Source organism: Perna viridis, chromosome 15 (genome assembly GCF_037379345.1).
Source record: "Perna viridis isolate PV_CMFRI_1.1 ecotype Kerala chromosome 15, ASM3737934v1, whole genome shotgun sequence".
In the NCBI taxonomy this organism is placed as follows: Eukaryota; Metazoa; Mollusca; class Bivalvia; order Mytilida; family Mytilidae; genus Perna; species Perna viridis.
Genome location: NC_142459.1, coordinates 16,216,690 through 16,288,227, shown reverse-complemented (window position 1 = coordinate 16,288,227; position 71,538 = coordinate 16,216,690). Strand labels below are relative to the sequence as shown.

Below are 71,538 nucleotides of genomic sequence, written 5' to 3'. Positions count from 1 at the left end.
AGTTTGAGTGTCCAGAGTCTGTATTCACAAAAGTTCATGTGGATTTCCTCATTTAACAGTCTACTCTGCTCGAAACTCTCAGATCCCCGGAAGTTTAAGTCGATCGAATGTTTTGACCCTGAAAAAATTATAAAACAGCAGCAGCAACAGGTGGTAAATGTTGAAGGGGAGGATGGAGGGGTTTTGATGTGGTGTTTCAAAAAATATGGCAGCGTTAGACGTAAATATAACATCGGGATACATCCGGAACGGATTCGGGTTTAACGTTGTGAAAGAACAGATTAATTTCTCTTTTATTAAATTGGTTTACCTTTTACTTAGATAAACCCGATTAATCAAAGAATCAATTGTTTGGCTCATAAAAATTCAAGAAACAATATAAATGGCTAATAACGGCCACAGCTCACTGCAAGAGAGGAATTGACAAGATAGGGAAACAGAATGCCAAACGCAGGGGTATACGGACAACTCTGTGCACCATTGGTAAACAATGGATGCTCACATTCCTCAAGGTACCTTGAGAGAATGAGGGACACGATTTTCCAGTACTCCAGCCCATACCATTTGTCACCCCATGGTAGCAACCACTTTTTTCATTTAATATTTATAAAAACATGGGAGTGAGTTTATTATTTATTTTGATTATTTATTTGTATTTAGAATACCCTGGCCAAATTCAATCTGGTGATCAGAAAAGAACCGACCACTCATGGAGGCATGAGATGGTCTAGACCAACTTCCAACGGTAAAGCGTAGGAAAGTTTTATTGATATGACCCGACGTACAATTAAGGAAAGGATAGTGTCCCCTTATCTTGCCAGATTCCGCCAAATGGGCGTGTCTATACACGTTCAAATATCTACCCCCCCCCCCCCCGCGGCCCTACCGCTTCAAATAATAAATCATTTATATTCCTTTCAACATTTGATAACATATATTAACGAATGTGACAATCCTAAGGGAATGAACGAACATCGGGTGAGGATAAAAAGGTTTCCAAAGCACCTTCAAAGTTGTTTAGAAGTACGTCATTTCCGAGATCGGTCAAGTGAACCCCATCAAACCGGTAGAGGTCGATCTCAGATGCTCTAATATTCGGGTGTCTTATCTCGGCAAGGCCCTCAGTTAAATAGAAATTTTTTATTGCAGTGTTTATGCGTTTTCGGACCTTCTCTAAGCGAGTGCCACTTTTTGTTGCGCTATGCCAGTACCGTCTCATCAGAAGTTCACTCCAAATGACTCTGGTATTAGGAAATAATAATTTAAATCTAAGGGTGTCTGTTTTGATATCATCTATTATATCAGAACAAGGCCGTAAACCAATATCATTAGACCCAAGGTGTATTACGATCATAGCGGGAAGTGGATATTTCTCTCTAGCACGCGAGACTGTGGCCGACAACTCACTCCATTTCATTCCTCTTTCCCCGAACCATCTAACAACATATCCTAGCCTTTGCAGTCCAAGGTGGATCCCCCCAGTGCGAGAGTCAGCTCGTCTACGGGCCCAATAAACAATCGATGAGCCAAAAATCCAAACAGATTTTGAACCTAAAAATTAGGAAATTGTATTAAAAATGAATCAGTCAGAAGTACATGTAAACTCGCAAAACAGATCGAATTTAAAGACGAATATATCTCTCAAAACAACTAGATTTCCAGCGACCCAATTTTTTAATTGCCTCGTCGTCTATGCCCTCTTTAGCTAGATCGGACGCACGGCCTATTCTGAAAGAATGTGAGCGAATTTGTAATGGTATCTCGCAAAACTTTAGAGATTTCTCCAGCATAGCACAAAACTGATATTTTGTCAAAGGCTTGCCGTTAAAATGAACAAAAAGTTTTTCAGAACCATTTTGACCCGAGAAACGGATAGACAAATAACGATGTAACAGAAAAATTGGACAAACTGATACATTTTCCTGCTTTGTTAATATAAGCTTAATTGAGGATCGCTTTTGATCTGTTTTAGAACTGCGAATATTGGCATGCAAAACTGTATTTTTATCTAAAAAAGAGATATCTCGAAGATCGAGAGCGTGTCCACTTTCATTGTCAGTTGTTGTTACGGCAAATTCTCCTATCCTTAATAAGGCAAAGTAGGCTAGAGAAAAGGTGGAGGCAAACATGTATGATTCGTAATCGGAGTGACAGATCCATTGTAACGAGGAAATAAGCTTTTTTAGTAGATCAAAAGTAATCGGAATTCTTATGTCGGGTTTTGTTGGATTTTTCCTGCGAAAACCTTGTAACAACTTTGTAACGAGAAAAGATTTAGTGTTGTCAATAACATTATTTAATTTGTGAGCGTAACTCAGAGCTGAAAGGAAAGTAGAGACAGTTGAAAAAGATTTACCCTCACAAGACAGAAATGCAATGTAATGGGACAATAACTCTACGGGGATTGGCCAAATAACATCAAAATTATAAAGCGAGCAGAAATTTTGAAAAGAAGCGACTGCTGTTCTATAAGTCTTCCAGGAACTCGAAGCCATGGAACTATCGAATAAAGAATTCGTTTCGACTTTTAAATTTTCCAAAGATGGGATGGAATGGCGCATGGACGTGGTTCGGCAGTCGGACAAAGAGTCTGGAACTTCTGAAAATCACAACGAGAAAGAGCATCACATACTTTATTCATAACTCCGGGGATGTGTTCACATTTTATTAGTATGTTATATTTTAAACAGTCCAAAACAAGTTTCCTGACTAATGACATAACTCGTGGAGAACGGGATGATTTTTTGTTGACAATTGCAACAACTGCTTGATTGTCGACGTGAAATAAAATTCGTTTATTCCTTAACAATTCTCCCCAGATGTTCAGAGCTACTACAACCGGGAATAATTCCAGAAAGGTAATGTCGGTTAAAATGTCAGAGTTAACCCAAGAACTAGGTCAACAGGCCTGAGCCCATCTGTTATCAAAGAAAATACCAAATCCCTTTTCTTTACCTCCTGCACTGTCCGAAAAAAGATTCAAATCAGAATTGGAAGACCAAAATTTATCTAGAATTACTGTAGTCCCATTGTATTCCGACAAGAATTGTAACCAAACCTCTAAATCGTCTTTCATAGCCTTGGTGACTCTTATTCTATAGTAACTTTTTTGTACGTTACAAGTTGCATCAATGAGCCTACGACAAAATGCTCTACCAGGAACCACAACTTGGCAAGCGAAGTTTAGGGACCCTAATAAGGATTGTAATTCTTTTAACGTAATTTTTGAACAACCAAGACAGTACAGAATTTTTTCCCGAAGTTCAGTTATTTTCTCCAAAGGGAGTCTCATAATCATATTGATAGTGTCAAACTCTACTCCTAAGAAAATTAATATTTCTGTAGGTTCAACTGTCTTATCATCCGCTAAAGGAACGCCCCACAACTTTCAGCAGTCCTGGAAGCAAATTAAAACCTCTTTACATTCTGGAACTGACACTCCCCCAAATAGAAAATCATCTAAATAGTGAAGAATATTCTCAGAGTTTGATTCTTTTTTTTACATACCAATGAAGGGCAGTGGAGAAAGATTCGAATAGGGCACAACTTATAGAGGCCCCCATAGGTAAACACTTATCAAAGTAATACAAATTTTCGAACTTAAAACCAAACAAATCAAAATCCTGTGGCGAGATTCTGAGCAGTCGGAAAGCCGATTTTATATCACATTTGGCAAGAAAGGAATTTGGGCCAAGCTTCTGAATCATGTCCACCGCATCGTCGATCGAAGAGTAGGATACGGAACAGAATTCTCTCTCAATAAAATCGTTTACTGAGTTCTGGGAAGGGAATGACAAATTATGTATTAAACGAAATTCCGAACTTGATTTTTTTGGAATTACAGAGATTGGTGAAGTTCGAAATGTAGGGAAAGGGGGGTTAATAAATGGACCGGCTATTCTACCCATTGAAATTTCTTTCTGAATTTTTTGTCTGGCTGCGAGTAAACGTTCGCCAAACATTTCTTTGCCATTAGCTTCAAAGGGTCTCCGGGGACCTGAGTATTTCATATCAAAGCCATATTGTAATCCATTAATTAAAGCATATGCTTTTTCTTGACATGGGTACTTTTTCAGAGCTTTTTTAACTTCGCTCACTCTGATAGGAGAATTACCTAGTGTATATAAACGGGTCAATCCTGAAATGAAAAAGTTCGATTTATAAATTTGTAATCACAACATATTTACAATATTACATAATATGACATTGTCATTAATGTCAGACTTGAAATCAAATCGATTTATTGATTCTGTGGACATTTTGTTATTGGGTGATATTTTCTACATTTTTTACATTGATGGGTAAAAATACATTTTGACCCGAACTTGCAATAACCCTTATTAAACATTCTACATGGGCCTGTTGTTTGACCAGCGCTAGTCTTGTTTTGCCCCCAACTGACCACAGAAACAGACGAAGTTGGTGAGGAATGTCCAGGTCTATGATTTGAAGGGTCTTGAACCGACCCATGACCTACTGACTGAGAAGGGGGTGTATAAGGGGTTGAAACACACATTATCCAAAGTTCCATATCAACTATTCCCCAAGAAGAAGTTGGGGACGCCGCTTTACGCAACCTGTATTGTTCATCATAGTGAACCCAACCTCGAAAATAGCCCCTGGAGGCTGCAAGTCGAATTGTTTGCATATATTTGAAAAGTTCTAACCCTTTTTGGGGCCATTTCTCTAAAATAATGCTTGCATATATCATGAATGCATTAGTCCAAGTTTCAATGTTTTTAAACTGTGTTTTTTGTTGTTTTACAACGGCAAGGGTACCCCCTTTTATAGTGAGCTCTCCATCTAACTCACAGTTATCTGCTAAATCTCGAGCTGATTTGAGAAGCAAGTTTAGATCTACAAATTCACCTGCCCATACTTTCTCTTTTATTTTACTTGGGACGTGAGATGATATAGGAGTAAAGACACTAGACACAGAATCGGGCGATTGATTGATGTACGACATATCGCCACACCTTTGTGTATCAGGATCGGAAAGGGGGGAACAGGAGACCCAGAATAAAATGGACGTGCTAAGGTTTGTGAAGTATTGATAAACCTACCAATTCCACTCGAGCTTTGCTGGGGTGGGACCTTTTGTGCGGTAACAGGAACAGGCATACGAGACTCATCAGGAATGGGAGGCAATGCTTCATCGGCTATGATATTGACGACCGAACCATGGCTCACAGATAAAGTTGACTTTCTGGTCGAGGGACCTTGAGTAGGGGCATCAGTGGCATCAATTTCGCTGGACGACGTGGAAGCTGTCGAGGGTATTTTTCTGGATTGGCGTGGCGACGATGACGTCTGAGCAGTCTGCAAAGTCTTCTTCTTTTTCTGGTTTTTTGTAGCATCTCCGTCTTGTTGATTCCTTCTAGGGGCTGCTCGTTTTCTTTTGGCAGGTTTCATGCTGCGTTTTAAGGAGGATGGCTTGGATTGATTATCTGTTTTGATGTGGTGTTTCAAAAAATATGGCAGCGTTAGACGTAAATCTTTCTCTTTTATTAAATTGGTTTACCTTTTACTTAGATAAACCCGATTAAATTCAATTTCTTTGCCTAGATCTATCCCATCATTTTCTTTGACATCTCACCAAAGGACTTGGCCATCAGAAAGTCTATTTTGATATTTACAAAATACGTAAATGGTATTGCAACAGTTACTAACCATGTTGGACCTTTTTAAGTCAAAAATGGTACGGGATCTAAAAATTGTTTTTGAATTAATACATAAATCAAATATTTTTGCCAAACAATATATAACAACCCTTTGGCACAGTAACATACAATATGATATACAATCTTATTTGCCTGTAAATATTGCATTCCTAAGTACCTGTTGTACCACAATGTGAATGTACAAATAATGTACTTGCAGGAGCAATATATCATTAAGACGTCCTAGTATTCAATGAGAGAAGTCACAGGAGATTGTTGTCATGAGGATGTCCTCATAATCGCCTTTAAGAGACTAGCTTAATAGGGACGTCCTCACAGTCATAAAGAGAAAAAATTTCTGAGACTGCCTTCATAAGGACAACATTATATTCATTGAGGGAGAAACACCCTGAGACTGACTTCATAAGGACATCCTCATATTCATTGAGAGAAAAATATCCTAAAACTGCCGTCATAAGGACATCTTCACATACATAAAGAGAAAAATCCTGAGGGATGAGACTGCCTTTATAAGATGTGCTCATATTCATAAGGAGAAAAATATCCCGAGACTGCCTTCATAAGGACGATCTTACATTCGTTGAGAGAAAAATATCCTATATCCGCCCACATAAGGTTTGGATTCCATTTACTGATAAAATATTTACCCAAACCATTGTTTTTTTTTCAATATGCACGCCTTACTAGAAACAAGTACTAGTCTTGTCTGTGATTAAAACTTGTGGTTTTTCAGTCGCAAAGCCTTGTGATATACTAAACCGTGTAAGGTTGAAAGACACGCTTTTGTTTACTTGATAATTTGACTATAGTCCACCTGGGACCCAATATAACATATTGTGTCCCATCTGTCTCCTGGGCATCTTCCTCAAATCCTTTTAACTTTGGCCTAGTTGGCCAAGCGGTCTAGCCAGTTGATTATTATTGTTGTACATAATCACATCTACAAGCACAGGTTAAACACCAGCTTTGCCAATTGCAACTTAAATTACTGTGAGTGCAGCACACTATAACAGATTCGGATACAAAATTGGTCCCACCTTCACATATAAATATGGCCGAGTCCACCTGCATCCCTGGCTAAGGAAAACAAAGCTAGAAGAAATGTGTCCATAGGACACATATGCCCTCCAGTTAAACAGAAGTTTGACGCACCATCATGCCCAAATTTACAAACATGATACAACTAATCATGCTGAAGCTGTATACCAAATTTCAAATCAATCCGATGAACTGTTTAAAAGTAATGCTTGACAAAAATTTATGGGATGTCCAGTAAAACATATATTCCGACCCTATATGCTGTGGTATATAAAATTTCAACCACATCAAAATCTGAAAAAGAAGGCACACACTGGCATGTCATGAAGTTCTGGGAATGTTTCCTAGGCTTTCCCAGACAAACGGAGTGAAAAAAATGAACACTATAAACCTCCTGCTTGGAGTGTACTCGACTCATATGTATTAAGGTTTGTCAGTTACCTGCCCAAGGTCAATTGTTTTCTCCACCATAAAACTGACTAATCATTGGGACAATGTGTACACAAAAGTCAATGTTGAACTCAAATTCACTTACTAACTTATTAAATATTCACCATGTTCAATGTAATACTTAACTAATATATAATATAAAAAATGGCTACTTTTGGTTTGATACTGACTACATTGCATGAAATATCAAGACTAAACTGAAGGGTGGGATAGTCTCCTAATATTTTTCTCTCAATGAATGTGAGGACATCCATATGAAGGTAGTCCCTTATTAATTTCTCTCAATGAATGTGAAGACGTCCTTAAGAAACCACTTTCTTTGATTTTTTCCCTCTATGAAAATGAGGATGTCCTTATGAAGGTAATCTGTTAACATTTTTTCTCAATGAATTTGAGGGCCTCCTCACATTTATTCAGAGATAAATATATAGAGACTACCTTTACAAGGATGTTCTCATATTCACTGAGAGAAAAATTTTCAGAATAAAAATAAGGAGATATGGAGTAAATGTCAACCAGACACCAAACCCTCAACAATCACAACGTCATATACTGAGATTCCCACACAGTCTTCAAAATAGACTGACTTTCCAATGACATTTTCTTATTCACCGAGAGAAACATCAGGGGAATACCATCGTAAGGATAAACTTTTACTTTTCAAGTCTTTTTAGAATTCTACTCCTAGGAGGTTGGAATCCCACCACTCATTAAGTGGCCTTCTGTTATTTTTTCTTCTTTTAGGTCGAGTTGTCTCCTTGATATATTCCCCATTTCAATTCTTTATCATACTTCTAATCTTTTACATTTTTATGGAATAGCTACAGATTCATATAATTAAATAGGTCAGAGTTTCAATCACATTGAATTAGAGCCTTGTAACACATAAAATAAAGATTCATCATTTATTTTTTTTTTTACAAATGATATCTAAATAATAAGTTTTAAGAGAGAGGTCTGTTTCTCAAGCCCTATCACTATCAAAATTTCAATAAGAAGTGCTTGTTTTAAATATCTTATTTTGCATTCAAGACCACTGTTGCCAAATTTACAGTTACTCTCAAAGAGACAAATCAAAGTATATTGAAGATAATCAACTGGAAACTTGAATATTCATTCCCCACTCCACCTTCCAAACTGTCCCGTAATAGCTTGCAAACTAAAAACTGTGTCAAATCTGTTGAATTGCTTCAGATGCTGAATTTCATAAGAAACTTTTTGAATAAAATACCATCCAAATTGGATTAATTATAAATGCTTTAATTCAAAATTGATGAAAACATCTTATTTTGCTCCTTTTTGTCCATAATTCAGAGACCAGAGGGCTTGTGACTCCAAAAACAATCCCAAACTTTCTTTATTAATGGTTACTAATTGTATGCTAAAATTTCAATGCAATTGACTGAAGATTATTGGAATTATCATCCAAAAACGATGTGTCATAATACCATAATTTGATGGCAAATTTTTGAAGCATAAACAACCAAAATAAGCAATAGTTCTGGAGACACTGGAGCTTGAAAAACAGACCATTCATTCACAATGGCATACAACATATATACATTCAAGACATCCCAATGAAAAATGAAAGTTAGAATTGGTTCTCCCATTGTAGGATGTGTGCTCCCTGCCAGCCCTACATTAGAGTAACATATTGATACAGAATCTGAATATTCAAAATCAGTAAACATTAATATTCAAAAACATTAATAAATTCTGTAAATTACAATACAAATAATATCAAAAACTTTTGTTTCTCAAGCCCTAATTCCTATGAAAACATTAAAAGAAGGTGCTTTTGTTAATATCCTGCTTTATTTTTACGACCACAACTACCAAATAAATATAACAATTTATTTGCAAAATTATTCACACAGGGACATTTCAAATTATGTTAAAGATAATTATCAAGAAACTAGAATTTTCACCGATCATTCCACCTTCTAAGTTGATAAAAATTTGTAACAAAAGCTCAAGAATTTCAGTGATGTCAATTGAATTAAACACAAAGAAGAAATATTTAAGCTGCATTTTTTTTCAATATAACTTTCGTTTTATCTTCTTTTCTTTACAGATTTTTAAGAATAAAAATCTTAAAAAGTTATGAAGTGTAAAAATCAAACTGGAAATAGTTTTTGTAAAATTGTTGGAGCTTGAAAATCAGAACATTTATTTCCAATGACATAATGCATATATATCTACATCCAAGTGAATGATAAAAATGAGGAGATTTGGAGTAAATGTCACCCAGACACCAAACCCCAACAATTACAACGTCACATAGTGAGATTCCCATACAGAAATGAATAAGCTGTTGATACAGAGATGTCTCAAATATGCCTGCTATGTAGTTTTGATAGTATAATAAAAAATTGTGATTTACCAGATAACTATTTAACATGGCAGAATCAGTATGACCATTAACACCAATGGAAATATTTTTCAAAGTCAGCAGACCATGACTTAGAAAGGGTAACTAAATAATCTCCCTGGAAAACTTTATGTGCATCTGCAACTAACACTTAAAACCAAATATTACTTAGCTATCGTAAGTAAATCCAATTCAAATTAAAATAATTCCCAAAATCATCAGACCATGACAAAAGGGACAGTACCAAAAAAATCTCCATGGAAATGTAATGTGCTTATACATATACAACTACATACTTTGTCTCATAACTTTATCATAAACTGTTTTATAAAAATTGAATTAATCTTGAAAGTCATCAGACCATGGCTAAAGGCAGCAGAGCCAAATAATGACCATGGAAATCAGGTGTGCATCTGCTTACACAACTTTGTACCAAGTATCAGTGACTTATCAAGAGAGGTTCCCCTTAAACAGACCTAACCACAAACTTTTAACATGTAAATTTTGAAAAAAATTTCAGTCATCAGATCATGACTAAGGAGGTGTTGCCAAATAATTTCCATGGAAATGATGTGTGCAATTGCATATCAATAACTTATCACAATACGTTTCAATCAAAACTGACCTAATGACAAACTTAATTATTAAACTAGAAAATGTGTCTGTAAGCAACAGAATCCCCGCCATCAACAACCATTTTTTTAATTTTTGACTCATAGGGGAGATTCATTGTTAAATTATATAGTATATACAGGAAAATGACCACAGAAGTGAAATATGATTGACATATTACAAATAAATCATGTAAAACAGCTCTATATGCAAAATTCTTTAAAAATCACTCAAGCATAAACTGTAGGCCAAATTGATCTAGATATTTTTAGCAGTGCAACAATATATATGAACAATAAGGTGATGATATATCATGGTTATACTACTTTATATTAATTAGAAGTTGACCTTAATGCAATATTCAACTAAAGTCGTTCAAGAATAAAATGTAGGTTATATTCACCTATATATTGCTGAGTTGTGTAGCACAGTATGACTACTATGCTAGTATAAAATCATTGACATACTACCATAGGTGTCTAAGAAATGGACCTAAACGCAAAATTTAACCAAAGTCACAGATGCATAAAATTTAAGTCTTAGTGACCCAAAAGATGCTGAACTGTACTAATCTGCACAAAAACATTATAGTGGTGAAATATCATTGATATATAATCACAGATTTCTGTAAAATGGTACTACTCATAAAAAGTTTAAGAAGTCACTGAACCATGAAATGTAGGTCAAAGTGACTCAACTGTGATTGATTGCTGTAGTACTCTATGAGACGAATATATTCGTGAAATATCCTTGATACATTATTCATACTTTCTGAGAAATGGACCTAAATGCAAACTTTAACTGAAATTCGAGACGTACGGATGGACAAGGGTAAATCCATATGCCCCTTCAACTTCGTGGCAGGGTATAAAAATGTTGATATTTACCACTTCCTTAAAACAACCTGCTCATTGCAAACTTTGGAAAATGGTTGACAATTACGAATGATCCCCAAGGGGTGGTAACATGACACATGTGAAGTCATGCAGTCACTGTTAAACAACAATGACCTCTGCTATAACAAGTTAAATTACCAACAGCCACCTTAATGAAATTCTAAGTACACCACCACAGAAACGACAGTTAATATCGATACAACACAAAGAAGTAATATGATTACAATAAAGAGTGTCAACATCTTCATTTTACTGTCAACTCTATCATATATCTCTAATATCATAAAGAAGCAACTGTCCAAGTTCAAATGATTCCATAAAGATTTGAAGAAGTTATTGAAGTTTAAACAAATTTTACAAGGTCAACCTAAATCTGATATGCATAAAACTAGGTCCATTTTCCAGTAAAATTAAGAGAAGTAAGAATTATTTTTTTTCAAAATCTTGTTATAGATGCTATTTCTATCATAAAGAAGCTGCTGTCCAAGTTTCAAAATTAAGTTATTGATCTTTAAAAAATTTTAACTACCGGGTGAACCTAAAAGTTGACGATGCTGATGGTGGAAAGTAGGAGCATCAAAAATGTATATGTTTTGGAGTCAATAGACCATGACTGAAGGGTTGGGCCATATTGTTGTAATGGAAATGAGATGTGCCCATCCTAATAATCTTCTGAATAGACATCCTAGGATACTTTTAATAAATTTCAAAGTTATGTAACAATTGGCCAAGTAGTAGTAGAGGATAAATTTTTCATAGAAATGATCCCCGTGCAGGTCCGGGTGTTTAAAAGAATAGGCCTGCAGCAGCGCTAAGCTTGTCGTAAAAGGCGACTAAATAGTGCTCAGAAACCTAGCCGGGGGTTAGGCGCTCTGCCCACAGAGCAACTGGGATGTGTGCCCCAGGTGGTGGAATGGGGTACCCCTGGCATGTTACATGCTGGGGTTGTCAGGCTATAATACGGAAAACCTGACCGCAAACCATAGTGGTGCACCGTGTTGGGAAAGATGCCACGTTCCTCGCACGTTAAAGAAACCTGCTGTGGTATTCGATAGGAGTAGGAACCTTTGCGCTCCGCCACAGGAGGCTAAATTGCCCGACCTTACCCATCCCCCCTTTTTCTAGTGGCAATCAAAATTTGTCGACCCTGTTGTCCTTGTGACCCATCCTTTTTTTTATCATTTCATGTTCATTTTATCATCCATTTCATGTTCATTGTCTGAATATAGCTGAAATATTGCTGCTCGGACGTTAAACCCCAACAAACAAACAAACAAACAATCATAGAAATGAACAGACCACAGAAGACATTATTGGATGCACAGTACTTGCAATAGCTTTCGGTAAAAAAAAAGAGTGAAACCAAAACTTAACATGGACTCATATAACTCAATTGTCTAAAAGATTTTCCACTATTTTCTTTTTCTTTGAAATATGTTTTTGGGCCCTTGCCCATACTTGGTGCTTAATTTTTATCCATGCTAGGTCAGTGAGAAATCTGTGCTTGTCTTTCAATTTCAAAATGTCTTTTTCAATAGGAGGTTTTCCTTCTTCTTTAGCTTTCTGTATGAGTGACTTTAAAACTTCCATTTCTGAGCAAGTCCTGGTCTTTTTTTCAGCAGCTGAAAGATAACAATATTTAATATACTTTACTGTTTAAGGATTGACAAGGCAATTAACAAAAAAATGTTTTCTAAGTCCTGTCAGCATCATTGAAAATGTTGTCCCAATTGAAAGTTTTTATTTTAACATTTTTTGTCCAATTTTTTAAAAATTTTGTTTTGGCTGAAATCATTTTTTCAAATAAATCATCTAGCCCTACATTTTTATTTGAACATCAAAATGTTTATCTAATTTAAAAAATAAATCAACATTACATTTAGTAAAATTGTAGGAAAATCCTGTAAATCCCCCTAATACATTCTAAATTTAGCTAAAATAGCTGGTTTAACCCTCTTTTAATATAGATAAATCGCCCCGTGCAGGTACGGGTGTTAAAAGAATAGGCCTGCAGCAGCGCTAAGCTTGTGGTATAAGGCGACTAAATAGTGCTCAGAAACCTAGCCGGGGGCTAGGCGCTCTGCCCACAGAGCAACTGGGATGTGTGCCCCAGGTGGTGGAATGGGGTACCCCTGGCGTGTTACATGCTGGGGTTGTCAGGCTATAATACGGAAAACCTGACCGCAAACCATAGTGGTGCACCGTGTTGGGAAAGATGCCACGTTCCTCGCACGTTAAAGAACCCTGCTGTGGTATTCGATAGGAGTAGGAACCTTTGCGCTCCGCCACAGGAGGCTAAATTGCCCGACCTTACCCATCCCCCCCTTTTTCCAGTGGCAATCAAAATTTGTCGACCCTATTTGTCCTTGTGTCCCATCCTTTTTTTTTTCATTTCATATTCATCGTCTGAATACCCCCCTGTGGATCGCTATCCTTGTCGTGGTAGGGGGGCTTGCGTGCCTCAGTGATCCTAAGAGCTATGCCAGCTGGAGTTTTTTCTCCTGGTAGGGTTACCCATGCTGGAAAGGTCAAAGGTTAGAGGCCAGACTAAAGCGATCCGAACATCGACCGTGGGCCCGGTGTTTAAAATAAAAAGTGGGTTCACTGAAAAACACTCTTATTTTACAAATTTTGTATTTTATTCATCGACTTCGGGAATTTGATAAAGAGATTGTTTTTCTCTGGGTACCCAGTCATGTTGGTATTCAGGGGAATTCAGTTGTAGACAGGGTTGCCAAAAAGGCATTAAATGAAATAATAAAGGACGTTAGTTTGCCATACACCGATTTTAAACCTTTAATAAGGAAATATATTTTAAAGATGTGGCAGGACCGATGGGACGGTCTTGAACACAACAAACTCAATTCCATAAAACCCGATCTAGGCGTTCATCAATCCGGGTCGGGCAATCGCAAAGAGCAAGTGGTCATGACTAGATGCCGCATTGGACATTCTAGATTTACACATGGCCATTTGCTTGTTGGTGATCCTCCACCTGAGTGTATCCCATGTGATTGCCCTTTCTCTATCAAACATGTTCTTCTAGATTGTGTGGATTTTGCCAACACCAGGCAAAATCATTTTGACTGCGCCAATATGTTTGATTTGTTCAAGACCGTTTCATCTAAAAACATCATCGATTTCTTGCGGGACATCGGTTTATTTAATAAAATCTAAATTTGATACCTTCCTTAGTTTTTCAATATTTTAAATGTTTTATCGAAGTTATGTTTCTATAAGTATTTTATGTCTTAGGTTCACCTTTTATGTACCTTTTTATATGTAAATAGCTGTTTGTTTTAATTTCATTATTTTATGAAGAGACTTTGATCTTGCTTTTAATATTTCCATTTCATTCAATGTTCTTGCCGTGATATGGCCCTAGTCGCCGAAACGGCATTAAAAGATAACAATCAATCAATCAATCATTCAGGCAATGGATCGTATTCTTCTATTGATTTAAGCATTTGTGATCCTCTCGTACTTTCAGAGTTTACATGGCGAGTTCATGATGACTTGTGCGGGAGTGATCATTTTCCAATTATTTTGGAGCATTTATCCTCCAAAACGGAGGAACGTCAACCTCGTTTTAAACTTGAGAAAGCAGATTGGGCTTCATTTGAAGCCCACTGTCTTGAAGAATTACGATTAGAAGCGATGAAGGATGTTGAAGATCCCATTTTATTATTTAATGAAAGACTGACATCAATTTCTGATAAAACAATACCTAAAACCTCGACAAATCCAAAAAGGCCTAGTAAACCATGGTTTACTGATGAGTGCGACAAAGCGATCGAAGAACGCAACAAGGCTCATCGCCGGTTTGACAAAAATCCTACACCAGCAAATCTGTCAAACTTCCGAATATTTCGAGCAAAAGCTCGACGTACATGTAAACAAGCCAGACGAACCTCTTGGAAAAATTTTATTTCTAGTATTAAATCTCACACTCCCCTCAATAAAGTATGGAATTTTATTAGAAAAGTAAAAGGAAAAAATTCGAATTCTTCAGTAAAACACCTTAAGGTTGGTAATACCACTCTAACCACCGAAAAAGATATCGCCAATAAGCTAGCTGAAACATTCGCTAAACATTCATCCTCATCTAACTACAAACCGGATTTTCAAAAAATTAAATCATCTGCAGAAAAGACAAAATTAAACTTCAAGTCAAATAATGCGGAATCTTACAACTCTCAATTTTCTATAGAGGAACTAAAATCGTCACTGGCTAAAGCCCACGATACAGCTAGTGGGCTAGATAATATTCACTATCAACTTTTGAAACATCTTCCTGATCCATCTCTACATACACTTCTTACGTTAATGAACGAGATATGGACTTCTGGTAACGTTCCGTCCATCTGGAAAACGGCTTCAGTAGTCCCTATTCCAAAACCAGGAAAAGATCATACGGATCCTTCAAATTATCGCCCGATCGCATTGACAAGCTGCGTCTGCAAGACAATGGAACGAATGGTCAATGATCGCCTTGTGTGGTTCCTTGAGAAGCACAACTTACTCACTAATATTCAGTGTGGTTTTAGGCAAGGCAGAAGTACTCTTGACCATTTAGTCCGGTTTGAAACGCTCATCAGAAATGCATTTGCTAAAAATGAACATGTTGTTTCGGTCTTTTTCGATTTAGAAAAAGCCTATGACACGACGTGGAAATACGGTATTTTAAAAGATATATTTGATATGGGGTTGAAAGGAAGACTTCCTCTGTTCTTGTCTAATTTTTTGTCAGATCGTCATTTTAATGTGAGGGTAAATTCGACTTTTTCTGAGGAGAAGGAACAGGAAATGGGAGTTCCTCAGGGAAGTATTCTTTCTGTCACTCTCTTCAGTATTAAAATTAATAGTTTAGCCCAAGTTTTGAAGGACAATATTGACGGTTCCTTGTATGTAGACGACTTTTTGATCTGCTACAGGGGACAAAATATGAGTAATATTGAAAGGCAGTTACAACTTTGCCTCAAAAGAATTGAGAAATGGGCTTTGGAGAATGGGTTTAAGTTTTCTACATCTAAAACTGTTGGTATGCACTTTTGTCGAAAGCGAAAGCTGCATCCGGACCCAGATATCCTTCTTTATGGTAATAAAATCAAAATAGTAGAAGAAACAAAATTCCTTGGATTACTTTTTGATAGTAAACTTTCTTTTCTTCCCCATATCAAATTACTTAAATCTAGGTGTCTTAAGGCACTAGATATTTTAAAAATGGTGTCCAGTACCGATTGGGGTGCTGATACCTCAATTTAATTAAATTTATATAGATCTTTGGTTAGGTCTAAACTTGATTATGGATCTATTGTTTATGGTTCCGCCAAAAAATCTTACCTTAAAATTTTAGACGCTGTTCACCACCAGGGGTTGCGACTTTGCCTTGGTGCCTTCAGAACCTTTCCTATTGAGAGCCTTTATGCCGAGGCAAATGAACCCTCCCTTGGAGACAGACGTTTGAAATTAGGTCTTCAATATGTAAGTAAACTTATGGCCTACCCAGATAGCCCTGCCTACGACTGTGTCATTAATCCTATTTATGTCGACATTTATCGAAAACATGAAAGCAAAACTCCTCCTTTTGGAATTCGAATAAAACCTCATTTGGAAGCAATTCATCTGGAGACCAATGCAGTGACACCTGTTGTTACTTCGAAATGCCCTCCATGGGAGCTTCCACATCCTTCTTTCATTTTTGATCTGCGTGAATATAAAAAGTCCGATACCAATCCTTTATTTTTACAACAAAAATTTCTGAAATTAAAGCAAATTATCCCGATTTTTTGACGGTGTATACAGATGGCTCAAAAGATGGCGATAGCGTTGCATGTGCTGCTGTCCATGGTGACAGAACTGTAACTGAACGGTTGCCATCAAGCGCTTCCATATTCACAGCTGAAGCTCGACCCATATTGTTAGCACTTAAATTGATTACTCAATCTAATCTGTCACAGTTTATTATTTGTTCTGACTCTTTGAGCTGTCTTTTGGCAATTAAGAATCACAATCTGAAAAACACTCTTATCTTACAAATTTTATATTTTATTCATCGACTTCGGGAATTCGATATAGAAATTGTTTTTCTCTGGGTACCCAGTCATGTTGGTATTCAGGGGAATTCAGTTGTAGACAGGGTTGCCAAGAAGGCATTAAATGAAATAATAAAGGACGTTAGTTTGCCATACACCGATTTTAAACCTTTAATAAGGAAATATATTTTAAAGATGTGGCAGGACCGATGGGACGGTCTTGAACACAACAAACTCAATTCCATAAAACCCGATCTAGGCGTTCATCAATCCGGGTCGGGCAATCGCAAAGAGCAAGTGGTCATGACTAGATGCCGCATTGGACATTCTAGATTTACACATGGCCATTTGCTTGTTGGTGATCCTCCACCTGAGTGTATCCCATGTGATTGCCCTTTCTCTATCAAACATGTTCTTCTAGATTGTGTGGATTTTGCCAACATCAGGCAAAATTATTTTGACTGCGCCAATATGTTTGATTTGTTCAAGACCGTTTCATCTAAAAACATTATCGATTTCTTGTGGGACATCGGTTTATTTAATAAAATTTAAATTGGATACCTTCCTTGATTTTTCAATATTTTAAATGTTTTATCGAAGTTATGTTTCTATATGTATTTTATGTCTCAGGTTCACCTTTTATGTACCTTTTTATATGTAAATAGCTGTTTGTTTTAATTTCATTATTTTATGAAGATACTTTGATCTTGCTTTTAATGTTTTTCTTGCATTAAATGTTCTTGCCGTGATATGGCCCTGGTCGCCGAAACGGCAATAAACAACAACAATCAATCAATCATCGTCTGAATATAGCTGAAATATTGCTGCTCGGACGTTAAACCCCAACAAACTAACAAACAAAATATAGATAAATCATATTGTATTGTGGATTTCACACCTTTCTCTTTCTTCCTGTGAACCTTTTTCTTCCTATCATACATTTCAACGTCATCAGAATCATGTTTCAATATGTTCTGAAAGTCACATTTTTTTTATTTAATTAAGATTCTTAACACATGAACATATATTTGCTTTTGACAATCATCTATTCCCCCCTTCCACACACACACACACAAATGTGATCATAGGACAAATATGCCCCAGCCTAACAGATAGTTGAAATGCCACTATGATGAAACATATGTACATATTACGACTCAACATGCTTAAGCTGCACACTAAATTTCCAATCAATCCGATGAATGGTTTTTATTTTATACTTGCAGAAAGTTTATGGGATTTACATACATATGTATTGAGGGTAATACAGTGCAACCTGTCTAATCCGACACCTGAGGATTCTGATATCCAGTCTAATCTGACATGACAATTCCGTCCCAAGAACTACCATTTATAACTTTTTGGACCCGAGTATTCTGACATTCTGCCTAATCCAACATATTTTTGTGGTCCCACTGTGTGTCGGATTAGACAGGTTTCACTGTATTTATAAGCTAGATGGGGCATAACAATAATTTTCTTTTTTTCAGCCCCGTGCAGGTCCGGGTGTTAAAAGAAAAGGCCTGCAGCAGCACTAAGCTTGTCGTATAAGGCGACTAAATAGTGCTCGGAACCCTAGCCGGGGGCTAGGCGCTCTGCCCACAGAGCAACTGGGATGTGTGCCCCAGGTGGTGGAATGGGGTACCCCTGGCGTGTTACATGCTGGGGTTGTCAGGCTATAATACGGAAAACCTGACCGCAAACCATAGTGGTGCACCGTGTTGGGAAAGAAGCCACGTTCCTCGCACGTTAAAGAACCCTGCTGTGGTATTCGATAGGAGTAGGAACCTTTGCGCTCCGCCACAGGAGGCTAAATTGCCCGACCTTACCCATCTCCCCCTTTTTCCAGTGGTAATCAAAATTTGTCGACCCTATTATCCTTGTGACCCATCCTTTCTTTTTTTCATTTCATGTTCATTTTATCATCCATTTCATGTTCATTGTCTGAATATAGCTGAAATATTGCTGCTCGGACGTTAAACCCCAACTAACAAACAAACAAATCATTAAACCTAATGTGCAATTGCAAATTTGCTGATTAAAACTAGAGGCTCACTTGTGAGCCTGTATCGCTCACTTGGTTATATGTCCTTTTAGACTGACTTCCTAAATAACTCCTATAAAATGTTGTTCTACAATTTTGACACTATTGAAGCAAATGTAAATCTTTTCATTCTGAACATTTTTGCATTTTAAAATTTCTTTTTAGTTTTTGAAATAATAGCCAAAAACAGTAAAATTTGTCAAAAATCGTCATTCAAGGCCAATAACTCCTACAAGACATGCTCCGACAAATTTGACCTAATTAGAACAAATGTAGATCTTTTTATTCTGAACATTTTTGCCCCCCTGTGGATCGCTATCCTTGTCGTGGTAGGGGGGCTTGCGTGCCTCAGTGATCCTAAGAGCTATGCCAGCTGGAGTTTTTTCTCCTGGTAGGGTTACCCATGCTGGAAAGGTCAAAGGTTAGAGGCCAGACTAAAGCGATCCGAACATCGACCGTGGGCCCGGTGTTTAAAATAAAAAGTGGGTTCACCTACTTGTTTGCCGTGAGTTGCAACCCGTGAGTTATTGGTGGGCGAGGAGGTCCTAGTGGATGAAGGTCGTATCTAGACTCCAGTCGTGACGTAACCCCCGTGTCATCGATGGCTGGATGATCGAGGATACGGCTGTATATGCCACTCGGCTCTTAGGTCATATAAACGGGAGATCGGATGGACCCGGTTCGATCAATCGGCTGGTCACGCCATGCCCTTCATTTGTCCACCTGCTTTACTGATGGCATTTTGTTAAATCCAATGTTTCTAAGATTTTCAAAAGCTTACAAATGGCAAATGAAGAAGGCGGTGGCTCATGGGTCAATCGAGTAGTACGCTGTCTATGCGCCATTGATAGATATGCTCTGTTCGAGTATGTCGTCTCTGGAATCCCTGATGCTATCTGCTGGAAATCCGTAGAGTCCTAGCATCGCCCGTGTTGGCACTCGGTGGCGGGTGGGGAACAGAGACGATAAAACTTACTGAAACTTAACATGGCGACAAAAAACAACGGGGAGTCCAATGTTTCTTATTCAAAAAAACGAAAAAGTGATGTCTGCAATTCTTCTGACGAAAGTGATAAAAACTGGCCAAGATTTATTGTAATTTCTGCAAAAGATAGACAAAAATGTTAATGACCTTTCTCCTTTTTTAATACAGAAAACTATCAAGGGTGTAGCTGGTGATGTTAAAGATACAAAGAAAATAAGATCAGGAATTTTAATTGAATGCCTCAGACCTGGCCAATCATCAAATTTGTTAAAATTAACCAGGATTGGTGACCTTGATGTGGTTTCATCTGCACACAAGTCACTAAATCAGTCACAGGGTGTCCTTAAATACCGGGGTCGAGACCTCGACGCCTTGACTGATGAAGAGATATGTGACGAACTGAAATCACAAGGCGTTAAGTCAGTGAAAAGATTTACTTCTCGACGTGCAGATGCAACCATACCAATGAGAACAATCCTGTTAACATTTAGTTCCACTTCAGTGCCATCTCATGTCTACATTGGTCCATACAGGACAGCTGTCAGTCTGTATATTCCTAACCCACTTCGGTGTTTTAAATGCCAGAAGTTTGGACATGGAAAGGGCCAGTGTAGAGGAAAACTGTTTTGTTTCCGATGCTCTGAAGAAGGACACGAGGGAATCGACTGCAGAAAAGATCTGAAATGCAGAAACTGTGAGGAAGCTCACATGTCATCATCTAAAGATTGCCCTCTTTATAAGAAAGAAAAAGATATTTTAAAGATAAAAACTGAAAACAAAATTTCATATAGTGAAGCTCGCCAGAAGTGGTCCCTTTCCAACAATTTTCTTGCATCTGGCAAAACATCTTATGCTAGTGTTGCAAAGCGTGCTTGTATGTCCTCGACTGTTGAGGTGCAGACGATCATGAGTTGGAAAGAGGATATCAATGGTCTTGCCAAACTGCCCACTGAGGTATCCACCAAAATAATGAAACCATCCAAAAAATGTTTAGAGGAAATTAAAAAGGCCAGAGCTAAGAAATCTCACCAATGTTCCCAGACTCAGTCATCCCAAAATTCCGGATCATCTTCAAAATCATCTCCATCATCACAACAGTCATCGTCTTCCAAATCTCAACAGAAGAATGTCCAACCCCAAAAAAAGTTGGGGAATTTCCGTGTGGAGGACTTGGAGAAATCCAAGTCTAGGCGACAGATTGTGTCGCCTGTGGTGTCGGGCTCGGATTCCGAATCTGACATGGAAACAACAGATCATGGACTTAGTCCAGGTGAAAACTGGCTGGGTCCCGACCTTGATCAGATTAACCAAACAGATCCTGTTGCCATGAAAAAATACAAGGAGTGTATCCCATGTGATTGCCCTTTCTCTATCAAACATGTTCTTCTGGATTGTGTGGATTTTGCCAACACCAGGCAAAATTATTTTGACTGCGCCAATATGTTTGATTTGTTCAAGACCGTTTCATCTAAAAACATTATCGATTTCTTGCGGGACGTCGGTTTATTTAATAAAATCTAAATTGGATACCACGTTCCTCGCACGTTAAAGAATCCTGCTGTGGTATTCGATAGGAGTAGGAACCTTTGCGCTATTTGAAATATTGCTGCTCGGACGTTAAACCCCAACAACCAACCAACCTATTACTCATGACCACTACAGATCAAGAAAAGTATCCCCCCCTCAATCCAATAGAGACACCACCATCTTCCAGGAAAAGGAAAAGGAAAGTGCATACAAAGACTGGGCTAAAATCAACCAAAGCAACCAGTGACAAGTGGACATCATGTCTACTTCAGTAGTCCAGTCAGTGAGGTTCTAACGACTCCTCCATCTTGTGTAGTGAAAACACAAAATACAGCAAGTACTATGCAGAGTAATATGTCACTAGATGTCAGGTCTGTTCCTACAAGGGTTGGCCAAGTTATGTCATCAACATTTCCACCGCCAAGGGACCGTATAGAGGAGGATTTTCCAAACTTTACGACTTCCACTACTTTACACCGGCAATATCAACACCTAACCAGTAAAAGACAAACATGGGGCCTCCCACTCCTGTTTCTTCTGTAACTACTACAATGGATTCACCATCTACTGCCATGTTAACTAGGACTGAAACTCAGGCAATACCAAGTGATTCACAAGTAGAAAGTCATCAGGTAAGCGAAACCTGGCAATACCAAGTGATTCACAAATAGAAAGTCATCAGGTACGCGAAACTCTGGCAATGCCAGAAAATTTTGAAAACAACTTGTGTAGGAGTTACGGCCCCTGAAACAGTTTTTTTTTGCATTTTTCGCATGTGCAACTTTGAAAATCTTCTTCTCAAAGCATAGAATTCAATGAAAGGCATTTATTTTCCGTAGGGTATCCCACACAAAATGACTGTTGGGATTGTTGATTCATGAAAAAACATTGCCGCCATTACTAAAAATAGAACCTAGGGATCAGATGGCAGTTTTTTGCAAATAACTCAAAAACTGTTGCCTTTAGCAAATTTCTGGCAGGGATAATATTGTTCCGCATCATGAGACGGACCTATGCCAAAGGCCATGTGAGCTATTGCCATCACTTGGCGTCCGTCGTCGTCGTTAACAATTATACAAAAGTCTTCTCCTCTGAAACTACTTGACTAATTAGAGCCAAACTTGGTATGAATGTTCCTTGGGGTATCCTGCATAGAACTGATGTGGGGATTTTTGATTCGTCAAAAAAAATGGTGGCCATTACTAATATAGAACAAAGGGGTCAGACAGTAGTTTTTCACATATATCTCCTAAACCATTAGGTTTAGCTGAATTCTTAAAAGGGTTAAAGTGTTCAGCATGATGATATCTATCTCTGGTCTAATATTGGTTTTAATCCATTAAGCCATATTGGAGTTATTGCCCTTTTACAATGATTTTTGCTATTTTTAATGTTATTTCTTTCAAAAATCTTCTCCTCTGACACTACTTGACCAATTGAAACCAAACTTGGTATGAATGTTCCTCGGGGTATACTGCATAGAACTGATGGTGCAAATGATCAATGGAAAGATTGGATGGACTGTACTAATGTGAAAGAACTTTTTTTTGATTTTTGATTTACGGAAAATTCATAGAATGGTGGGTATTTGATTTCATGGCTCCTGATTTTACACAAGCTAAATAGACAGGAAATTTGTTGTTCCTTGTGCATCAATTTTCATAGTTTGTTTAACCATGAAATCAATGAAAATTGGAACTGAAGAAATAATAATACTTTCACTATGTCCCTTCCCCTTTGCAGCTTCACTGGTGAGGGGATAATAAAAAAAAGTAGACCATTTCTTTAAAGATAAATATTCAGCCTTACCAACAAGTTCTCCTTCAAGTGATATCAAGGTTTCAGTTGTCTGTGGAAAAGGACTTTGAACAGGTTTATAAGGTTGCTTTTCTGCAGATCTAGGAGACTTAATTCTTCCAGTATGGTCTTCTGAAGATTCTGGTGTTTTGACTTTGACTTCCTCTGGTTTTGACCATGTTGATTTTAATGGAAAAGCAAGTAGTTCTGATGATGGTAATTTGACAAGTTCAACTACAGGTTCTGGTGTTTTGACTAGTCCAACTACTGGTTCTGGTGAACTGACTAGTTCAAAAACTGCTTCTGGTGCTTTGATTAGTTCAACATCTGGTTCTGGTGATTCCACTAGTTCAATGACAGGTTCTGGTGTTCTGACTTGTTTAACAACTGGTTCTAATATTTTCATTAGTCCAACTACTGGTTCTCGTGTTTTGATTAGTTCAACATCTGGTTCTGGTGATTCCAATAGTTTAATGACAGCTTCTGGTGTTTTGTCTTGTTCAACAACTCGTTCTGGTGTTTTGACTAGTTCAACGACTAGTGCTGGTGTCTTGGCTAATTCAACAACTGATTCTGGTAATTTGGCTGGTTTTAATGATCTGACAAGTGGTTCTGGTGATTTGACCAGATCAATAACTGGTTCAGATGTTGATGACTTATCTTTAGGTAAACATGATGGTGTTCTGTCTTTGTTAACTTGAAATGAAGTTTTGTCAGCATTTGTTTCAGGTTTTGAAATTTCATTTTTGGCTTCTGGTTCTGGCATTTAAGATATTTCTTCTTGCTTTGTTGTTTCTGTTGCTGAAGATCGGATTATGACTTTAGGCTCTGTTGAAGTTTTGATAGATTGGTCCAAAGAAGGTAACTTTATCTGAATTTCAGGAGTCTGTGATTTCACTGGAGCTAGTGGGGTTGGTGTATTTCAGGAGTCTGTGATTTCACTGGAGCTAGTGGGGTTGGTGTATTTCAGGAGTCTGTGATTTCACTGGAGCTAGTGGGGTTGGTGTATTTCAGGAGTCTGTGATTTCACTGGAGCTAGTGGGGTTGGTTCAGGAGTCTGTGATTTCACTGGAGCTAGTGGGGTTGGTGTATTTCAGGAGTCTGTGATTTCACTGGAGCTAGTGGGGTTGGTTCAGGAGTCTGTGATTTCACTGGAGCTAGTGGGGTTGGTGTATTTCAGGAGTCTGTGATTTCACTGGAGCTAGTGGGGTTGGTGTATTAGGTTTTGATACAGACTCAACTTTCACCTCAAAAACTGAAATTAAATGCAGAATTAAAGCCTCATAAATACATCATAGTCAAAACATGAGCTAACAGTTTAAACATCTAACCTACAGTAATAGTAAATTTTGGAGGTAATTTGTTTGTTTCTTTCTCTCTCCTTTCATCTTTTTGTCCTTAAGTGGATTTAAAATTACAAAGTATCACTGGTCAAATGTAACTGATATCTTATCTATATATATAGTCAAATGAACATATCATCAGGATTTTCCTCCTTTAACATAATTTATCAGCAAAACATATCTACTTTTTGTTGGAATTTACTTGATGGCTTCTTAACCTAATATAGAAGAGTCATTTAGTATCTAATATTAAATTTTATATAAACATGGTCTTAATTATCATAACTATTTATCTTGAAAACTTTAGGATATTTGCCAAAAAGGTTTAAAAAAATAGGTAGTGATGGGCAATCGGAAATATTTCATAACTGATCATCGGAAATAATCGGAATTGGATAATATAATAATTCAGACATTCTTATAAAATATAAGTATCCAAACAAAATTTTAAATTTTAACTGCTGTGAAGTATAATTCATACTGAAGTCAAATTATGATTGTTAAAATCAGCATACCATGCTTTTCTGACAAATTTTAAGAAGCTACCATGATTAAACTGTATGATCAATTATTATGACTTTGATCATAATGATAATTAGTATTTTTGGAAAACAAAAGTTAATGAAGACTCATTTTTAGGCAAGCAGCATTAAACTGAAAAAGGAATATCAGTAAAAAACCATGATGATGGAATTATTTTTCAGTATTTTATACTGTTTATAGGTCTGATAGTTTATAAGCTGTTGTTTCTGATTAATCGATTATTGAATTTCATAATCAAGTAGTAGCATCAGAAACCCATTTCGATTAGATATACCGATTAATCGGAACATCACTAAAAATAGGATTGTAAAAAAACATGCATTGGGAAGTTGTTTGTGGCAGTTAAATTAAACTATGGTTATAAAGCATTTATCTTTGACAACATCATGTTATTTTAAAATATTGTATTTTATACAACATTTTGAAAGAAAAAATATTAAAAGTTGGCTGTACTTTGCACAAGCAGAGCACTTTGTGCTCCTTTCCATTTCTCCAACTTTTACTATAGAAAAGGTATTCATATTGCCCATTTCATGACATCTGCATAGATTATGGCATCAAAAATCAGTTTTTTGCATTTTCAAAAAAAGTTTAAAGTGGAATTGTGACATCTTGGTACTACAACTACGATATGTTACAAATGATGAGTAAAGAAATAAACTTCTTCATCAGATTACCATGTTTACCTGAGGTTTGAAATATTGGTATCACTTTTGAGTTCTGTCTTTAAGTTGATATGCCTCACTTTCTGGTCTCTTGGGAAACACAGTCCCTTCTAGTTTACAATCTCCTCCTTCCTCTGACAACCATCTACAAAAAATATCAGATTTCATTTTGATAGCTGCCATAAAAACACAATGCAAGAGCTATAAAACGTCTCATCAGCAAATATTTTGGAATAAGATTATTATTAGGGAAAAATATGTTACATATTATACAGTTATTAAATGGGTTGGATGCAACAGACCAGAATATTTGTCCTGAGATACTGAGAACACTTGATAATTCTCAGTACCAAAGGACAAATGTTCTGGTCTATTGCATCCAACCCATTAATAACTGTTTTATTACCTAATTTGTCTATGAGATATAATAAATAATGGAAATGGGGAATATATCAAAGAGACAACCATTTGACCAGGAATAGGAAATTGACCGCTCCATGTTTACGAATCGGCAGACGAGAGTCACATCTACGTTTTTACACACGAGTTTTTTGTGTGTAAATTCCAATTCAATGAAGCGCTTTAAAAAGTTCAACCAATCAAAAGGCTTAGATAAAGGTCATGGGGTCAGTGCAATAGACTCCTCAAGGAGACTATTGTACCATGCAATAGTACATCGACAATGCAATAGATCGCCCTGTCCTGAATAAATTTTGAAAATAGAGAAAAATATGTATATATTTAATAAACAAGATAAAACCTTATAATTAGGTAATAATTAGTAATATATAACTCTTAAATAGAATAAAACTGACCTTTGGGAGCTGAAAATTGTTTTTGTATAAATCTATAGCTATAAATCAAAGAATTCTGACAATATATTACAACCCTTTAAGACATTATAACATACAATATAATATTACTAACCAATGGAGACTGCATTCAAAAGTACCTGTTGTAATACAATGTGCATGTACATGCATAAGAAAAATATGACCTCCTCATTTTCATTAAGAGAAATAGCAAAAGTACTGCGGTCATGATAAAGTCCCTATGATCGGCAGTTCATTATATTATCACAAATGTTCAGAAACTACCTTCAAAGAGGATGTAATCATATTCATTCAAAATTAAAGAACCAGTGAGCTCATTCACACATACCCCACTGCCCACACTAACAGAAGTATTATAAAACTCATGAAATATAAATTTATCATATATACTCAGTGATTCCAAAGTTGTTTTTAGTATTACCAGACATTTGTCCATTAATCACTATATAAGCATTATAAAAATCAGCTTATAAATACTGAACCAAACCATTTTTTACTGGTTATTGCCTTCGGACTGGCAAACTGGGGAATCACTGGACACACTGAAAATACTCAAATTCCTATAACTCCCATAAAAACTTCTCAATTATTATAGCAATAATCTGAATAAGAAAAGAAACTGAGAATACGTCAAAGAGACATCAAATCAACTGAAAAGGAGAATAAACAACCAAAGGCTACTGATTCACATTCATAAAGAGAAACACATCCCGAAACTGCCTTCATGAGGACATCTTCACATTCATTGAGAGAAAAATATCCTGAGACTGCCTTCATAAGGACATTCTAAGTTAACGTTCATAAAAAGAAACATATCCCGAGACTGCCTTCATAAGGGAATCATCAGATTCATAAAGAGAAATATATCCTGAGACTGCCTTCCTAAGGACGTCCTCACATTCATACAGAGATACATATCCCGTGGCTGCCTTCATAAGGGAATCATCAGATTCATAAAGAGAAATATATCCTGAGACTGCCTTCATAAGGACGTCCTCACATTCATAAAGAGAAACATATCCCGAAACACCGTCATTAGGACATCGTCACATTCATACAGAGAAAAATCTCCTGAGGGCTGAGACTGCCTTCATAAGGACGTCCTCACATTCATAAAGAGAAAAATACCCCGAGACTGCCTTCATAAGGACGTCCTCACATTCATACAGAGAAAAATCTCCTGAGGGCTGAGACTGCCTTCATAAGGATGTTCTCACATTCATAAAGAGAAAAATACCCTGAGACTGCCTTCATAAGGACATCCTCATATTCATAAAGAGAGAAATATCATGAGATGGCCTTCATAAGGACATCCTCACATTTATAAAGAGAAAAATATCATGAGAATGCCTTCATAAGGACATTCTCACATTCATAAAGAGAAAAATACCTTGAAACTGCCTTCATAAGGACGTCCTCACATTCATTAAGAGAAAATTATTCTGAGGCTGCCTTCATTAGGACATCCTCACATTCATTGAAAGTATATTATTTTGAGAACAATAATGAAAGACTGCTTTCAAAATATTAAACGAGGAAAAAACATGAGACTGCCTTCCAAGGAGGTCCACACATTCACTGAGAGAATATATTGTATTGCCATATATAGAGGCCCATACATCCACTGACAGAATAAAGAGTTTTGGTATGCCTTCAGTGATATGCTGAATACAGTTATTTGTTTTAGAAAGTAATGTACTGGATACAGTTAAATAAAAAGCTATGTTGAGTACAGCATGATAAGACCATATTTTAAAATATAAATACATAGTTTAAAAAGAATGAAAAACTGCAGCTATGATGCATATCACTGTGCCAGTGGCTTGTGGATAATATCAATTTACTAGTCAAAATAACTCAAGAATACATTTTCGCCCTTAATTCTAGCCTGAGGGTAAATATCAAAATTCCTAAACCTTCGGCACAGACAACTTTGTTCTCATATTATTAATTACATACCAATAATCATGATTCTATGTCAAATGGTATGATAGTAGTTCAAGGACTATGGATTTGCTCTAAGAGAACGGAAAAAAAATCCAATATCATTTGTCAAGTTTGCATATGTATTGTGACTTATTCAAGTTACAGCTTTCTATCCCTAATAGTTGAGATTTCTCTCATTTACTGGTTATCACAAAATTTTATTTTGTCCGTAATTCTGTCCTGAGGGCAAATATCAAAATTCTGAAACCTACCGCAGAATTTATAATCATAGGGTTAACATTGTGCCGTTATAAGATTCTGTGATTTGTGGTTTCTGAGATTATCCTGGCCATTACATACAGAAGTGTATACAAATACAAAGTACAGCAAAACATAATCCCCTCTGCTTTGTTGAGCACGGGGATAGCAAGAAAATAAAAACATTTTAATGCCAAATAAATACATGTATCAGTATAAAATCAAATCTATAGCTGAATACATATCAAAGGTTAAGTCCTATGGCTACATTTTATAGTGATTTAACTACTGTTAGTTCACAGTATAAACACTTATACATTACCTGTTATTTTCCTATAAATTTATCACTCTGAATTTTTCCTTCTGATACTGTAACCGAAACAATTTTTCCAGTTGCATTTTACATAAATTGTCAGTAGCATATAATATATAGCACATTTATTGTTTTAATATCACTTATTTGGAATCAGTAACATGATTTACATGTATATAAGTATCTACAAAACAAAAGAACTGTACAATTTTGAATTCTTGTTTTATTTAAGAAATAATTCATGGCCGACATAAATTATTTCAATTCTAATATGACAATTTTAACCTTTATAGCCAGCGAAGCCGCTTTGTTTTGTATTGTAATGCAAAACCAGACGTTATTGTAACTAAGGAGGGAGCAAAGTTTTAGATTGTGATACAAAAAGTCACAGACAAAATGACGTATAGAAAAGATTGTAATGATAAAATATACCACATTTAAAACATAATTAATAAAAAAGTGTCTGTAAAATCATCAAATTTTGTTGTAATTTACCTTAAGCAGAAGCAGTAAACTACGCATGTGTCAAAGGTGTTTTATTGAGTGTTTTAACATGGGTATATCCATGTAGCGATTACAGCACGTCATATTACTTGTCACTTGGGAAAATAATTTCTTCAGTGGCAGCTTCTGATTCAGAATTCACAACCATCTGAACATACCAGCCAGATCCTACAAAATCCAACAGAATTCACTATTAATTACTTATAAGCAACTATTTCTAAGTGTAGGCATCCATGAAGACTTAAAAGGAATTTCAGAGAAAACAAGAAAATGTGTCTGTAAGGCATGGATGTCCTGCTGTCATCAACCAATCTGGGAGTTAATATTGACTCAATTGGGAAATAGACTGCAAAGCTGTATAGTATATATACAAGAAAATAATCATTTTACTGAGTAGTGAAAAATCAGTGACATATTACAAATAAATTAAGTAAAATGGTCCTAAATGCAAAATTTAACAAAATTCACTCAAGCATAAAATATAGGTCAAATTGACGTATATACTTTAAAGCAGTGCAGTATATAGGAACACTAAGGTAATAATGGTTATACTTATATATCGATAAAAAAAATCAACCTTTATGCAATATTTAATCAATCATAAAATATAGGTTATATTGACTTAAGTCTTACTAATGTCTTGTAAAACTGTTGTAGACTACTATGCTAGTACAATATTTTGACATACTACCATAGGTTTCTTAGAAACTGACCTAAATGCAAAATTTAACCAAAGTCACTCATGCATAAAATGTAGGACATAGTGACCAAAAAGACGCTGAACTGTACTACACTGCACAAGATCATTGCAATGGTGAAATATTTTTGATATATTACCGAAGATTTTTGAAAAATGGTACTACACGTAAAAGGTTCAAGAATTTACTGAACCATGAAACATAGGTCAAAGTGGCAAAATGTGGTGGATCACTGTTGTACTCTATAGGATTAATATACAGGTGAAATATAATTGATGTATTCTTCCTACTTTCTGGGACATAGACCTAAACACAAAACTTACCCAAATTGAAACGTACTCAAGCACAAACAAGGTTAAATCTATATGGCAAGGCATAAAGAGAAGTGATTGGTTCTAGATAAAACACTGATCAGTAACTATTATTTAGTCATAGAGATATATAGTTACCAGAAAGAACAAGAAACTGAAAGCATATTTTTTTATCATGATGATCCTTGTGCAGAAGTATATAACACTCTCCAAACCAATAGTCTCCCCCCCCAAAAAAAAATAGAGGCTCAAAGGAACCTGAATTGCTCACCTGGTATATGATACCAAAATTTGTCAAAAGTCTCATTAAACATGTTAAAAAAATATATTTCATAAGTAGTCATCTTATACCTTATATAGTATCTTATACTATTTTTTTATACCTTGCATTGCTAAACATTTTTTAATTGAAAGTTCCTATTTATCTATTTATCTTTTTTTAGTTTTTGAAATAACAGCCAAAGGATAAAATTTGTGAAAAATTGTCATTTAATGGCAATAACTTCCATCAAACATCGTTTGACAATGTCAGTCATTATACTTTTGAAGATTTAGTATTTTTGCTATTTGAAGTTTTTTTGTAGCTATATTAGTTTTTGAACTAATAGCCAAAAACAGCTAAATTTGAGAAAAATTGTCATTTTAGGGAAATAACTCTTATAAAACATCATGGGACAATTCACCCATATTTACTTTTTTGGAGATCTTATATTGATGAACACTCTTGCCCAATAAAAGTTCTTTCCATCTATTATAGATTTTTTAAATTATAGCCAAAATCGGTAAAATTTGTGAAAAAATATTTAAGGTTATCAAGTCCTATAAGACATTATTTGACAATTTCAATTACATTAACTTTTTTGTAGATCTAATATCAGTGAACATGAATATATTTATTCAATCATATTTACAACAATGTACATAAATATTCTTCCTATCTGCACACTTTCACTGAAATTCACTGAACTGTTAAGGATTTGACTTATAAGGAAAGGAGGATTTGACTGTACCGTACTATACCCCCTTTGCAACTTCATTGGCGAGAGCATAATAAATGTTGCAGGTAAATCAAAGATTTCTTTTATATTTGTCAAATTTAAATATATATACTTGTACTTGAAAATTTCAATTACATTAACTTTTTTGTAGATCTAATATCAGTGAACATGAATATATTTATTCAATCATATTTACAACAATGTACATAAATATTCTTCCTATCTGCACACTTTCACTGAAATTCACTGAACTGTTAAGGATTTGAACTTATAAGGAAAGGAGGATTTGACTGTACCGTACTATACCCCCTTTGCAACTTCATTGGCGAGAGCATAATAAATGTTGCAGGTAAATCAAAGATTTCTTTTATATTTGTCAAATTTAAATATATATACTTGTACTTGAAAAAGACTGTTACCTTTAAGTGGAACATTTAGACTCACCAACAGACTCTTCATGAGACACCATAGGTTCAGTTGTCTTTTGATAAAAACTTTTCACGGGTTCATCAGGTTGCTTTTCTTCAGACCAAAGATCTATTCTTTCAGTATTGTCCTCTGAAAGTTCTGGTATTTTGACAAGTTCAACAACTGGTTCCAGTGATTCGGCTAGTTCAACAACTGGTTCTAGTGAGTTGGCTAGTTCAACAACTGGTTCTAGTGATTCGGCTAGTTCAACAACTGATTCTAGTGAGTTGGCTAGTTCAACAACAGGTTCTGGTGATTTTGCTAGTTTAACAACTGGTTCTGGTGATTCAGCTAGTTCAAGAACATGTTTTGGTGATTTGGCTAGTTCAACAACTGGTTCTAGTGAGTTGGCTAGTTCAAAAACAGGTTCTGGTGATTTGGCTAGTTCAACAACTGGTTCTAGTGATTCGGCTAGTTCAACAACTGGTTCTAGTGAGTTGGCTAGTTCAACAACTGGTTCTGGTGATTCAGCTAGTTCAAGAACATGTTTTGGTGATTTGGCTAGTTCAACAACTGGTTCTAGTGAGTTGGCTAGTTCAAAAACAGGTTCTGGTGATTTGGCTAGTTCAACAACTGGTTCTAGTGATTCGGCTAGTTCAACAACTGGTTCTAGTGAGTTGGCTAGTTCAACAACTGGTTCTGGTGATTCAGCTAGTTCAAGAACATGTTCTGGTGATTCAGCTAGTTCAAGAACATGTTCTGGTGATTTGGCTAGTTTAACAACTGGTTCTGGTGATTCAGCTAGTTCAAGAACATGTTCTGGTGATTTGGCCTGTTGAACAACTGATTCTGGTGATTTAGCTAGTTCAACAACTGGTTCTGGTGGTTCCGATGGTTCAACAACAGGTTCATGTGATTTCCCTAGTCCAACAACTGGTTCTGGTGATTCGGCGAGTTCAACAACAGGTTCTGGTGATTTGGCTAGTTTAACAGCTGGCTCTGGTGGTTTGGCTAGTTTAACAACGGGTTCTGGTGGTGGCATCTTTTCTTTGGCAACTAGAAATGGAGTTTCATCATGGTAAAAAATTCAATATTTTGTCCATTGATAACTTTTGATAAACACTTATCAACATACCAGATTTGTAATAGGACAATCCTGGAACCTACTGTCTCGAATCACAAGATAAAGTATAAACTATTTTTAAATCATGTAATCTTTGGCATATCAACAGTTTTTCTTCCTTTTTTTATTTTTGAACAAATTATTATGCAGTTAATTGAAAATAGTTGTCCAATCTGTATGACTAAAAAAAAAATTAACATTTTAATCTCTTTATCCTTTGAATAATGTTTGGGAATTCTTTTAAATATAGATCATAAAATATTCAACATGGAAGAACACTACAGATACTACATGAAAATAATCTTATTTGAGCACCAAACTATATGCAAAATTCTTGTAAATAATAAATTAATAATATAATATAATTATTAATAATAAATAAATAATGTTTAACTCCATAGACAGTCTGTTATTAAATCTATAAATGTCTGCAAAACAATGAAAAACTGTCTCTATAAATACACCATAATGTGTCATTTTATTGTTTCTGCATGTCAAATGTTTTATTTTTACTTGAATAAAAATGTTTCATTACATATTTTTATTTGAACTTTTAAAAACTGCTTTTTACATTTATCATTATCAGTAATATCCAGAATCATTTCAATTCAAATATCCATGAGAACAAAGTCCAACAATGCATTTTAAATAAATTGATTTGAACCTTGAAAGTTTGTCTTATATATTTTCATAAAAAACTCTTATAATCCACTCATTCATGTTGTTTATTTACACTTTCTTTTATAAAAATGTTGACCGAAAATTTCAACAAGCAGCCAGTTACAAATGCAACCAATGAAAATGGTTCTGTCATGGATCACTAAATCTGGCTCGATCTGCCAAGAGGGATAAAACGACTGGATTGCAACCCTTGTTTAGTGAAGATTCTTTTATCTTGAATATAATAGTTTCCTGTACATTCTGATAGCCCTGCAATTGTAGTGCTTTTGATACACAGTGTTCATTCTAGGGCCATGGATCCCTCAGAAAGGAAAGGAAAGGGCATTTCATAAAGAGGGAGGGCATTTTAACAATTTACCAAATATTTATGAAAATAAAACATTGAATTAGTTATAATATATGTATTACTTGAAAAAAATGAAAAGAGGTATATCAGAGCTTGAAAACTCATCTATATATGCATGTATGTTCATAGAACAGAAGATATAACCTTAAAATAAACATACATGTGTATTGAACTACAAATATAAGTGTTAACATTTTATGAATTCTTTTATTAACTAGTCTTTAAATAACAAATACACTTTCCTACCTAGATGTCTGGAACATTTAGATGTGAATTAATATAAAAATTTTAATTCCATGGAATAACTACACAAAGACCTAGTATTATCCATGTTTTTTTAAAAGACTAAAGATGCTAAAAATGAAATATATATGAAATAGATACCGGTATTTATGTTGTTTTATTTGTTTGTTTTGTTTTAAGTCAGTTCTTTCTGTAAGGTGTTTGTTTGCAAAAAGGGGCCCTCAGTATTTTTTTTAATAAAAAGGAGGGTCTTCTTATTAACACAAACATAAATTTTCATCAAATTTTTATCTTCACCAAAGTTTTCCCGTGTATTCTCCTTAATGCTTTCTACTAGTTTACCTGATATTTTTCTTTTCCTCAAAACAGTTACTTATTCATTTACTGCAAGTTCACCACGAGTTGATTGCCTCGCATCAATTTGACCTGTGTTGGTAGATTCTGGCTAACCATGTCAATGACAATGTTCTCATCTGGACCAGGGATGACGCTACATTAGTATTTAGGTTCGCCAGGCGGCCTCATTTCCCTCCTGGTGGACCCATTCCCCAAGACAGAAAAATTCCCAATCTCAGCAAGCAAACTTTATTTTCCATATTTTTTTCACACCTGTGCCCAGTTTATAGTTATTGTAGTGTGTTTGATCATTTGCAGAAGGTTAAGTGCATTTACACACATAATTCCTGACAGCACAGAAAAAATACAGTTGTCTCTTGATCTTTCCATTTTTTTATTTTTTCCCAATTTTTTTTTGCAAGGAAAAATTCCAAATTGCTTGAATGGGGGACCCAGTTGAAAAAAGTCAAAATCATCCCTGTGGACAAATCTTCATCTTAAGATGTAAAGAAATTCCAAAAAATGTTTTGCTTAAGTTCCTGTGCCATGATTTAGTTCTTATATCAAGATTAGACATCAACTAGTTACTCTTAAAATCAACTATGGACTACTGTATCATTTGAAAACGGTTAACCAGAACAGAAAATTGTATCAAGATCGAGTCTGGGAAAACTCCAGCAAGTCAAATTTCAGCACAGCTTTCAGGCGCAAACCTATGCTGCAAGGGCACACCCTGGAATGAACACTGGATACAACAGCAGTCAATTTCAATAGCCTTCAAAAATCACAATACTAAAAACACCACAAAAACACTTTCTATGGGATTCTCATAAATTCAGAGTATTTATTAATATGTAAGTTTCAAATAAACAGTAACATAATGCTCATAACTCTTAACTAAATTGGCATAATACAAAACAAGAGCAAGAATGCTAAAATGTCTCGCTTGCGACACCAGCTTGAGTTAGAGATCATGGTAAAGTAAGGTCAAGGTCACATGGCATGTACCAGTCAGACATATATGCCTAACCATCAACCCACATATCAAATATTGTTGACCTATCTTGCATAGTTACTGAAAATGAGGTCAAGGCCACTTGATATGTATAAGCATGTCATATACGTCTTGCAAACTACCCATACAACAAATATTGTCGGCCTATCATTCATAGTTACAGAGAACCAGACCCCATCCTGAAAACTTAACCTGCACGAAAACGAGGTCAAGGGCATTGGATAATAACTGACTCCTCTATACAGATTTTAAGCATCTTATTGGTATATATAGTAATTAGATATTAAGGTTTGTTCCCAATTGTTAATGCCGATGTCGAAGCCGGAAAAGCCATACATGTCTCGCTTTTTATGACTTTCGTTTCAAGCAAGACAAAAATCAATGCACTGTTCAGCTTGATACATATGTGTTCATGTTTTACAAGTACTTATTTCCTGTAAGCATGAACACAATAATATACTGGTTATTTTTTGATGTAAAAGAAAATATTCTAAGAGTAATTAGGAATTGCAATTTGAAAATTTGAGAAATATTAGAAACCACTAATGAGGACGACGACAGACATATGCCATATATCAATATATAACCACAAAATTTTGTGGCCATATAAAAAAAGAACATATTAAAAGGTCTAAAAATCTGTGTTTCTTTTAATTACTGTTAAATAGCCAATCCTATATTTGTTATTTTACCCCTTGGGCTCCTTCAATCCCAGAACTTTGCTTTCAGATTACCTTTGACAATTTCAGATACAATGTTACTTGAAACATAGATTTTTACGGCCATATAACCAAATTACCTGCAGCAGGTTTGCTATAAAGTACTGGTCTGACATCTCCTTTCTAAAACAATGGTGTAAAGACTGACAGCTTAAAACCATTTATATTGATAGAATATAGAGTGTAAAAAATTGTATAGCAATGCACAGTATCCCTGAAATTGTATGTATTTAAGGAGAGTGTCTCCAGACTGTTCATAAATTAAAAAATAAAGAGCTACACTGAGCGCAGCATGATATGACCGCAGCAGTTGAACAAATGTAGGTCAAGAAAGCATGGGTACAGTAATATGCTGGACACAATAATGTGCTGGTTGGAGTGTAGGGAATTTGATAAGGCAACTATTAAAACAAATCCCGTCAAAACTGGACCACAAATAAAAAAGTTATATTTTTTGGCATGGCCCCATTTGGCCCCTTATAGCTCAGAAACGGTAGGAAATACAAAAAATTGGCTTAACCGTATGAATGCAGAATTTTATAACGAACATTTAGAGAAGAAAAAAAGAACAATACCGGATGAAAAATAAAAAATTGAAGGGTAATTAAAAATTGACCATTTTGTCCCCTTTTGGCCCCTTACCTAGCTCAAATTCAATTTTATATGGATGTAGGGAATTTGATAAGGAATCCATTAAAACAAACCCTGTCTCAATCAGACCTGAAATAAAAAAGTTAGATTGTTTGGGAGTGACCCCATTTGACCCCTTATAGCTCAGAAACAGTAAGAAATACAAAAATCAGCTTTAACCCTATGCAGAATTTTATAACAAACATTTAAATAAAAACCAGAACAAAATCGGATGAAAAATAAAAATGTTACGGGTAATTAAAAATGACCATTTTGGCCCCTTTTAACCCCTTATAGCTCCGTAACCGAAGACCAAGTTCAAATCCGATTGAGAATGAAGTGTAGGGAATTTGATAAGGAATCCATAAAAACAAACCCTGTCGAAAGCGGACCAGAAGTAAAAAAGTTAGATTTTTTGGGCGTGGCCCCACTTTGGCCCCTTATAGCTCCGAAACAGTAAAAGCTGCGTCAAATCTGTTGAGTTACTTCAGATGTAGAATTTCATAAGGAACATTTCAGTAAAATCCCATCAAAACTGGACAAGTAAAAAATTCTCTACATCAAATTTAATGGAAACACCTTATTTGGCCCTTTTTGGCCCCTATTTCAAAAACGGAAGGGATCAGAAATTCCAAAAACTATCGCAACCTTCCTTTAGTGGTCACTAATATTGTGTTAAAGTTTCAAAACATTTGACCACAGATTACTCAAGTTATCATGTGTCTACATACGGAATAAACCTGATACAGACAACAACGACAACGACAACTACAGACATCGTGATACCAATATACGACCGTAAATTTTTGCGGTCGTATAAAAAACTACACACATGAAATGCTCTCCTATACTATCAATCTGACAGAACATTTATGTTTTTTTCAACCTAAAGAACATGTATGCTTTTTTAATATAGTTACACTACCAAATCTGCGTCTGTATGACACATAAAATGCCCCATTTCTATATCATGGGGTGATAAGACGTGTCCCCAGTTTTACATGTATATTTCAATGCACAAAAATTTCAGGAGAAACTGCATTACTGATAGTGCTAAATTACCCAGATACAAATAAAATATGCATTAGTATCCGAAGATTGACACAATGCAATTTTCAAAATACTTGCATACTGATTTAAATGTATCTCAAAAATAAAAACAAAAAAATTCATAAAAATCAAAATGCTTTGGCCTTGCATGATATTGTAAGTTAAAACATTCTACCAAATATAAAAGATGTAGCTCAATAAAGATCTACATTGAGTGTGAGAGCAACATGATGAATGTGTGTGCGAGTGGATCAAGTATATTTTGTAGTTGGGTTAGACAAGTAATCCATGTTCAGGATAAAAAGTGCTACAGTTGACTGTGACTGGAAAGTCCGAAAACAATTGATAGGTGATTAAAACTCATTCAATGTTAGTATGTTACAAAATGCCTTGTTATTTAAAATCTGCTTACCTTCAACTTTCTCCATGGCAGGTCTTTCACACCATAATCATACCTCAACTCCTCTCCTACAGCTATGTTTTTTAAAGCAACCAGGCCCAATTTGGGTACATCTTGACTTGTAGTGTATTTCTTCATTTTGCAGTTTGCTTTCGAATTGTCGTTGACCATTCTGCCAAAACCAGTTGATTCTGATGCATCGATTCTATAATATTTTTAAATTAAGAGCTATTGCTGTACACAATGTTTATCATACACACATAATTTGTGTTGACTAAGGCTGCATTTTTGACTCGTACAGTTATGCCTACCCAGAATTGTTTAAGTCCATATTCTATTATTAACAGAAGGCTGTCTAAAAGGATTATAGATAATTGCATTTTAACAAAAACACTGGGTTTCTAAGAGCCTGAACCACTCACCTGCTGTTTTCAGGCAAATATCATGTAAGGAGTTATCTAACAACTTAAGTCATGATAAATGTTTTCTGTAGATTTTATATTACTGAACATTTTGCAGTGGTACTAGTGGTTTCTATAATAGAGTAGGCAAATCTATAGAATTTGTTAATTTTTACAACTGTCAAAATGGTAAAAAATATGGGAATTGCCCATAAATGACAATGACTTCTTGAATACAATTTTTCTTCATAGAATTTCTTTTTGGTCTGTTATTTCTGTAAGTTCTTTTTCTTTGAAAGTTTGTGTCTACCTACCTGTACCAGTACAATAGATTTAAGAAGAATAGTCAAAAACCGTGAAAAATTGTCAAATCACGCCAATAATTTTAAAATTCTCCTCAGAGGAATTTGGTCATATTAATTTTTTTTGTAGACCTTTTGTTGCTGAACATTTTACAATTTAAAGTTTTTGCAAATCTATTTTCACTTATAAAATACCAGCCAAAAACTGTAAAATTTGTGCAAAATAATACATAAAAAATGTTTATAGACAACAATCCCGTATGAAAATTTTAGCCTGATTCCGCCCTGTTCCTAGGCGGATTCAGGGCGGTATCAGCCTAAGCTTAGGCGTATCTTAGACGTACATGAATTTTTTTTCAAAATCTGTCTAGGGTATAGGCGGTTTTATTTCAGCAATATAGGCATACTCTACAGAACAAGGCGTATTTCTGAACTTTGTCTTTACTCTTAGCAGGAATTTAGAACTTAGAAATATTTTAGGCGTACACATCAACATAGAAAATTTTACCTAGGCGAACTTTTTGAATTTAATTTGATTGGTTACACACTTACTTGACCTTCATGTGTAGGTCAGATTCAAATTCTGGCGCACAGAAGAAAGAGTAGATATGAATGTAGGAAAGTGCAGCAGTTCTTTCTTGAAAGTGAATTAGATGTAACTGCAGATGTATGTAAAATTGGATTATTAATGTTTGATGCCACAGTTATGTAAACTTTGGAAGATCTGAAAGACTCCATAAACCTGAGGAATCTAAAATTTGTTGTGGCAAGTTAATTTTGGGAAGACTTTTCCTGTATAGAAGACTAATTTGATAGTAATATAATGAATATTACTAGTATTGGTCACCTGAGGTAGGTAAGTGTTTAAGCATGTTTAGCTTTCTTGTCATTTGTCAAAACAGAACAATAGTGGTATTTTCAGATTTATAATAAAAAATCATTTCTCAAGCATAATCTAAAAAAGCAGCTATTTTCAGTTCAATTACAAATGTTTGCTTTTTAATATTTTTAGAAATGTAAGCTTAAATCATTAGAATAATAAAATGGAATTAAAATTGCCATCCACCTACTTATTATGATAAAAAAAGGATTAAGATTAAAAGATAAATTTCAAGGATAGGCACTTCATGATATTTTTAGTTTCACCCAGACAGGTCAGTAAAATATGCCTAATACACTGATTCTGTCTAGTAGACTAAATACACAAAATGAATAGAATACGCCTAGTGAAGCTGATTCCGCCTACTAGGCTGATTCAGCTTTAGCTAATTTAAATATTTCGAGCCATATACAGGGCCGGAACCGCCTAAAAGTCCCTATTCCTGTTAAGAAATTACTTGGCCTGAATCAGGTTAAGTGAAGCAAAATACGCCTATATTATTCCGCCCTGAATCCGCCTAGAGTACTAGTTAGAGTAATAATTGAATGCAATGCAGTTAAACTATTTCTTTGATCTTTACCTGAAATTTCTGATGAAAGGCCAGTAAGGCCCCAACAAAAATATGTGAGTTTACTGTCACATGTTAAAAAAAATAGGGATGGAAGGTGGATTTTTTGTTTTGTTTTTTTGTTTTTGGAACACGACAGTAAAATACCTACACCTTAACAGGATATTAACTGTAGCCAAGTTGTAGGAATGCTTTTTTGTTATTCATATGCAAAAATTGCCATAAAAAAAGGTTAGGGTCGGCTGCGTATAAACAGGGTTGGTAGGGTGACAGTAGACACACATTTTTTTGGCCTGACCAGTCTTATGTGCACCTGAATGTTTGTTTTCTTATCTTAAATTCAAAATTAATCAACACGATCAAAGATCGTTGATGCACATTCAGTTTTACTGAGTATAATTGTATATTAATTTTGTTTCAATTTCAAACTACATGTACCTGAACTGGGTCAAATAGGTTTTAAAAACTCCACTTATGCACATTTCACTGAAACGCAAAACCAAACCCTAAGTTTGATTGCGTCAACAAACACATAAGTCAAAATTCAAGTGAAAGAATATATTTTCCGATTAATCAAACATGTCCATTTTATAATCGATTAATCAAAATAGCAGTACAATTGACTGATTTTTTTTATTATAATCGATCACCAGGACATCACTAATTGTTGTCATTTAAAACATTTTCCATTGCCAGATTTTATCTACCTGTTGAAATTTTTTAAGATATTTGTCAATGTTTGGATTTTACCCATGTAATGTTCTTTTTTTTTCACTACAGCCATGTTTTTTTACTGGAAAAACCATTAAATTGGAACTAAATACCCTGAGGATGCTTGGGGTAATTTTTTTAGATGATTGGCTAAGTAATATAGTGGATAATGTTTATATAGTTTACAATGACAACGATGGCTGAAGTCAGATGACGAGTGATGATAAAAAAAAAAAAACTCACATGGCATCTCAAGCCACGTAAGCCAGGTGAGCTAATAAAATTACTTACAGCATCATTTTCCCATTATGTCTGAAGTAGAAAGTAAACCCATTGTCCTTGGTTGAATCATTTCCTTTTGACAGATCTTCTGTGAGCTTCCCTTTATACTCTAATAAAAAATCTGCTTTTTTGAATTGTTTTTTGGCAAATACACCATGTCCTATAAAAAAAAACTTAACATTTTAAATGTGTGGATAATACATAGGAACACAAGTTGTTCCTGCATATACAAAAAATGCATTTATAGAACAGACTATTCTAAAAGTAGATATGCAGTGGACATCTTTGTATAATCAACTAATAAAACTAGGCACCTGGTTTTAATCATTACAAATAGAAAAAAACAATTTGATATGATTTTATGCATTACTAGGACTGTATTATTACTGTTCTCATTTTCAAACTGAGAATATTTCATCTGTAAATATTTTTAAAACAGCAGACATATTTAAACTAAGGAGATTAGCAGTGAAGTATATTGATTAGTTCTTCAAAAATTATATGTTCTATTTATTCATTTGCATTTGCACAGAGCCAAAATTTATAACTTGCACAGCTTTTCTTAATTAAATAGTACAAAAGACAGATATTCATGCTAAATCACAAACAACATTAAAATAAAAAATGAAATAAATGATAGGAAAAAGGAGAGTTGAAATATACTAGGCCACATTAAAATAAATGCTTAGTTCTCATCTTTACATCATGTACGTGATAACAAACAGAACATTGACAGGAAAATCTTTATGGCAAAGAGAAATATGGCTATCTTCTTTTTAGATTTTGTAACAAAAAGGCTTGTTTATGATTTTTCCCTATTAATGATCACACTTATATGTATATAATACTAAGAGTACTAAGTTATAATAGAAATTTTATACAGTCAAATCATAACATATTTAAGGCTGCTGTGATTAAATCATGCGCAATATTGTGATGGACTCATCTGAATTAGCTGGGACCCTGGCAACTTAACATTTTTGTAGATGTAATCAAATAAGAAAATATGGTTAAAAGCAGAAAGTCTGGCAAAAACCAAGAAGCATTTCAAAACTGGTTAAGTCATGTACTCATGTGACTACCTCGTGTATGCAAGTCTATGCTAAATTCTCCTACTACATTGATAGATGAAAAATACCTTTTTCTCTGACAAAAATATCCAGGTTGGTCCATATGAAAATAAAATGCATTTAATATGACACTTACCAATGTATGTATCAATAAACCTAAGAGAAAAATTTTCCTCTTCATCATGAAGAATCAAATCTTCCATACTACATGTAGTAACTGAATGTTCTCTCTTTCTGCCACGGCCCCGTGCAGGTCCGGGTGTTAAAAGAATAGGCCTGCAGTAGCGCTAAGCTTGTCGTATAAGGCGACTAAATAGTGCTCAGAACTCTAGCTGGGGGCTAGGGCGCTCTGCCCACAGAGCAACTGGGATGTGTGCCCCAGGTGGTGGAATGGGGTACCCCTGGCGTGTTGCATGCCGGGGTTGTCAGGCTATAATACGGAAAACCTGACCGCAAACCATAGTGGTGCATCGTGTTGGGAAAGATGCCACGTTCCTCGCACGTTAAAGAACCCTGCTGTGGTATTCGATAGGAGTAGGAACATTGCGCTCCGCCACAGGAGGCTAAATTGCCCAACCTTACCCACCCCCCCCTTTTTCCAGTGGCAATCAAAATTTCTCGACCCTATTATCCTTGTGGCCCATCCTTTTTTTTTCATTTCATGTTCATTTTATCATCCATTTCACGTTCATCGTCTGAATATAGCTGAAATATTGCTGCTCGGACGTTAAACCCCAACAAACAAACAAACAAACTTTCTGCCACGTCTTGTAGCCTTATCCATTTTGGTTTTATCTGAAAAAAAAAAAGTATCCTAAAACTTTATACACAATCATAAACCATTCCTACAAAAATCAAGTTGATTATGTTTTCAACCAAACCAGGCAATTCAAGCATGATGTAGAAACCCTATATGACATTGTATCAAACATGTCAAATGTGATTATTATACCTCTGTATAAAAAGATTCGATTCTATTGGTTGAATTCGTTACATGTGACTTGAAATAACTGGGATATTTTTCAAATTCTCTGAAAGAGGGAATTAACCTATTATTTCCTCCGTCAATGAGAGATAATCCTGACTACAACAAACAAAATGGCAGCCGACCGTTGTTAACAATCAATAAAATAGTTGTGTATGTTGCAAAATGTAGGTATAAAACAATTTTAATCATTTTCTTTCGGTATAATAAAACACTTACAGCCCCGGTAGTTGGGGGATATCCAAAATTATCCACCGAGCTAAGTTTTTTACCCTCGTGTAGACCCTCGGGAAAATAACCCAGTTCAGTGGATAATTTTGGATATCCCCCTCTTCCCAGGGCTGTAACTGTATATTATTTCTTTTTGGATGTTTTTTGGGGGGGACTGAAAATGAAAGATGAAGTTTGTAATCAGTCACAAATGTTCTCCATCTTCTGTCACCCAATTTTCAGTCTTTTCTGCCAATTTTGTTTTCCAATTCTCCAATCAGCTTAAATGCTTCACCTGATATTTGATATAATTAACCTAAGGAAAAAATATTTAAACATAGTCCAAATATTTATGAACTCTTATAAGGCTATTTCATATTTTTTTATTGATGCTTTACTGCAACAGTAAGGCGTCCAACAAAAAAATACAAAATAGCCTTACAAGACATCATAATTATTTGGACTATGTATACCCCAACACTGGGAAGGTACCTTCTGAATTTAGAGTCATTCCCTTTGATGGGATCTGAGATATTGCAACAGAAAATGATCATAGCATTACACACCACGAAAATTCAAAGCACTAGTAAACAGGAACTTGATATCGATCAGTACCCGAAATCGCTTAAAGCGTATGACCCTACGTGGTGTAGCAACATTTCTGTCAAAAAATCATTCACATAAAAGGGAGCTGAGATTTTGTGACAGAAATTTTTCATAGTCAAAACACATCCTGAAAATTCAAAGTCACTGTAAATTGGAAGTTGATATCTGTCAACCACCAAAATTGCTTACAATGTATGCACGAAACACGTGAAGCTATATACTAAATTTAAAATCATTCTCATGATAGAGAGCTGATATGTTTGTGACAAAAATTCTTTATAGTCATAAGACAATGCAAAAATTCAAAGTTCCAGTAAACAGGTCAAGTTGATGTTGGTCAGTAACAAAAATTGCTTACAAGGTATTGCCCAATGTGGTGAGGCTAAATACTTAATTTAAAATCATTCCAATAAGAGGAAGCTGAGAATTTTGTGACAGAAATTTTCCATTGTCATAACACTTACTGAAAATTCAGTGTCCCCGTAAACAGGAAGTTGATATCACCAAATTGCCTACAATGTATGGCCCAACCAGGTGAACTACATAGCAAATTCCCATAGCAGAGAGCTGATGGACAGAAGGACGGATAAGGGTATTCCAATATACCAACCACTCATTGATAGGGGGTATAATTACTGTAATCTAGGATCCCATCTGCAAAATAAAGTTGTCCATTGCCTTGCATAAACAATAAGAACTCCTAGCAACAATGATTAGTATGTGAATCAGTATGAAACACATTGAAATTACCAAACAAATTATTGTCACATTTGAAGTATCCATGTTCATAATGGCTTAAATGTGAAAATTCAGACATGCTCAGTGACAACTTCCTGTTGCAAGTCCTCATTATATGTCCTCATAAACATAGAAAGCAGCCACAATCTGCTAAGCTCACCTCGTTATTGCAGCATTGTCTGTATTTACATATCAGTAATTGGGAATAACAATGCTTCCTAACAGAGTCACTCATGTGTAAAATGTAGGTCACAGTCAGCATCCGATACATGCATTGCAGTTGCCATCCCTAGGTGCATCATTCATACTAATATGGTTGATGTGGAACAGGTCAGTAAGCGGGAATGAACCTTAACCATTCTTCCTAACTGAGTCGCCCATGTGTAAAATGTAGGTCAGTCAGCATCTGAAACATGCATTGCAGTTGTCATCCCTATGTGCATCAAACATAGCAATATGGTTGATGTGGGAAATGTCAGTAAGCGGGAATGGGCCTTAACCATTCTTTCTAACTGAGTCGCTCATGTGTAAAATGTAGGTCAAAGTCAGCATCCGAAGCATGCATTGCAGTTGTCATCCCTATGTGCATCTTACAAAACAATATGGTTGATGTGGGACATGTCAGTAAGCGGGAATGAACCGTAACCATTCTTCCTAACTGAGTCGCTCATGTGTAAAATGTAGGTCACAGTCAGCATCCGAAGCATGCACTGCAGTTGTCATCCCTATGTGCATCTTACAAAACAATATGGTTGATGTGGGACATGTCAGTAAGCGGGAATGAACCTTAACCATTCTTCCTAACCAAGTCGCTCATGTGTAAAATGTACATGTAGGTCACAGTCAGCATCTGAAACATGCATTGCAGTTGTCATCCCAAGGTGCATCATTCATAGCAATATGGTTGATGTTGAACATGTCAGTAAGCAGGAATGGATCTTAACCATTCTTCTAACCGGACGTCGACACAACACGACGCAGACACATAAGCTAGGGTTATCACATAAGCCCCCCTCACTTCGTGAGGTGAGCTAAAAATCAATCTCTTTTTAATCTCTTTCAGTTACCTTTTAAGTCCAAAAAATATAAAACCCTATAGCTAACTGTTATTGATCTGCGTTAAAAAATTCTAAGCATTCAATTTAATAAATTCAAATATTAACAGATACATTATATTGTATTAATATATCTCAACCCTCCCTCTTACAATCTAGCCAATGTAGAAAAATATACACCGTTGAACGTATAGTAAAAATCAGGTTTTAAGACGTTCGAGTTTATTGTAGGAACCAGGAAACTGAATAAAAGGGAAATAAACAATGAAATAAAAAAAACCAAAAAACTACTAACTACATGTAATAAATTTAATTGAGTCCTCATTATGTGTCCTCATGAAATTCAATCTCTTTCTGATCTCTTTCAGTTACCTTTAAAGTCCAAAAAATATAAAACCCAATAGCTAACTGTTATTGATCTGCGTTAAAAGATTCTAAACATTCAATTTAAAAAATACAAATATTAACAGATACAAAAAAATGTATATTGAATTAAAAAGATCTCAACCCTCCCTCTTAACATCTAGCCAATGTAGAAAAAAAATACACCGTTAATCGTACAGTAAAAATCAGGTTTTAAGATGTCTGAGTTTATTGTAGGAACCAGGTAACTGAATAAAAGGGAAATAAACGACGAAATAAAAAACCCAAAAAACTACTACCTACATGTAATAAAAATAATTGAGTCCTCATTATGTGTCCTCATAAAATTCAATCTCTTTCTAATCTCTTTCAGTTACCTTTTAAGTCCAAAAAAAAAATAAAACCATATAGCAAACTGTTATTGGTCTACGTGTAAAAATTCTAAACATTTCTTTGGACAATTTAATTTTAAAAAAAATCAAATATTAACAGATATTGTACCTACATGTACATGTAATAAAAATAATTACTGTAATCTAGAATCCCATCTGCAAAATATAGTTGTTCATTGCCTTGCATAAACAATAAAAACTACTAGCAACAATGATCAATATGTGAATCGGTATCAAACACATTGAAATTAGCAAACAAATTATTGTCACACTTGAAGTATCCATGTTCATAATGGCTTAAATGTGAAAATTCAAACATGCTCAGTGACAACTTCCTGTTGCAAGTCCTCATTATATGTCCTCATAAACATAGAAAGCAGCCACCATCTGCTAAGCTCACCTCGTTATGCAGCATTGTCTGTATTTACATAGTAATTGGGAATAACAATGCTTCCTAACAGAGTCACTCATGTGTAAAATGTAGGTCACAGTCAGCATCCGATACATGCATTGCAGTTGTCATCCCTAGGTGCATCATTCATACTAATATGGTTGATGTGGGACAGGTCAGTAAGCGGGAATGAACCTTAACCATTCTTCCTAACTGAGTCGCCCATGTGTAAAATGTAGGTCAGTCAGCATCTGAAACATGCATTGCAGTTGTCATCCCTATGTGCATCAAACATAGCAATATGGTTGATGTGGGAAATGTCAGTAAGCGGGAATGGACCTTAACCATTCTTCCTAACTGAGTCGCTCATGTGTAAAATGTAGGTCAAAGTCAGCATCCGAAGCATGCATTGCAGTTGTCATCCCTATGTGCATCTTACAAAACAATATGGTTGATGTGGGACATGTCAGTAAGCGGGAATGAACCGTAACCATTCTTCCTAACTGAGTCGCTCATGTGTAAAATGTAGGTCACAGTCAGCATCCGAAGCATGCACTGCAGTTGTCATCCCTATGTGCATCTTACAAAACAATATGGTTGATGTGGGACATGTCAGTAAGCGGGAATGAACCTTAACCATTCTTCCTAACCAAGTCGTTCATGTGTAAAATGTACATGTAGGTCACAGTCAGCATCTGAAACATGCATTGCAGTTGTCATCCCAAGGTGCATCATTCATAGCAATATGGTTGATGTTGAACATGTCAGTAAGCAGGAATGGATCTTAACCATTCTTCTAACCGGACGTCGACACAACACGACGCAGACACATAAGCTAGGGTTATCACATAAGCCCCCCTCACTTCGTGAGGTGAGCTAAAAATCAATCTCTTTTTAATCTCTTTCAGTTACCTTTTAAGTCCAAAAAATATAAAACCCTATAGCTAACTGTTATTGATCTGCGTTAAAAAATTCTAAGCATTCAATTTAATAAATTCAAATATTAACAGATACATTATATTGTATTAATATATCTCAACCCTCCCTCTTACAATCTAGCCAATGTAGAAAAATATACACCGTTGAACGTATAGTAAAAATCAGGTTTTAAGACGTCCGAGTTTATTGTAGGAACCAGGAAACTGAATAAAAGGGAAATAAACAATGAAATAAAAAAAACCAAAAAACTACTAACTACATGTAATAAATTTAATTGAGTCCTCAGTATGTGTCCTCATGAAATTCAATCTCTTTCTGATCTCTTTCAGTTACCTTTTAAGTCCAAAAAATATAAAACCCAATAGCTAACTGTTATTGATCTGCGTTAAAAGATTCTAAACATTCAATTTAAAAAATACAAATATTAACAGATACAAAAAAAAGTATATTGAATTAAAAAGATCTCAACCCTCCCTCTTAACATCTAGCCAATGTAGAAAAAAAATACACCGTTAATCGTACAGTAAAAATCAGGTTTTAAGATGTCTGAGTTTATTGTAGGAACCAGGTAACTGAATAAAAGGGAAATAAACGACGAAATAAAAAACCCAAAAAACTACTACCTACATGTAATAAAAATAATTGAGTCCTCATTATGTGTCCTCATAAAATTCAATCTCTTTCTAATCTCTTTCAGTTACCTTTTAAGTCCAAAAAAAAATAAAACCATATAGCAAACTGTTATTGGTCTACGTTTAAAAATTCTAAACATTTCTTTGGACAATTTAATTTTAAAAAAAATCAAATATTAACAGATATTGTACCTACATGTACATGTAATAAAAATAATTACTGTAATCTAGAATCCCATCTGCAAAATATAGTTGTTCATTGCCTTGCATAAACAATAAAAACTACTAGCAACAATGATCAATATGTGAATCGGTATCAAACACATTGAAATTAGCAAACAAATTATTGTCACACTTGAAGTATCCATGTTCATAATGGCTTAAATGTGAAAATTCAAACATGCTCAGTGACAACTTCCTGTTGCAAGTCCTCATTATATGTCCTCATAAACATAGAAAGCAGCCACCATCTGCTAAGCTCACCTCGTTATGCAGCATTGTCTGTATTTACATAGTAATTGGGAATAACAATGCTTCCTAACAGAGTCACTCATGTGTAAAATGTAGGTCACAGTCAGCATCCGATACATGCATTGCAGTTGTCATCCCTAGGTGCATCATTCATACTAATATGGTTGATGTGGGACAGGTCAGTAAGCGGGAATGAACCTTAACCATTCTTCCTAACTGAGTCGCCCATGTGTAAAATGTAGGTCAGTCAGCATCTGAAACATGCATTGCAGTTGTCATCCCTATGTGCATCAAACATAGCAATATGGTTGATGTGGGAAATGTCAGTAAGCGGGAATGGACCTTAACCATTCTTCCTAACTGAGTCGCTCATGTGTAAAATGTAGGTCACAGTCAGCATCCGAAGCATGCACTGCAGTTGTCATCCCTATGTGCATCTTACAAAACAATATGGTTGATGTGGGACATGTCAGTAAGCGGGAATGAACCTTAACCATTCTTCCTAACCAAGTCGCTCATGTGTAAAATGTACATGTAGGTCACAGTCAGCATCTGAAACATGCATTGCAGTTGTCATCCCAAGGTGCATCATTCATAGCAATATGGTTGATGTTGAACATGTCAGTAAGCAGGAATGGATCTTAACCATTCTTCTAACCGGACGTCGACACAACACGACGCAGACACATAAGCTAGGGTTATCACATAAGCCCCCCTCACTTCGTGAGGTGAGCTAAAAATCAATCTCTTTTTAATCTCTTTCAGTTACCTTTTAAGTCCAAAAAATATAAAACCCTATAGCTAACTGTTATTGATCTGCGTTAAAAAATTCTAAGCATTCAATTTAATAAATTCAAATATTAACAGATACATTATATTGTATTAATATATCTCAACCCTCCCTCTTACAATCTAGCCAATGTAGAAAAATATACACCGTTGAACGTATAGTAAAAATCAGGTTTTAAGACGTTCGAGTTTATTGTAGGAACCAGGAAACTGAATAAAAGGGAAATAAACAATGAAATAAAAAAAACCAAAAAACTACTAACTACATGTAATAAATTTAATTGAGTCCTCATTATATGTCCTCATAAAATTCAATCTCTTTCTGATCTCTTTCAGTTACCTTTTAAGTAAAAAAAAATATAAAACCCTATAGCTAACTGTTATTGATCTGCATTAAAAAATTCTAAACATTCAATTTAAAAAATTCAAATATTAACAGATACAAAAAAATGCATATTGCATTAAAAAGATCTCGACCCTCCCTCTTAACATCTAGCAATGTAGAAAAAATACACCATTAAACGTACAGTAAAAATCAGGTTTTAAGATGTCTGAGTTTATTGTAGGAACCAGGTAACTGAATAAAAGGGAAATAAACGACGAAATAAAAAACCCAAAAAACTACTACCTACATGTAATAAAAATAATTGAGTCCTCATTATGTGTCCTCATAAAATTCAATCTCTTTCTAATCTCTTTCAGTTACCTTTTAAGTCCAAAAAAAAAATAAAACCATATAGCAAACTGTTATTGGTCTACGTGTAAAAATTCTAAACATTTCTTTGGACAATTTAATTTTAAAAAAAATCAAATATTAACAGATATTGTACCTACATGTACATGTAATAAAAATAATTACTGTAATCTAGAATCCCATCTGCAAAATATAGTTGTTCATTGCCTTGCATAAACAATAAAAACTACTAGCAACAATGATCAATATGTGAATCGGTATCAAACACATTGAAATTAGCAAACAAATTATTGTCACACTTGAAGTATCCATGTTCATAATGGCTTAAATGTGAAAATTCAAACATGCTCAGTGACAACTTCCTGTTGCAAGTCCTCATTATATGTCCTCATAAACATAGAAAGCAGCCACCATCTGCTAAGCTCACCTCGTTATGCAGCATTGTCTGTATTTACATAGTAATTGGGAATAACAATGCTTCCTAACAGAGTCACTCATGTGTAAAATGTAGGTCACAGTCAGCATCCGATACATGCATTGCAGTTGTCATCCCTAGGTGCATCATTCATACTAATATGGTTGATGTGGGACAGGTCAGTAAGCGGGAATGAACCTTAACCATTCTTCCTAACTGAGTCGCCCATGTGTAAAATGTAGGTCAGTCAGCATCTGAAACATGCATTGCAGTTGTCATCCCTATGTGCATCAAACATAGCAATATGGTTGATGTGGGAAATGTCAGTAAGCGGGAATGGACCTTAACCATTCTTCCTAACTGAGTCGCTCATGTGTAAAATGTAGGTCAAAGTCAGCATCCGAAGCATGCATTGCAGTTGTCATCCCTATGTGCATCTTACAAAACAATATGGTTGATGTGGGACATGTCAGTAAGCGGGAATGAACCGTAACCATTCTTCCTAACTGAGTCGCTCATGTGTAAAATGTAGGTCACAGTCAGCATCCGAAGCATGCACTGCAGTTGTCATCCCTATGTGCATCTTACAAAACAATATGGTTGATGTGGGACATGTCAGTAAGCGGGAATAAACCTTAACCATTCTTCCTAACCAAGTCGCTCATGTGTAAAATGTACATGTAGGTCACAGTCAGCATCTGAAACATGCATTGCAGTTGTCATCCCAAGGTGCATCATTCATAGCAATATGGTTGATGTTGAACATGTCAGTAAGCAGGAATGGATCTTAACCATTCTTCTAACCGGACGTCGACACAACACGACGCAGACACATAAGCTAGGGTTATCACATAAGCCCCCCTCACTTCGTGAGGTGAGCTAAAAATCAATCTCTTTTTAATCTCTTTCAGTTACCTTTTAAGTCCAAAAAATATAAAACCCTATAGCTAACTGTTATTGATCTGCGTTAAAAAATTCTAAGCATTCAATTTAATAAATTCAAATATTAACAGATACATTATATTGTATTAATATATCTCAACCCTCCCTCTTACAATCTAGCCAATGTAGAAAAATATACACCGTTGAACGTATAGTAAAAATCAGGTTTTAAGACGTTCGAGTTTATTGTAGGAACCAGGAAACTGAATAAAAGGGAAATAAACAATGAAATAAAAAAAACCAAAAAACTACTAACTACATGTAATAAATTTAATTGAGTCCTCATTATGTGTCCTCATGAAATTCAATCTCTTTCTGATCTCTTTCAGTTACCTTTAAAGTCCAAAAAATATAAAACCCAATAGCTAACTGTTATTGATCTGCGTTAAAAGATTCTAAACATTCAATTTAAAAAATACAAATATTAACAGATACAAAAAAAATGTATATTGAATTAAAAAGATCTCAACCCTCCCTCTTAACATCTAGCCAATGTAGAAAAAAAATACACCGTTAATCGTACAGTAAAAATCAGGTTTTAAGATGTCTGAGTTTATTGTAGGAACCAGGTAACTGAATAAAAGGGAAATAAACGACGAAATAAAAAACCCAAAAAACTACTACCTACATGTAATAAAAATAATTGAGTCCTCATTATGTGTCCTCATGAAATTCAATCTCTTTCTAATCTCTTCAGTTACCTTTTAAGTCCAAAACATCTTAAACCCTACAGCTTACTGTTATTGAACAACATTGAAAATTCTAAACATTTCTTCGGACATTTCAATTTTAAAAAATCCAAATATTAACAGATACTGTACCCAGTGCTGTCAAGTTTTTGTGAAGCAAATGCGTGAGATTTAGCAAAAATGTCAAAGATAAAAGGGAAAAAACAAAAGATCATAAAAAAATGTCGAAAATTTGCCCCGAAAATGTGCGAGTCTCACAGCAAATGCGTGAGACTTGACAGGCCTGTGTACCTACATAAAAATAATTACTGTAATCTAGAAAACCATCTGCAAAATAAAGTTGTCCATTGGCTTGCATAAACAATAAGAACTACTAGCAACAATGATCAGTATGTGAATCAGTATCAGACACACTGAAATTAGGAAACAAATTATTGTAACATTTAAAGCATCCAGGTTTATGATGCACATCTGCAAGTAGTGTACTATAACTGTGTAGAGTTTCATAAAAATCCATTAAGTTGTTTATGAGGAGATGCGCTTACAGGGTTTTTCCCATGTCCTGACTGAAAAAATGGCAAAGTCCACGTTTTTTAGGAAAAAAGGAGACAGACAGAAATTACTTTTCTTCATGCAAATCCTCAGGTGGTATACTGTCTTTGTGCAAAGTTTCATTGAAATCCAACAATCCATGTGGGAGGAGATACGCTTACAAGGTTTTCCCCATTTCCTTACTGAAAAAATGGCGAAGTTCAAGTTTTTCGACAAAAAGGAGACAGACAGAAATTATTTTTCTCCATGCACATCCTCAGGTGGTATACTGTCTTTATGCAAAGTGTCATTGAAATCCAACAATCCATGTAGGAGGATATGCGCTTACAAACTTTCCCATTTCCTGCCTGAAAAAATGGCAATGTCCAAGTTTTTCAGCAAAAAGGTGACAGACAGAAATTATTTTTCTTCATGCACATCTTCAGTTGGTATACAGTCTTTGTGCAAAGTTTCATTGAAATCCAACAACCAATGTAGGATGATATGCACTTACAAGATCTATGGACAGACAGAGTGATTCCTATATACCCCCCAAAAAAAAACATTGTTTGCGGGGGTATAATAATTCCTATGAACTGTTTCAAAGTTATAGTGGACGAAACTAAATGAGTTGGTCATATTACAAATACATGTGTGTTCCGAGTTACAATATCTGGTAATCAAGAATTTAGTCAGAGTGGTCTGTGGATCATTGGCTTGAAACTTCAAAGCCCGAGGGTCTTAGAAATCATGTGCTTGAGACAGTGCCACTTTATGATTACAATGCATAATAGACTCTTACTTACTTACCATTACACATATAAAAAATGTAACAAATTGTGCTCTCTGCAAAAAAATGTTGCTGTATCCATTTCAAGCTGATTATAAAAAAATTAGAATATATACTCCACCATAATAGGAAAAGGTAACGTTCATTCCATATATAAAGTCACATAATTTCCAATATTCTTGCTCAAATATCAAAACTAAAAACCCTAGAGGTAGATGGAACATACTCGATGAATGTTTCTGCTTTCGACATTTGTCACATTTTGGTGGTAGATCTTAATTATCAAGACGCTTTATCTATACAAATTAGTAGGTAAAACAAGCGTCTGGGTAATAGAGATTGATGTTTGTCTAATGTCATGATAAGTTGCGATATGTTCCGATGGCTCTTCCCGCCATCGATTAACCAATGAGTGGTCGAGAGAGTGAGATTTTCGTTTGTGAGGACCGTGGTCCTTATGAACATTTATTTTTCGGAAAATGTCAGATGCGTCCCGACAATTAAAATAGCCAACCGTAGAAGTGAGGACAACACCTTTGTCCTCACTTCTACATTTCTGTCCTCACCATGCGGTAAACGGGTCAACAATTGTCATTATATTACGGTGAAAACCGTCCCTCTCTCTCTCTCTCTCAAAAAAAAAAAAAAAAAAAAATTGCCGAAACGACGTGGAAGCACGTGCTTCCGTGCGTCCGGCTGGCTACGCGCCTGCCAAGTTTTTAAACGTCTTAGTGCGGAAAACGATCTTTCGCAACTACATGATCCAACGGGCAATGCCAACAGAAGAAGGAAAATTGTTTTAATGTTCGGATAGAACTGCGTATGTTTCAAAATTTCATCTAGGGAACACTTGGAACCTAATCCTTGAATGTCTGACAACGTTTTCCATCTGTGTATCTCCTGCGGGAGGTCGTCGGGATGTGGGATATCGTTGTTGTATTCCTTGGTTATAGATTCTATCACTTCATCCGTAAGCTTTTGAAAGTTACAAGGTAAAAGATAAAATCCATAGAGCATTGGCTTAATGCTATCAGGAAATCTGTCGTTTAGATGTTTGATTATATGGTCAATTAGTGGTAGGAATACATTGATTCTGAAATGCTGTTCTACGGTTACAGCCTCAGCATTGGCCCTGTGTCGTTGCCGCCCCGATGTCCTTGGCTTGCTTATTGTGATTTCATTATCATCTGCGATTTTGGAGGCTCGCGCAAAAAGACTACTGAATGCATTATCGGCATTTTCACGTATCTCTAAAAAGACTGCAGACAAATTTCGTGCTTGAACATGTGCTTCAACTAAATCGCATTTCTCAGATTGTAGTTCAATTGACAAAGGTCTCAAGTAGCCAAGCAAGAACTGAGTTACAACTGCAACAACTACTATTTCAAAACTAAGAAGGGTCATCTTGTATGACGTCGCATCCGAATTTCCCACTATTTGGCTTTGAATTTCATCCAGGATATCTAGAACCTTGTCATAGTTTTTAAGTAACCATGTTAAAGTGTCAGTTCTTGATGTCCACCGAGTTTCTGCAAGAGTGGGCAACAGACGTTTTCCTTGACTGAAAAGTCTTTCTTCCTGATCATATATCATATCAAATTTGACATCAGATTGTCCTTCATCTTTCATTATGGACTTCATTATATTTTTGCGTTTACTTGAGGCACTTATGAACCAAGTTATTTTGCCTAAAATTGCCATGAAATTTCTGACTACAACGACTGATTGGCAACTGTTCACCACTACGAGGTTAAGGCAATGAGATCGGCAATGCACAAAATATTTCGCCTGCGGGATTTCTTCCATTATCCTTGTTTTAACACTTGATACCTCCCCGGACATCGTCGAACACCCGTCGTATCCCTGACCTCTGAGGCGTGTAAGGTCGAATCCCCATTCACGAAGATTATTCAGAATGGACGTCGATATTGTCTCTGCGTCTGTTTTCACGAGCTCCACAAATCCACAGAAATTTTCTGTAACAAAGCATGTATCGTTTTCGGTATAACAATAACGAACACAAATTGAGAGTTGTGCTTGGTTCGCACAGTCAGCACATTCATCTGCCATAACACTGAAGAAGTCCGACTTATTACATCTTGTAACGATTTGAGATCTAATTTCCAGTTCACAACATTGAATAAATTCATTTTGGGCCATTGGTGACAATTATTTGCCATACGACCTCTCCTGTTCTAAATGTTCTTTTAATACTTTGTCGAAATTAGATTTCCAATGTATGAAGAACATGAAATTCCCATCTTCTTCTGAAGTGTCCTTGTTCCAGGACCCACGAAAGGCAATGTTACGTTTTGCTAAAGTAATAATTACGTCTATCAGAGAAAGTAGTTTTGCCCGATTCTTTTCTACTTTGTCACTATAGGCCTTACTTATAGACTGAACAATGGATGGCTTCGTTTGATCCGAGACTGAAAGTAATAGATTTGTTTTTTCAAGGCATTTCTGATGTCGTTCACTCTTTGAATGATTCGAAAGTCGACCTCTCTCCGACCCTGTAGCATTCTTCCAATCTTTGAATGGCTCTGTTACAAATTCTGCATAACGCTGAGTTTCACCAGGGTTATCCTGAAATGCTATACAAACGGAGCAAAAAGCGCCGTCGAGTGCTGGTGAAGCCACGGATAATCACTTTCCCATGATTTATTGTACCGACGTCCCTGATGGTTTTTTGGAAATTTGTAGGAACTATTTGGAGGATTCCATTTAATCGTGACGAGTTTGATTCTATCGTCATCCGATAAAGAACGTTTATTGAAGTTAGTAGGGTCAACTTCATCTATGCCAGATGTTGGTGAAGTAGGATCACTCTCATCAGTGCCAGATATAGATGTCATTTCAGTAGATTTGGAACATGCAGGTTCATCCTCATCGTCCTGTGCTTTATCATCAAAACTAATTTCTGACATTTCTGTTCCTGTGTTTGACGCCTCGGACATTTCACCAGCACCGACTCTTGATGTCTCGACATTTTCTTTCCTAATTACTTTGAAGCCGAACGATTACAGACTGGCTTGTTCACTTTTTTGACGTTTCGACCTGAAAATATATATGAAAAATCACTTAACCCACTCGTATAGGACTAACAGTCAATGACATTGTATTTCTAGTATATCAAAGAATTGGCTTTTTTTTCACGTTTGGGGGTTTTAATTTGCATGTTTATCCGAAAGAGTTGTTGTCTACTTTTACAAAATGTATATATGATATACCCATATCCTTTATTTTCTCCAAGCATATTCGTAAAAGAGGATTGGAAAAAGTTTTTCCAATTATGATTTTATACATCGTTATTACAACGCAAATAAATTCATACTGAACTTTTTAGACGGACTGACAAACACTTGGTTCTATCAGTATACAGATCAGTACATTGACAATGATAAATAATTTTATTCCGGGATGTGTAAATGTAAAACTGTCATATTCAGATGGATAAAGTAAGGATTTTTAACAAAAAAGAGTGTAATTGTAAGAGTATAATTGCGACACATTTTTTTTTGGTTTGAAAATACTTGCATGTTGGCAATGATGTATTTACGGAACTCTGCAATGGCTGCGATGTATGACAAAATAGCAACTGCAACTGAAATTCAGCGGCTCTTGTACCAAGACATGCCTTCATACTATGGTATGACATTAAGTCACCTGATCATCTCGGCGTCCTCTCACGGAACTTCAAAGCAATGCGTTTTATTGATTTTCTGTCGGTTTGCGAAAGGTCCGTGCTCGGAAACTTACATCAAAAGAAGTCAAGTAACATCAAACGATTCCCGACTTTAAACTCGTGTTACAGTATGGATGATATAAGAGGCTTGCGGATGGGGTTTTATTGTTAGCATTATTTTGACTTTTTAGCTACCGTAAGCGTAATATTGGCACAGATTTTACCATTTACCGTTATTCGACTCCAAAATTTACCGCGTTATTGCCCGAAAAATAGATAATTATGTACCATTAGCGTTATTCAGGGTAACTGATTACTCATGCACACACCAATATGAGATGTATTATTGAACTTTTTTCGTCCTTTTATCTCCTTTCCTTTCTACATTTTTATTTTTTTTCTTGACTATTTTTTTTTTTTTGGAAATTTGCAATAGGAGGCAGTTGCCTTCATGCCTACATACAATTTACAGGCCTGGATCAATGTTATCTTTTAATGCCGTTTCGGCGACTAGGGCAAGATATCACGGCAAGAACATTGAATGAAATGGAAATAGTAAAAGCAAGATCAAAGTCTCTTCATAAAATAATGAAATTAAAACAAGCAGCTGTTTACATATAAAAAGGTACATAAAAGGTGAACCTTTGATTGATTGATTGATAGTTGGGGTTTTACGTCCGAGCAGCAATATTTCAGCTATATTCAGACGATGAACATCAAACGGGTGATTAAATGAACATGAAATGATGATGAAATGAAAAACGGGGTGGGACACAAGGATAGTAGGGTCGAAAAATTTTGATTGCCACTAGAAAAAGGGAGTCCCCGTGCAGGTCCGCGTGTTTAAAAGAATAGGCCTGCAGCAGCGCTAAGCTTGTCGTAAAAGGCGACTAAATAGTGCTCAGAAACCTAGCCGGGGGTTAGGCGCTTTGCCCACAGAGCATCTGGGATGTGTGCCCCAGGAGGTGGTATGGGGAACCCCTGGCATGTTACATGCTGGGGTTGTCAGGCTATAATACGGAAAACCTGACCGCAAACCATAGTGGTGCACCGTGTTGGGAAAGATGCCACGAACCCTGCTGTGCTATTCGATAGGAGTAGGAACCTTTGCGCTCCGCCACAGGAAGCTAAATTGCCCGACCTTTCCCATCCCCCTTTTTTGTTGTGGCAATCAAGATTTGTCGACCCTGTTGTCCTTGTGACCCATCCTTTTTTTATCATTTCATGTTCATTGTGTGAATATAGCTGAAATATTGCTGCTCGGACATTAAACCCCAACAAACAAACAAGAAAAAGCTTCTGTAGAACATTATATTTACCATTATAATTATACATTACACCAAGATATGTAAAAATATTTACTATCTCTATTTCATGTCCATTATAAAACCATTTTACATCCTCATTTATTCTACCACCAATTTTAAATACAACAATCTTAGTTTTTGTAGTATTTACACTTAACGCCCATCTATTTGTATAATCATATAAAGTATCTAGCATATTTTGTAGGCCTTGTATAGATTCAGAAAATAATACCATATCATCAGCATACATTAATAAAAATAAATTTAATTCTTTGACTTCTATCGGTACTGAGTTGCTATTTATAAAAGCCATTTCACAATCATTGACATAAAGAGAAAATGAAATAGGAGACAAAACCTCTCCTTGCATGAGACCTAATTCATTTGTGAAAAAATCAGAATTGAATCCATTAACTTGTACACATGTTGTTACATTAGAATACATTGGTTTTAAAGTTTGCAATAATTTACCACATATACACATATTTGCAAGTTTATGCCATAGCATTACTCTTTGAACAGTGTCAAAAGCTTTAGTATAATCAACAAAACAACAGTACAATCGTTTTTTGGATGAAAGTGATTTAAAAATAATAGAGGACAACGAGAACATAGCATCAACTGTACCATACCTAGGCCGGAAACCAAACTGTGCATCGGTTATCACATCAAACGTATTAGACCATTCTATCAATCGTTGATTTAAAATTGAGGTAAATAATTTACCAAAGTTACTAACAAGACTAATCCCTCTGTAATTGTTTGGGTCATTCGTATTTCCACGTTTAAAAATAGGCACAAGTATCGCAATAGTCCATGATGTAGGGAAAATGCCAGACGTTAGAATTCCATGAAACACTTTTATAAGAGTAGGCAAAAATATATGTTTAAATTCAATAAAGTACTCATTCAACATTCCGTCAATACCGTGACTTTTGTCCCGTTTCAAGTTAGTTATAGCAGTCAAGATTTCTTTTTCTGTTATTGGCTTATCTAACTCCTCAAAGGCACAGTCTTCCACAATATCCTGCCTAAAATCTGAGTCAATTTCAATATCCGTATCGGGATTTGCAACACCTTGAAAATGTTCGAAGAATCTTGTCAATGATATATCATTTTTAAAAGAATTCGTTTTCCGAAACTTCGAATAAAACAGTTTAGGGTTATTTATCCTCAAATAGTCCATCATATTACCCTCGGTACGCATAAAATCACGTTTCAATCGACTTTCAAGCGTTTTATACCTCTTTTTGGCATCTTTCAACTTGGAATGATTTCCTGGATTTTTGGCACGATTAAATATGTTCAAACAGTTTATATACTTTGCATACAATTCTTTACATTGTCGGTTAAACCATGGTTTGTCTATCTGTTTGTTGTCAAAATTAACGTTAATATTTTGACACTTTCTGAAAAATGGAGACATTATTTCCTCAAAATGTCTGGTAAAGCTAGTCAGAGAACAGTCCAAAGATTCCTGATCTTCAAAGCTAATAGCGTTACTCAGTTGGTTAAATTTGTCCATATTTACGCGAATACACTCTGCACATTGGTCCTTTAACTCGTTATTCCAACGATATTTAACAGATTTGTCACCAATATTTTCTCTATTCACGGATTATTCCGGACATTCACATTCTATGTGTAGCTTTAACTCTAAATGTGAAAAGGCATGGTCGGTAAAACTGGTCAACAATAGAGAACAATGTATACGGAATAAGTACATAGTCAATGACGCTCAAACCTTGTGCTCCACAATAAGTAAAGTCATTATAATAACCATTCTGGTGTCGGCCATTCATTATCCTGAGGCCAGAGTCCTTGCACATCGACAATACCTTGGGACCAAATGCATTCGTATTAGCGTCGGGATTAATTCTTGCTGGAATATTGATATCATTATTATACTCAAACACATTCTCAATATTGTTTCTAATTGTTCTATGAATAATATCACCTCGTATGTAATCGTCCATAGTTGCTGTCCGACTGTTCGTATCACCAATCACCATTACATGACCTAGGATAGAATACAATTCGATGCTATTTTCAAGTTCAGTAAATATATCACAATCATAATTCTTATAATATTTAGACCTAGCAGGGGGTATATAAATACAAGCAACATATAAACTCTTATCAATTGTAACAATACCTTTGTCAATAATCAACCAAATAATAGTATCAAGTATACATGTCTCCATCTTAATAAACTTTTTCAAAAGTTTTTTTTAATCATTACAATAACACCACCACCTTGCTTAGACTTTGATTTTACCCTAGGGTATACAAAACAATTATAATTTGGTAAACAAAGACTGAAATTTTTATCAAACCAACATTCAGTGAGAAATATTAAATCATAAGTACATAAGAAATTGATTGATTGATTGATTGATTGTTACCTTTTAATGCCGTTTAGGCGACTAGGGCCATATCACGGCAAGAACATTGAATGAAATGGAAATATTAAAAGCAAGATCAAAGTCTCTTCATAAAAATATGAAATTAAAACAAGCAGCTATTTACATATAAAAAGGTACATAAAAGGTGAACCTAAGACATAAAATACATATAGAAACATAAATTCGATAAAACATTTAAAATATTGAAAAACTAAGGAAGGTATCCAATTTAGATTTTATTAAATAAACCGATGTCCCGCAAGAAATCGATAATGTTTTTAGATGAAACGGTCTTGAACAAATCAAACATATTGGCGCAGTCAATGATTGATTGATTGTTGTTGTTTATTGCCGTTTCGGCGACCAGGGCCATATCACGGCAAGAACATTTAATGCACGGAAAATATTAACATTAAGATCAAAGTCTCTTCATAAAATAATGAAATTAAAACAAGCAGCTATTTACATATAAAAAGGTACATAAAAGGTGAACCTAAGACATAAAATACATATAGAAACATAAATTCGATAAAACATTTAAAATATTGAAAAACTAAGGAAGGTATCCAATTCAGACTTTATTAAATAAACCGATGTCCCGCAAGAAATCGATGATGTTTTCAGATGAAACGGTCTTGAACAAATCAAACATATTGGCGCAGTCAAAATAATTTTGCCTGGTGTTGGCAAAATCCACACAATCTAGAAGAACATGTTTGATAGAGAAAGGGCAATGACATGGGATACACTCAGGTGGAGGATCACCAACAAGCAAATGGCCATGTGTAAATCTAGAATGTCCAATGCGGCATCTAGTCATGACCACTTGCTCTTTGCGATTGCCCGACCCGGATTGATGAAAGCCTAGATCGGGTTTTATGGAATTGAGTTTGTTGTGTTCAAGACCGTCCCAACGGTCCTGCCACATCTTTAAAATATATTTCCTTATTAAAGGTTTAAAATCAGTGTATGGCAAACTAACGTCCTTTATTATTTCATTTAATGCCTTTTTGGCAACCCTGTCTACAACTGAATTCCCCTGAATACCAACATGACTGGGTACCCAGAGAAAAACAATCTCTTTATCAAATTCCCGAAGTCGATGAATAAAATACAAAATTTGTAAAATAAGAGTGTTTTTCAGTTTGTGATTCTTAATTGCCAAAAGACAGCTCAAAGAGTCAGAACAAATAATAAACTGTGACAGATTAGATTGAGTAATCAATTTAAGTGCTAACAATATGGCTCGAGCTTCAGCTGTGAATATGGAAGCGCTCGATGGCAACCGTTCAGTTACAGTTCTGTCACCATGGACAGCAGCACATGCAACGCTATCGCCATCTTTTGAGCCATCTGTATACACCGTCGAAAAATCCGGATAATTTGCTTTAATTTCAGAAAATTTTTGTTGTAAAAATAAAGGATTGGTATCGGACTTTTTATATTCACGCAGATCAAAAATGAAAGAAGGATGTGGAAGCTCCCATGGAGGGCATTTCGAAGTAACAATAGGTGTCACTGCATTGGTCTCCAGATGAATTGCTTCCAAATGAGGTTTTATTCGAATTCCAAAAGGAGGGGTTTTGCTTTCATGTTTTCGATAAATGTCGACATAAATAGGATTAATGACACAGTCGTAGGCAGGGCTATCTGGGTAGGCCATAAGTTTACTTACATATTGAAGACCTAATTTCAAACGTCTGTCTCCAAGGGAGGGTTCATTTGCCTCGGCATAAAGGCTCTCAATAGGAGAGGTTCTGAAGGCACCCAGGCAAAGTCGCAACCCCTGGTGGTGAACAGCGTCTAAAATTTTAAAGTATGATTTTTTGGCGGAACCATAAACAATAGATCCATAATCAAGTTTAGACCTAACCAAAGATCTATATAAATTTAATAAAATTGAGGTATCAGCACCCCAATCGGTACTGGACACCATTTTTAAAATATCTAGTGCCTTAAGACACCTAGATTTAAGTAATTTGATATGGGGAAGAAAAGAAAGTTTCCTATCAAAAAGTAAACCAAGGAATTTTGTTTCTTCTACTATTTTGATTTTATTACCATACAGAAAGAGATCTGGGTCCGGATGCAGCTTTCGCTTTCGACAAAAGTGCATACCAACAGTTTTAGATGTAGAAAACTTAAACCCATTCTCCAAAGCCCATTTCTCAATTCTTTTGAGGCAAAGTTGTAACTGCCTTTCAATATTACTCATATTTTGTCCCCTGTAGCAGATCAAAAAGTCATCTACATACAAGGAACCGTCAATATTGTCCTTCAAAACTTGGGCTAAACTATTAATTTTAATACTGAAGAGAGTGACAGAAAGAATACTTCCCTGAGGAACTCCCATTTCCTGTTCCTTCTCCTCAGAAAAAGTCGAATTTACCCTCACATTAAAATGACGATCTGACAAAAAATTAGACAAGAACAGAGGAAGTCTTCCTTTCAACCCCATATCAAATATATCTTTTAAAATACCGTATTTCCACGTCGTGTCATAGGCTTTTTCTAAATCGAAAAAGACCGAAACAACATGTTCATTTTTAGCAAATGCATTTCTGATGAGCGTTTCAAACCGGACTAAATGGTCAAGAGTACTTCTGCCTTGCCTAAAACCACACTGAATATTAGTGAGTAAGTTGTGCTTCTCAAGGAACCACACAAGGCGATCATTGACCATTCGTTCCATTGTCTTGCAGACGCAGCTTGTCAATGCGATCGGGCGATAATTTGAAGGATCCGTATGATCTTTTCCTTGTTTTGGAATAGGGACTACTGAAGCCGTTTTCCAGATGGACGGAACGTTACCAGAAGTCCATATCTCGTTCATTAACGCAAGAAGTGTATGTAGAGATGGATCAGGAAGATGTTTCAAAAGTTGATAGTGAATATTATCTAGCCCACTAGCTGTATCGTGGGCTTTAGCCAGTGACGATTTTAGTTCTTCTATAGAAAATTGAGAGTTGTAAGATTCAGCATTATTTGACTTGAAGTTTAATTTTGTCTTTTCTGCAGATGATTTAATTTTTTGAAAATCAAGTTTGTAGTTAGTTGAGGATGAATGTTTAGCGAATGTTTCAGCTAGCTTATTGGCGATATCTTTTTCGGTGGTTAGAGTGGTATTACCAACTTTTAGGTGTTTCACTGAAGAATTCGAATTTTTTCCTTTTACTTTTCTAATAAAATTCCATACTTTATTGAGGGGAGTGTGAGATTTAATACTAGAAACAAAATTTTTCCAAGAGGTTCGTCTGGCTTGTTTACATGTACGTCGAGCTTTTGCTCGAAATATTCGGAAGTTAGACAGATTTGCTGGTGTAGGATTTTTGTCAAACCGGCGATGGGCCTTGTTGCGTTCTTCGATCGCTTTGTCGCACTCATCAGTAAACCATGGTTTACTAGGCCTTTTTGGATTTGTCGAGGTTTTAGGTATTGTTTTATTAGCAATTGATGTCAGTCTTTCATTAAATAATAAAATGGGATCTTCAACATCCTTCATCGTTTCTAATCGTAATTCTTCAAGACAGTGGGCTTCAAATGAAGCCCAATCTGCTTTCTCAAGTTTAAAACGAGGTTGACGTTCCTCCGTTTTGGAGGATAAATGCTCCAAAATAATTGGAAAATGATCACTCCCGCACAAGTCATCATGAACTCGCCATGTAAACTCTGAAAGTACGAGAGGATCACAAATGCTTAAATCAATAGAAGAATACGATCCATTGCCTGAATGAAGGAACGTTGAAGATCCATCATTAAATATGCACAAATCTTCTTGCTGAAGGAGCTCCTCAACTTTTTTACCTTTATCATTCGTATGATTACTTCCCCATAAAGGATTATGAGCATTAAAGTCACCCAAAATAATAAATGGTTTGGGCAACTGCTTAACCAAATCAACTAATTTATTTCTGCACAAAATTAAATTTGGGGGAATGTAAATGGAACAAACGGTTATGGTTTTATCAAGGGATAACCGAACGGCCACTGCTTGTAGATCGGTAGTTAAAGGAACTGAACTATGTATTACTCTGTCCCAAATAAAAATGGTAGATCCACCAGCAGCTCGTTCATTTGCCTCACCAAATGTACTATACATTGTATATCCTTTTACGGAAATTTGATCCGTTTCTTTTAAATGAGTCTCCTGGAGACATAATGCAACTGGTAAAATAGACTGAACAAGAAGAGTTAATTCCAAAATATTAGCCTTTAAACCTCGACAATTCCATTGAAGTAATTTGGCCATTTTTATGGGTGACGAATGGGGGATATTTTCTGACTTGGATCCGCGACCACGACTCGATGACCTTCTAGTACGAGTGCCACCATTAAGGTCAATTCGAATTGACTGAGCGCGCTGCTCCTTGTATTTTTTCATGGCAACAGGATCTGTTTGGTCAATCTGATCAAGGTCGGGACCCAGCCAGTTTTCACCTGGACAAAGTCCATGATCTGTTGTTTCCATGTCAGATTCGGAATCCGAGTCCGACACCAAAGGCGACACAATCTGTCGCCTAGACTTGGATTTCTCCAAGTCCTCCACACGATAATTCCCCAACTTTTTTGGGGGTTGGACATTCTGTTGAGATTTGGAAGACGATGACTGTTGTGATGATGGAGATGATTTTGAGGATGATCCGGAATTTTGGGATGACTGAGTCTGGGAACATTGGTGAGATTTCTTAGCTCTGGCCTTTTTAATTTCCTCTAAACATTTTTTGGATGGTTTCATTATTTTGGTGGATACCTCAGTGGGCAGTTTGGCAAGACCATTGATATCCTCTTTCCAACTCATGATCGTCTGCACCTCAACAGTCGAGGACAGACAAGCACGCTTTGCAACACTAGCATAAGATGTTTTGCCAGATGCAAGAAAATTGTTGGAAAGGGACCACTTCTGGCGAGCTTCACTATATGAAATTTTGTTTTCAGTTTTTATCTTTAAAATATCTTTTTCTTTCTTATAAAGAGGCAATCTTTAGATGATGACATGTGAGCTTCCTCACAGTTTCTGCATTTCAGATCTTTTCTGCAGTCGATTCCCTCGTGTCCTTCTTCAGAGCATCGGAAACAAAACAGTTTTCCTCTACACTGGCCCTTTCCATGCCCAAACTTCTGGCATTTAAAACACCGAAGTGGGTTAGGAATATACAGACTGACAGCTGTCCTGTATGGACCAATGTAGACATGAGATGGCACTAAATGTTAACAGGATTGTTCTCATTGGTGTGGTTGCATCTGCACGTCGAGAAGTAAATCTTTTCACTGACTTAACGCCTTGTGATTTCAGTTCCTCACAGATCTCTTCATCAGTCAAGGCGTCGAGGTCTCGACCCCGGTATTTAAGGACACCCTGTGACTGATTTAGTGACTTGTGTGCAGATGAAACCACATCAAGGTCACCAATCCTGGTTAATTTTAACAAATTTGATGATTGGCCAGGTCTGAGGCATTCAATTAAAATTCCTGATCTTATTTTCTTTGTATCTTTAACATCACCAGCTACACCCTTAATAGTTTTCTGTATTAAAAAAGGAGAAAGGTCATTAACTTTTTTGTCTTTATCTTTTGCAGAAATTACAATAAATCTTGGCCAGTTTTTATCACTTTCGTCAGAAGAATTGCAGACATCACTTTTTCGTTTTTTTGAATAAGAAACATTGGACTCCCCGTTGTTTTTTGTCGCCATGTTAAGTTTTAGTAAGTTTCAACGTCTCTGTTCCCCACCCGCCACCGAGTGCCAACACGGGCGATGCTAGGACTCTACGGATTTCCAGCAGATAGCATCAGGGATTCCAGAGACGACATACTCGAACAGAGCGTATCTATCAATGGCGCATAGACAGCGTACTACTCGATTGACCCATGAGCTACCGCCTTCTTCATTTGCCATTTGTAAGCTTTTGAAAATCTTAGAAACATTGGATTTAACAAAATGCCATCAGTAAAGCAGGTGGACAAATGAAGGGCATGGCGTGACCAGCCGATTGATCGAACCGGGTCCATCCGATCTCCCGTTTAGATGACCTAAGAGCCGAGTGGCATATACAGCCGTATCCTCGATCATCCAGCCATCGATGACACGGGGGTTACGTCACGACTGGAGTCTAGATACGACCTCCATCCACTAGGACCTCCTCGCCCACCAATAACTCACGGGTTGCAACTCACGGCAAACAAGTAGGTGAACCCACTTTTTATTTTAAACATCGGGCCCACGGTCGATGTTCGGATCGCTTTAGTCTGGCCTCTAACCTTTGACCTTTCCAGCATGGGTAACCCTACCAGGAGAAAAAACTCCAGCTGGCATAGCTCTTAGGATCACTAAGGCACGCAAGCCCCCCTACCACGACAAGGATAGCGATCCACAGGGGGGACATAAGAAATTTAAAAACGATTTATTTTCTAGTTTTGTCTCTACACCACCATTAACATTCCAAGATACCATTTTCAGCTTTCCGAGTACTGTCTGTCGATATGCCACACCACCTTCATCGCTGTCCTATTCTGCATCTGTATCTGGGACTTTCGGAATCGTCTGACTTGTATCTACCTTCCTACTGTCGTCACGTTGATCTCCGCCACCATCGGTTCGGCGTTATGCATCGCTTCCCGTTCCAGTTTCCGATGAACTTCATGTTTTGTAGGATCAAATAGCTCGTTTTCGATGTAAAGTTTATCCTTGATAAGAACAGCCTTTAATCTTTGTCGTTTCGCCTGTCTTAAAATGGGAACCAATCGTTTTCTCGCCCTTTGAACGTTAGGGGGGTACTGTTCGCTAACACCAAGTGAGCTGCCTTTTAATCTATGGGCTGACGATCTCACTAGTTCTCGATCTCTAAAGTCATCGAAAGTTGCAATAATTGGTCTCGGCTTATGTTTACTATTCATTCGATGCACGCGTCGAAATGTTATCTTTTTCCGCACCTTCAGTTCGTCGCGCACAAAACCATTTAACAAATCTTTGACGTTTTCATCCGGTGAGTCAAAAATGCCGTAGAAAATCAGATTGTTTTTATTTGATTCATATTGGAGATCTGAAACGGTTGCTTTAAGAGCCTCATTTTCCTGTTGTATTTGTGCCAGTTCCTTTTTAAATTTTGACTTACGGACCCCCCTGATGTCACTGCCATCCATAAGTTATCTTTCTCTGCACAAAGTTCATCTATTTTTGTACTGAATCCATCGCATGTGTCTTAAATATCTGTAACTTTTGCGTTTAAGTCCTTTATTGAGGTTTCAGTATTTTTGACACGGTCAAATAAAGCTTCAATATTGTTACACATATTTTCGACACACTCAAGTTTTTTGTCCATTAATTTAAGTTTACCAAGCCTACTATCAATTGAATTAATTGATTGCATAATTTGACCAATCACATTTTGATCACTGATTGGAGACGGTGGCCAAACAAACGACGGTATGTGTCTTGTATGTGCTGGAGGGGGGATTTGTACAGGAAAGGGGGTGAACGGATACGGTGTACTACTTTGAGGATCTTGCTTGGATTTACTCTGGGACTTTTCTGGAGTACTTTTATTTGCTGACATATCGCGGTTGGATGTTTTACGCTGATCACTTAAATTATCTTCAGTTTTACTATTACGGATTTTTTTCGCTTGTTTTTTGCTAGGTAATTTTGATGAAAGGTCTAATGAAGAGTCAGTATCATCCGATAAATCTTTTATCTTTCGTTTAGCTCGGGATTTCCTTCTAGCCATCTATTTACACACAGGTTAATATTTGGGTCGATGAAATTGTAAATAAACCTAGTTATTGACCTTTGTAGTTGTGACGGGGAATGTTCGATAGTGTCAGATACTCAGATACTCATGCAAATATCCACAACGGGAATAAAATATCTTCAAACTCGTTGTTAAACATCAAATTCTGTCTTCCAGTAATGTCAAAATGTTATATCTACCAATTAAGTCACTATATTTTGTCACGTATTATCCATTTTTTCCACTCGATATAAAACACAACCATCATACTTGATCACGTGATATCAAGTCTAATCCCACGGATGAACTGGATCCTGCCACATAGGTGGGCTACCTCGAAATAGATATGTATAGTGCTGGTCCCTCCCTTGTGGAAGTCTGACATTGCACATGAGTGATTGATTGATTGTTGGGGTTTAAAGTCCGAGCAGCAATATTTCAGCTATATTCCGACGGGGATGGGACACAAGGACAATGGGGTCGACAAATTTTGATTGCCACTGGAAATAGGGAGAGGTGGGTAGGGTCGGGCAATTTAGCCTCCTGTGGCGGAGCCTTATGGTTCCTACTCCGGGAGAATACCACAGTAGGGTTCTTTAACGTGCGAGGAACGTGGCATCTTTCCCAACACGGTGCACCACTATGGTTTGCGGTCAGGTTTTTCGTATTATAGCCTGACAACCCCAGCATGCAACACGCCAGGAGTACCGCATTCCACCACGTGGGGCACACATCCCAGTTGCTCTGTGGGCAGAGCGCCCTAGCCCCGGCTAGGATTCTGAGCACTATTTAGTCGCCCTTTACGACAAGCTTAGCGCTGCTGCAGGCCTATTCTTTTAACACCCGGACCTGCACGGTGTGGTGGACAAATGAAGGGTATGGCGTGACCAGCCGATTAATCGAACCGGGTCCATCCGATCTCCCGTTTTGATGACCTAAGAGCCAAGTGGCATATATAGCCGTAACCTCGATCATCCAGCCATCGATGACACGGGGTTGCGTCATCTCTTTATATGTGTTTCATTTCTTCAGTCATACACGTTTGCATGGACGGTGTACATGTATACCTTAAAATCCTTTGATGCTAGAAATTTTGGATTTTGGGATAACTCTTGCAAATGGGAGATAACCTACAATAAAATGTATCTCTGATGTGTTTACTGTATAAATCTAAACCTACCAGAGCAACATAGTATTCATTGCTTAATAATTTATCTAATGTGTTGGTTGTTTTTTATTTTTGTGTTAAAAATCTCAATGTCAAAACTATATGGATCAGCAGTTGGTAATCCAGCCTTTCGCCCTCTTGACTGGCCGTGCAGGTCCGGGTGTCATAAGAATCGGCCTGCAGCAGCGCTAAGCTTTTCGTAAAAGGCGACTAAATAGTGTTCAGAACCCTAGCCGAGGGCTAGGGCGCTCTGCCCACGGAGCAACTGAGATGTGTGCTCCAGGTGGTGGAATGGGGTACCCCTGGCGTGTTACATGCTGGGGTTGTCAGGCTATAATACGGTAAACCTGACCGCAAACCATAGTGGCGCACCGTGTTGGGGAAAGATGCCACGTTCCTCGCACGCTGAAGAACCCAACTGTGGTATTCTCCCGGAGTAGGAACCATTGGGATCCACCACAAGAGGCTAAATTGCCCGACCCTACCCACCTCTCCTCATTTCCAATGGCAATCAAAATTTGTCGACCCATTGTCCTTGTGTCCCATCCCTTTTTCATTTCATCATTATTTCATGTTCATCGTCTGAATATAGCTGAAATATTGCTGCTCGGACGTTACACC

At 36.1% G+C, this 71,538-nt stretch overlaps 5 protein-coding genes and 1 pseudogene across 5 annotated transcripts; all 6 read right to left on the bottom strand.

Moving 5' to 3' along the window:
• Positions 1-555: 555 nt before the first annotated feature.
• On the bottom strand, positions 556-3,298 carry LOC148597157 (uncharacterized). Its single transcript, XM_088563006.1, has 2 exons — positions 2,956-3,298; positions 556-1,551 (listed from the first exon to the last, which is right to left on the bottom strand). Exons 1-2 carry the CDS (start codon positions 3,296-3,298, stop codon positions 956-958), a joined length of 939 nt encoding a protein of 312 aa, XP_088419132.1. The 3' UTR covers positions 556-955.
• Positions 3,299-3,388: 90 nt separating this feature from the next.
• LOC148597156 (uncharacterized) lies at positions 3,389-4,010 on the bottom strand (annotated as a pseudogene).
• Positions 4,011-4,054: 44 nt separating this feature from the next.
• On the bottom strand, positions 4,055-5,034 carry LOC148597155 (uncharacterized). The gene has a single exon (XM_088564063.1). The coding sequence runs from the start codon at positions 4,964-4,966 to the stop codon at positions 4,241-4,243; it is 726 nt and encodes a 241-aa protein (XP_088420189.1). The 5' UTR covers positions 4,967-5,034; the 3' UTR covers positions 4,055-4,240.
• Positions 5,035-23,253: 18,219 nt separating this feature from the next.
• LOC148597154 (uncharacterized) lies at positions 23,254-24,202 on the bottom strand. The gene has a single exon (XM_088563005.1). It carries the CDS (start codon positions 24,200-24,202, stop codon positions 23,258-23,260), a length of 945 nt encoding a protein of 314 aa, XP_088419131.1. The 3' UTR covers positions 23,254-23,257.
• On the bottom strand, positions 24,028-38,952 carry LOC148597153 (uncharacterized). The gene is made up of 5 exons (XM_088563003.1): positions 38,792-38,952; positions 32,273-33,292; positions 29,911-29,989; positions 26,009-26,132; positions 24,028-24,691 (listed from the first exon to the last, which is right to left on the bottom strand). The coding sequence occupies exons 1-4, from the start codon at positions 38,805-38,807 to the stop codon at positions 26,030-26,032; spliced, it is 1,218 nt and encodes a 405-aa protein (XP_088419129.1). The 5' UTR covers positions 38,808-38,952; the 3' UTR covers positions 24,028-24,691; positions 26,009-26,029.
• A 16,267-nt stretch (positions 38,953-55,219) lies between these two features.
• LOC148597152 (52 kDa repressor of the inhibitor of the protein kinase-like) lies at positions 55,220-56,254 on the bottom strand. The gene has a single exon (XM_088563002.1). It carries the CDS (start codon positions 56,252-56,254, stop codon positions 55,220-55,222), a length of 1,035 nt encoding a protein of 344 aa, XP_088419128.1.
• Between the last annotated feature and the right edge of the window lie 15,284 nt (positions 56,255-71,538).

Coding starts and splice junctions, on each gene's coding strand:
- LOC148597153 (XM_088563003.1), bottom strand. Junction 29,990..32,272: donor GTCTCATGAAGAGTCTGTTG/GTGAGTCTAAAT, acceptor TGGATTTTGTAG/GATCTGGCTGGTATGTTCAG. Junction 26,133..29,910: donor ATTATTTTCCCAAGTGACAA/GTAATATGACGT, acceptor TATTTTTTGTAG/ATGGTTGTCAGAGGAAGGAG.
- LOC148597157 (XM_088563006.1), bottom strand. CDS start 3,298: ATGATTATGAGACTCCCTTTGGAGAAAATAACTGAACTTCGGGAAAAA. Junction 1,552..2,955: donor TTTTTCGGACAGTGCAGGAG/GTAAAGAAAAGG, acceptor CCTAATTTTTAG/GTTCAAAATCTGTTTGGATT.
- LOC148597152 (XM_088563002.1), bottom strand. CDS start 56,254: ATGAAAGATGAAGGACAATCTGATGTCAAATTTGATATGATATATGAT.
- LOC148597155 (XM_088564063.1), bottom strand. CDS start 4,966: ATGTCGTACATCAATCAATCGCCCGATTCTGTGTCTAGTGTCTTTACT.
- LOC148597154 (XM_088563005.1), bottom strand. CDS start 24,202: ATGCCAGAACCAGAAGCCAAAAATGAAATTTCAAAACCTGAAACAAAT.